This window comes from Moschus berezovskii, chromosome 1 (genome assembly GCF_049115385.1).
Source record: "Moschus berezovskii isolate FMDL1 chromosome 1, NW_MosBer_1.0, whole genome shotgun sequence".
NCBI lineage: Eukaryota > Metazoa > Chordata > Mammalia > Artiodactyla > Moschidae > Moschus > Moschus berezovskii.
In genome coordinates, this window is record NC_142460.1 from 67,395,834 (window position 1) to 67,467,922 (window position 72,089).

Sequence of the window (72,089 nt, forward strand, 5' to 3'; positions counted from 1 at the left end):
GGACTCTGTGGGATTCTGCATCTGTTAAGGATGTCTCTGGGGCTTTTCAATTTCTTTAGGGAGAAACCATTTGGTTCATTGCCTGGTAGAAGTTTTGCTGGTCAATTTTGACCATAAGTTGTCGGGTCAACTCTTTTTATATATGAACTCTTAATTTATCTCTCACTTTTCGGGCTCAATTCTTACATTTGCCTTCCTAAGAACTTGATATTTCTGAGTGGTGAACCTCTTGGGGTTCTGCAGGGAAAGTGTTTTTCCCTTACCTGTGTGCTCTTCTAAGAGCACTCCATACCATACTTCCTCTGTCCCTCTTCCTTAGCTTTGCTCCTCTGCCTGCTCCTCATGTTCTGGAAGCTTCTTGGAGTCTCTTCTCTATTGACATTTCTCCTCAGCTCCATTCTCTTGATTTTTATATTGATGCATTTTAAAAATTGCTATACCTTAATTTACTGGGGGTTTGGGGAAAGAAATAAGATAGTTTTGTTCAGTCTTGAATCAGATGTGTCCCATTGTAATTCTAAACACAAATTTTTGGTTTTTAAAGCTTTGTTCTGGGACATTAACAATCTACCTTGTCTAGTTGAAAACCTGATCATCACAACGTTCTTTGAAATATTCACTCAGCCAATTTCAAAGAAAAGCTTCCATTTCCTCATCTGTAAAATGCTTTATGATTGTCACAAGGGTTAAACAGAATAAGATTATAAAACACTGCACGGTGCCTGGCACATAGTGGAAGCACTCAATAAACTTTATTATTACTTAAACAAAATAAAGCATCTATTCAGAAATTCACAGCAAAAATTTGTAAATGAAAGCTGCTATCTAGTCACTTTACTTAAAATGTATGTAAAAATCTACACTTTATATTTAATATTGATATAATTTGACAGTCTGTGTGGACATTCCCCAAATTTATACTAGTCTGTAGCCTGAGATATTTTGCTTCTCACATTCTCAATATACTGTTCTCATTATGTAAAAGGCAATGTATTGGGAGTGAGCTGTCTTCTACTGGAGTAAATAATTTTTCTTATACTCTTTAAGTGATTTGGATATGTTCAACATCGTTTAGTTTAAGCTTCCTGGAGTAGCTGGATCAAAAAAGTCATTTTTAAAGTTCTCTATCACTAGAATTTCCTATTTCTCTAATTCTAAATAAGAGAACATTTAGCCGGCATTCTACAGATCAGTCAATAGTTGTGCCAATGTCTGGCACACAGTGGATGTTCAAAAATTTTTTCGAATAAAAGTAATTGGAATTGAAATTTATATTCACTCATTCAGTCAGTAAACAAATGTTTACAGGGTGCTTCCATGTGCCAGGCACAACTCTAGTTTGGGGATGAAGCATTGACTAGACGGAGCATGAGGGTCTGCCCTCAGTTCAGTTCAGTTCAGTCGCTCAGTTGTGTCTGACTCTCTGCGGCCCCATGAATCACAGCACGCCAGGCCTCCCTGTCCATCACCAACTCCCGGAGTTCATTCAAACTCATGTCCATCGAGTCGGTGATGCCATCCAGCCATCTCATTCTCTGTCGTCCCCTTCTCCTCCTGCCCCCAATCCCTCCCAGCATCAGACTCTTTTCCAGTGAGTCAACTCGTCACATGAGGTGGCCAAAGTATTGCAGTTTCAGCTTTAGCATCAGTCCTTCCAATGAACACCCAGGATTGATCTCCTTTAGAATGGACTGATTGGATCTCCTTGCAGTCCAAGGGACTCTCAAGAGTCTTCTCCAGCACCACAGTTCAAAAGCTTCAATTCTTTGGCGATCAGCTTTCTTCACAGTCCAACTCTCACATCCATACAAGACCACTGGAAAAACCGTAGCCTTGACTAGATGGACCTTTGTTGGCAAAGTAATGTCTCTGCTCTTTAATATGGTATCTAGGTTGGTCATAACTTTCCTTCCAAGGAGTAAGCGTCTTTTAATTTCATGGCTGCAATCAGCATCCGCAGTGATTTTGGAGCCCAGAAAAATGCAGTATACATTTTAGTAGGAAAAGACAGATGATAAAAAAAGTAGGGAAGCATATATTCAAGATAATTGTGATAGGTGCTATAAGAAGACTAAAAAAGATAAGAAAACCTTGGTGGATGGTGGTGCTGTTTTAGATGGAATGCTCAGAAAAGGTAACTCTTACGAGGTAATATATGAGCTGAGCCTGCAGGAAGACCAGGAGTCTGTTAAAATTAGAGCTAAGAGAGAATGTTCTAGGTAGAGGAACTAGTGCAAAGCTTTGAGACAGAAATATTTAGAGTGCTGAGAAACTGAATGGAGCTGTCTGAAGTCTAGTTATTGGAGAGGTTGGAATGGTAGACAGGAGACAGAGTATGAGAGTCTTCTAAACCAAAGTAAGGATATTTGGATTTAACTGTAGGTTTAATGTGACTCATTTGGAGCTTTTTAAAGTGTGCAATGATATGAACTAATTTATAATGAAAGAAATTGTAACTGCTGTCTGTCAAGAATGGACTTGACCACTCTATTTACATTACAACTTACTCCTTCTTGCATGCCCTATTGCCTTTGTTTGCTTTATGTTTTTCCTTAGGACTCATCAGAGTCTAACATACTTTATGTATTTACTCTTTATTTATTGTGTGCTGTTCCCATTAGAATGCAAGTTCTATAAGGATTGGGATTTTTGTCATTTTTGTAGCTGATGGAAAAGTTTCTAGTACATAGTATATTTTAATATTGTTGGATTAATCAGTGCAGTTTTTGGAGGAGGGGTGAAATAGGGCTTAAGTAGAGTAGTAAGGTTAGAAAGAAATTACAATAAGAGTTTATGTGGGATATATGTATATAGTATTCCAGACAAAAGTGGTAAAAATGGAGATGGAGAAATATGGAAAGATTAAAACTTTATTTTGGAGATATAATTAATGATAGTTGCTACTGGGTTGAATGTGGGAAAAGTTGGACAAATGGGCACTCAAGATTGACTTCCTAGAGTTTTGTCTAGCAACTACATAAGATTATGGTATCATTTTCTAAAATGGGAAAGTTAAAGGGAAAAGCATGTTTTAGGGAAGAAGTTAGTGGGAACTAAGATGTTCAGTCAATAGCCAAGTGAAAAGGTCACGTACACAATTGGCTGTACATATCTGGTACTCACATGAAAGATCTTTCAAAGAGATAAATTTGGTAGTCATTAACATAAAGATTGGGCTTCTCTGGTAGCTCAGCTGGTCAAGAATCTGCCTGCAATGCAGGAGACCCTGGTTCGATTCCTAGGTTGGGAAGATCCCTTGGAGAAGGGACAGGCTACCCACTTCAGTATTCTTGGTCTTCCCTGGTGGCTTAGATGGTAAAGAATCCACCTGCAATGCAGGAGATCTGGATTCATTCCCTGGGTTGGGCAGATCCCCTGGAGGAGGGCATAGCAACCCACTCCTGTATTCTTGCCTGGGAGAATCCCCACGGGACAGAGGAGCCTGGTGGGCCACAGTCCATAGCATTGCAAAGAGTCAGACACGACTGAATGCAGCACAGCACAGCATAAAGATGGCTCATGAACTACAAATGTTGATGAGAATACATAGAACAAGGGTATAGACTGAGGTAGAGATTTCAGGACCAATAAGTGAGTTACTAATATTTAGTGGTAAAATTATCAAAGGTGATGGAGAAGGATGCTGGGATATAGTGAGACTGTACAGAACTATGGAAGGAGAACACGGAAGGTGAGTCAAGAAAGACATTAACAGCTTTGCTGAATGCACCTGAAGGGCAATAAGATGAAGACATAGAAGTATCCATTGGTTCTTGCAAGTGAATTATAGTGCTTGAAATGAAGGCCAGGTTAGAAAAGGTTGAAAACGAATCAGAAATGAGGAAAGAAACATCTGTCATTGTGAATAGGAACAATAAGTAAAGGGGATATATTAATCCAGGAAAGAGAAGGGACAACCATGAGAGTAAATTCTTCAGCTGCTAGTGGATTATAGGGATGGTGCCATGTTGACTTAAAAAATAATTGTTTTGAAGAGATGATGTTTTTATGTGTTCCATTGACTAAAGCTATTTAGTTGTATTAGTTTTCAAAGCATCTTCAACTTTAATGGTTCCAATGTCACAAGATAACTTGTCTCCACTGACAAAATGGACTGATGTACTTATCTGAATTTCAGGTATGGTGATTTACTGTCACAGTGGAAGCTTGTCTAGAATCTTAGATCTTGGCACTTGCCAGTGACTCTTCAAGCCTCTATTTATCTGATCTATGTGAATAGTACTCACTACTTAAGGGTTGTAGTAAGTAGTGGGTATGAAGTAATATAATGTCTTATGAATTGATGTATTATTTGTATATGTACCAAAAGATAAATGGGCATTTGATGAAATATGTATGTGTGTTAGTCACTCAGATGTGTGTGACTCTTTGAGACCCCATGAACGGTAGACTGCCAGGCTCCTCTGTCCATGGAGTTTTCTAGGCAAGAATACTGGAATGGGTAGCCATTCCCTTCTCCAGGGGAATCTTCCTGACTCAGGGATTGAACCTGGGTCTCCTGCACTGCAGACAGATTCTTTACCATCTGAGCCACTGGGTAAGCCAGAATTGGTCAATTCTCAACTAATCAAAAACAGTGCTGAATAATAAAGGAAGGAAGAAATTGCATTTTACCTAACTTAGTACGCAGCAGTGAACTTAGCTCAGAGGTAATGATCAATGTATGTTAATCAAATTAATTTTTTTTTAAGAAAGAAGAAGAAACACAAAGCAACTTCCTACAAATTGTAGAATAAGAATTAGGTATGGCTGCATTAAATCTGGCTTTGTTTCTCTGCCCTTGGTACAGTGGAATGTGGAATAGTTTCTTTATAAAGCATCCATTTGGCACTTGAATTAAAACAGCTGCTTGGGAACACCCATATATAGATCTTTCATATCTGTCTTCAGTTCAGTGCAGTTCACTTGCTCAGTCATGTCTGACTCTTTGCGACCCCATGAATCACAGCACGCCAGGCCTCCCTGTCCATCACCAACTCCCGGAGTTCATTCAAACTCATGTCCATTGAGTCAGTGATGTCATCCAGCCATCTCATTCTCTGTCATCCCCTTCTCCTCCTGCCCCCAATCCCTCCCAGCATCAGAGCCTTTTCCAGTGAGTCAACTCATTGCATGACGTGGCCAAAGTATTGGAGTTTCAGCTTTGGCATCAGTCCTTCCAATGAACACCCAGGATTGATCTCCTTTAGAATGGACTGGTTGGATCTCCTTGCAGTACAAGGGACTCTCAAGAGTCTTCTCCAACACCACAGTTCAAAACCATCAATTCTTCGGCGCTCAGCTTTCTTCACAGTCCAACTCTCACATCCATACATGACCACTGGAAAAACCATAGCCTTGACTTAAGTCATACTAAAACAAGTCTGTGTTTTAGCTTCTAATTTCCTTAACTGTTTCATTATTATTTATCCTTGACTAGACAGAATAATTTATTGTAATTTTACCTATAATCCCTGTTTTGATATCAGCATTTCATTTTGGTCCTGAAAGTTTGTTTAAAAAGGATTTTGAGTTTGATTCCTATATGTTTTAATCCTTTATCACATGTTCTAAATGGTCAACTGTGTTTATGAGGATTTCTTAAAGTCCAAGCAATAAAATTATCATGAAGTTCTAGAAAACTGGACCTAAAAAAGTGGTTCCCATTGCCTCCAACTGTTGCACTTAGGCCTGAAAAAGATTGAGACTTTGTGTACTCATCTGTGTACTCATTTTGTCACTAATTCTCCTTTCTTGTACCTGCTGTGCTCTCTGCATGATTTCTCCTGTTTAAAATCTTGGGAGTGTTAAAAATTTCAAACTGGAAGATTCAGTATATATGCCTTCCTTAGTCTGCAAGGACAGGTTTGTAGTTTCACTGTGTCCTTAACAGGGAGATACATGGACCTCTATTAACAAATTAAGCTAGATTAGATTAGTTTAGATTTAAGAGAAAATATTTTTTCATTTGAATTTAAACAATTGAAATTAATGAGGTGAAAAATATTTAAGTTCAGCATTTATCTTTCTGCATCTATTAAAATCAGGATTTAAAAAAACATGCCATGTTCTCTAAGAACCAGAAAAAGAACATTTACTGCCTTTTAGGGAATATTGACGTATCTGTAAAAAAAAATTATTACAGAATTTAGTGTAATTAAATTATGTATTAAAAGATGAAAATATAAATCCTGGATCTATATCAAACCCTGGTGTCAGATCACTGGGGGGCATTAGGTTGGAATTGGTTTTCAAAGAATATTGCATCCATGGGATGGGGAGTGGTTATCTTTGAATGGGTCACATTTATGAGGCTCGATAGAAATTGGCAATATATACTGTTTAATTTCACTCCTGAGGAGAAACCCTAAGTAAAAAATCTGAATCACCCACTCAACCTCCAAAAACCACCACAACTAACAAATTGTGGAAACAATTTGTTAATAAAACAGCTAAAAAATTTGAGGAAAAATCCCCAAATTCCTCAAATTTCAGGAACATTTAAAGTAGCATTAATTTAAAAATTAAAAAAAAAAACCTGGAAATAATGTCAGTAGTCAAAAAAAGGGAAGGGTTAGATGAAATATTATATCATCACTTAGAGAATATATAATGTGATATTTGTAGTAAACTAAAGGAAAAACTTGTGCTGTGGTATTAGATATAAAACACAACACGATTTTTTATATATAAAAGACCTCAGCTGACATACACAGACAAAATAGATCAGAAAGAAACTGACCAACATTTATCAGTGATTATATCTGGTGATTTTAATTTTGTTTTCCTTTTAGTTTTATATGCTTGGTTTTTGAAAGGTGAGCATATTTTTACCATCAGAAAAAGTGAAATAAACTTTTGTGTAAACATCTCAGGTTAGCAGTGATGATTTATACTTTCACAGTGGTTGCTTGTGATAGCCTCTTGATGTAGAGTCTTCCTGTCTGAAAGTATTTCTTGTGTTCTTTAGACCCTTTGATCCAATTCACTTTGAAAGCAGAATGATCTTGTAAGCCAGGGTTTGCAACTTTCTTAGATGAATGATTTTTGGATGTGATTTAAAAAAAAGTCAGTTGTGAATTTTGTAAAATGTTATTTTCCCTTTGTATCTAGAAATATATTTGTGCTAAAGGTTTAACCACAAGCCAAGTATGAAGTAATTTCGTTTCGTGGTTACTAAACTATTGATAAATGTCTGATGTTATTAAGGTTGAATTTGATTTTCAGTTTCATTCTGAATATGACCTAATTTTTTTAGAAAATTAAACTTCATCTTTAGCTGAGACTGAGATCATGTACTATATGGCAAAATTGTAGTATAGCTCAACTATTGTCAAAAAGGACTTGGTACAGAATTACTGAATATATTACTGAATGGCCTCCTGGAAAGTCCTACTTTGTGTACTTACCTAATAATTTTTATTATATAATAATCACTATTTCATTCCCCAGACTTTGGGGCATTTATTCATTCATGTATCAATAAGCATGTAATCACTATTATGTGAGAAGCTATTGCAGACACTAATCTAATATCTTAATATATTTACAATGTATTTAGGTATACTATTATTCTAAACCATTAGGTTAAAAAAAAAGCAAAATACAAATGAAATATATAATTTGATTATATATATATATATGCAAATATATTTAGCTATTGGAAGGCATAGATATTTTTCCCCAGCTCCTACAATAATCCCTGGTAAAAATAAATGTTCAAATAAACGTTTATTAGATGAGTAAGTGAGTGGACTGATACGGAGCTCTAAAAGGCATAAGGATGACCAGAAGGAGATATTTTGTGAAAAGGCCTGAAGTTGGGGTATAGGCATGGTGAATTTGAAAGATAGTCACAACTCAATATTTGGCATTGTCCTTCTTTGGAACTGGAATGAAAATTGACCTTTTTGAGTCCTGTGGCCACTGCTGAGTTTTCCAGATTTGTTGACATATTGAATACAACACTTTCCATGTTCTTATGCAATATTGTTCTTTACAGCATCAGACTTTACTTTCACCACTAGGACACATCCAAAACTGAGTGTTGTTTCCACTTTGGCTCAGTCATTTCATTCTTTCTGGAGATATTAGGAATTGCTCTCCACTCTTCCCCAGTAGCATATTGGATACATTCTCACTTGGAGTGATCATCTTCTATTGTCATATCTTTTTGCCTTTTCATACTGTTCATGGGATTCTCACAGCAAGAATACTAGAGTGGGTTGTCATTTCCTCTTCCAGTGGACCATGTTTTGTCAGAACTCTCCCTGATGGCCTGTCTGTCTTGGATAGCATGGCCCATCTATGAGGCATAGCTCATAGCTTCATTGAGTTATGCAAGCCCCTTTGCCATGGCAGGGCTGTGATCCATGACTGCCAGGAGAAATATCAACAACCTCGATATGCAGATGATACCACTCTAAAGGCACAATGTGAAGAGGAACTAAAAAGCCTCTTGAGGGTGAAAGAGGAGAGTGAAAAAGCTGGCTTGAAACTCAGCATTAAAAGAAAAACTATGATTATGGCATCCAGTCCTATCACCTCATGGCAAATAGAAGGGGAAAACATGGAAATAGTGATAGATTTGGGGGCTTCCCAGGTGGTGCAGCATTAAAAAATCCTCCTGCCAACACAGGAGATGTAAGAGATGTGGATTTGATTCCTGGGTCAGGGAGATCCCCTGGAAAATGAAATGACAACCCACTCCAGTATTCTTACCAGGAAAATCCCATGGACAGAGGAACTTGAGGGGCTACATTTCATGGGGTTGCAAAGAGTTGGACAGGACTTAGCAACTGAACAACAACAACAGTCACCACTGACTTGTGTCTAATTCCCAAGGAAAATGGACATCAGGTCCACCTCTGTCTCTGCAGTCATGGTTTCTTTTCTCTTTTGCTCCCACTCAGGGCACGGCTCCTTCAGATTGCCTGTACTCCATACGTTACAGAAGTTTCTCTCTGTTAGTGGGGAGAATTCATTCCATAAGCTTATACACAAACTTGATACAAAAATATGCTACTGCTCTTGGTCCCTTCAGAAGCTTAGTGTGAAAACTAGTCTTTCCATTTATGTTTGCTCTCCATTTTCTCTGGAAATTAGACACAGCTGATTCTTTTTTTTTTTAATTAGGGCTTAAATTCCTAGACTGGAAGACATAGAAACCTTTGATTAATCAAAACCAATGGCATCCAGCTATCCCACTGTCTGATATTTACACAGGAGAAATGAAATCACTTGTCCACAGAAAAAAATTGTAAAAGAATAGTCACAGCAGCTTTATTCATAATAGCCAAATGTGAAACAATCCATATGTCCTGCAAGAGAAGAATGGATAAATAATTTGAGGCATATTCATACACTAGAATATTATACAGCAGCAAAAAGAGATGAACTACTGATACACGCAACAGTAATATGTTTCTAAAAAATGTATGCCAAGCAAAAAGTCACACTTAAGTGTTTGAAAGTGAAAGTGTTAGTCGCTCAGTCGTGCCTGACTCTGTGACCCCATGGACTGTAGCCCGCCAGGCTCCTCTGTCCATGGAATTCTCCAGGCAAAAATACTGGCATTGGTTGCCATTTCTTTCTCCAGGGGATCTTCCTGACCCAGGGATTAAACCCAGGTCTCCTGCATTGCAGGCAGATTCTTTACCATTTGAGCCACCAGGTAGATATATAATACTTGAGATAAAATTATTCCGTTTATATGAAAGTCAAGAACAGAGAAAGCTAATGTTTGCCTTCCCGGGTGGCTCAGTGGTAAAGAATCCATCTGCCAACGCAGGAGACATGGGTTTGATCCCTGGTTTGGGAAGATACCCTGGAGAAGGAAATGGCAACCCATCCAGTATACTTGACTTGGAAATCCCGTGGACAAAGGATCCCATGGACAGGTGGACTATAGTCCATGGGGTCACAAAAGAGTCAGACATAACTTAGTGATTAAACAAGAATATTTTGACAGAAATTGCAAAGTGATTGCTTGAGGGTGGAAAGAGAGGAGAAAAGTTGAAAAGGACAGAAGGATATTTCAGGGGTGATGAAAGTGTTTTACATCTTATTTGGGGTGACATAGGGGCATACATGGTAAAGAAGCTGCCTTCTATGCACGAGACCCAAGTTCGATCCCTCAGTGGGGAAGATCCCCTGGAGAAAGGAATGGCTACCCATTCCAGTATGCTTGCCTGGAAAATCCCATGAACAGAGGAGCCTGGCAGGCTACAGTCAATGGGGTCACAAAGAGTAGGACACGACTGAGAGACTAAACACACACACAGACAGGTGCATACAATTTTCAAAACTTACCAAAATAAACACTTAAGGTCTATGTATTTTATTTTATGTAAATTATACTTTAATTTTAAAAAATAAGGAAAAAGGTAAATTGAGAATTAAAAATAAGACAGTCAACCCAACTAATAAGTATTTACTAACTATTTCTATCTTAGCCACTGTTGAAAGACCCAGCACTGTGAACATGAATAAGAGAGAGTACCTACCTCCTGTGATGAAATTACAGTCTAAGAAGGAGAACAGGTATGGAAAAACAGACATTAGCAAATACCTCATTCGCAAAAACCTTTTCAGAGGTGTGTTTTCAGAATATACCTAGGCATGAACTAGATTGTATTTAAGAGTTACATAATAATCATTTCAAGTAAAGACTATTGTATGAAAAATATTCGGTTGGCCAAACCATGTAGTTATGCTGTGGTAGGCAGCCTCCAACATGGCTTCCAGTTGTATTCCTATCCTTGTGAGACCCCTTCCACAATGCATTTGTTTTGGTTTTGTTCTCTGTGACCAGTAGCGCATGGCAGAAATGAGGCTAAGCCATTTCCAAGATTAGGGGTGTAAAAGACTGAGGATTCTGTACATAGAGGGTTTTTCTCTCTCTCTCCTGCTCTCTATTTCTCATCAATTGATTTGGGACAGGTCATCTGAAATGTGAAAATAATCAAGCAGCCACAGAGAGGCCCGTGTAGGGAGAAATGGAGACCTGTGGCCAACAGTCACTAAGGGAGTGGAGTCTTCCTACCACGACATGACTTAGCTTGAAAACATATCCTTCCCTAATTATGTCTTCAGATGAAACTGCAAACCTGGCTGCCTTCTTGTCCTCCTGGGAGACCATGAGTTGAACCACTGAGCTAAGCTACTTCTGAATTCCTGACCCACAGACATTATAAAATAATAAATATCTATTGTTTTAAGCTGCTAAATTTTGTTATACAGAAATAAATAACCAATATATACAAGTATTCTAAAATGCAAAAGACAGTTTCTGAGTTTATGGGTTAGTGAATCATTCCTGATTGTAAACAGATTACCTGAATTTTTCAGTTTCACTGAGATACTAATTAGTTAATGACTGAGAACGAAGACTTCTGAAAACTTTGTACAGTTTAAGTCTTAATTTATATCCATAGAATAGTTCACTTACTCAAAAAATCTAGCCCTTTGATTGAGAACTCATGGTACGTATCAATCTAGCTTCCAAACTAAAACATGCAAATTCATAATTTAATAAAAATTGTTTCTCAAGTATGAAATGTCAGTTTTATATGTTGAATTTATTAAGGAAAAAAGCAAATAAAGATTCGAATGAATTCAAATTAATATTCATAAGTATTCCACTTTGAACTTCAAAATATATAATACTGTTCTAAGTTATTATAGCTTAGAGAGTACACTTAATTTAAAAAATTGCAGGGATGATTTAGGCAAGAGAAAATGAAATTTTAGAGTAACTGAGATTATTGTTCTGCCATGTTGAGGTGACCAGACTTTACTCCTTGAATATTTAGATGTAAAAATTATACCACCCATGACAGATATTATTAACTTAGTCTAAACTCATTTCCTACATTAAGAAAACAGATCTTGGTTACTGTCACTGGAAGGGTGTGATGTATCTTGAAGCATGAGGAGACGCCTTTCCCTCTAGCCAAGCAGAAGCTAAAGAGAGTACAGACCCTTGCCCAACCATACCAAGGCTTCTCCTAGGGTTATGGTAGCTATAGGAAAGGTTGTAAATACTTGACTGGCAATGAAATCATTCATTAATTCTGGGAGGCCATAAAGAGGCTATGGAAAGCTCTAAGTTAATGTGAAATTTAGTCTTATTCTTCATTTGGTTTCAGACCAGTGATACTTCAACATTGGCTTGCTTCCAAGTCACATGGAGGACTTATTAAAACACAGATTGTTTATTCTTATTCCCAGGGATTCAGACTTGGTAATTCCAGCATGTGGCATAGAAGTTGGTTCCCTGATGATTCTTTTGCTACTTTCTCCATGCATTGCATTCTGAGAACTACTCATAGGTTATATTATTTCTGTTTTTCTTTGGAAGAGCTGTGTGTGAAGTGGAAGTTGGAGAGAAAGGACACCTAGTAATTTGGGTGTTTACTGGACATGCCAATATTTATTTAGATAGGGCCTTGAAAGTGTGTTTTAGCCAGAAAAATATGTGTATAGTCTTATATGACACCTCTACAGCCCTTATATGTCCCCTGTGATCTTTCATATTCTTTTTGCTCTTTGGGCAACTGAATGCAAAGGATTAACTGGAGGCTTTGTGGAAAACTTTCATGCTTTCTTTTGAGAAAGACTATTGGATCAAAACTGCTCATAGTGTGTCATGTGACTACCAAAGTCATGAATCTGGCTTGGACAACACATCTGCATCACCATGTAGAAGTGGTCATATGAGATCATCAAGTTCAAGCATGTCCTGAAAGCATATGTAAGCAGCGGGAGCAGGTGGATCAAGTATTCAACTCCTACTCTTGCTGTGTTGCTGCCTGTCCCTCACCCCACACCTGGGGCGTCATGGGGCATTTCCTATGACGCGTTGACAGAGAAAAAAATTTGACCTTGTCTATAGCTCTGTCTGCATAATATGCTGATGTAACTAAGAGTCAACTGTTTTAGCACTAATGTCTCCTGAGCACTGTGGGCAATACTTAGAACACTTTCAGTTCAGTTCAGTCGCTCAGTCGTGTCTGACTCTTTGCGACCCCATGAATCACTACCTGCCTAAAAAGACGGATTGTTGTTGTTTAGTCACTAAATCGTGTTTGATTCTTTGTGACCTCATGGACTACAGCCCACTGGGCTCCTCTGTCCTTCATTATCTCTCAGAGTTTGCTCAAATTCATGTCCATTGAGTCAGTGATGCTATCTAACCATATCATCCTCTGCCACCTCCTTCTACTAATAATCAAAAGTGTATATCCAGCATGATCACAGGGCAATTAGTTAATAATGTGGTTTGATGGTCAGGAACCTAGAAATTATAAGATTAGAGGATTAGTGACAAAAAAATCTGGGGAAAAATATGTGAATAGGACTCTTGGAACGAGATGTTTTTATTAATGGGGACTGTTAATGATTAAATTTCATGTATCAAACTCATTGGGCCATTCTGTGTGTGTCTTTGAGAGTGTTTCTGGAAGAGACAAACATTTAAATTAGTAAAATGACATTAACTTTAGGGAAACAAAACAAAACAAAATAAAAATTCCTCCAAAAAGAAAATATAAATAAATTGGTAAAATGAGATAAGTGGATTGTTTCCCCCAATTTGCATAAGCCTCATTCAATCCATTGGAAGCCTGAGTAGAATAGAAAGTAGAATAAGGGAGAAATTGTTCTCTCTGCCTCAGTGCTTTCCAGCTGGGACATTGTCTCCTGCACTTGGACTGTGACTTATGACACTGGCTTTCCTGGCTTCTCAGGCTCTAGGACTTTGAGTTGAACTTTACCACCAGCTTTCCTCGGTCACCAGTTTGCAGACATCAGATAGTGGGACTTAGCTTCCACAATCTTGTGAGCTAGTTCCTTCTCTCTTCTACCTATCCTGTTGATTCTGTTTCCATTGGTTCTGCTTCTCCAGAGAACCCAGAATAACACAAGGACTTAGAGAATATTTATGTCACATGGAAGAGTTCACCAAAGGGAAACACTGAAGGTGAGGATTTTGGTTATCAGGTAGCAAGATGACCTGCCCATGGATGTCAGTCTTTTTCTCTAGCTTAGCCTGTGCTTGCTCTGTAGGTTAATGAACAAAAAGACTATGGCTGCAAAGTTATTATTCATGGGCTCAAAATTATGGGCTTAATTGTACCAAAACTGAATTGGGAATCATCACTGCTGAATATCCAGCTTGCCAATAATAAGGTCCATTTTTGAGGTTCCAATAATGCACCATTGCTTGTGGAGACCAGCCAGCCATCAGGTGGCATATTAATCACAATGGGTCTCTTCCATCATGGAGGGAGCAGCAATTTATCTTCATGAAAAAAAAGACACTATCTTTCTTGCCCTCAGTACTTCTTCCATTGCTGTCATCCAGGACTGACTGACTGCCTCGAGGTATATTTCAATAGTCTTACTCTTGACTAGCAAAGATATTGTACAATAAAAAATAGAATCAATGGGCTTAAACTCATGCAGGGGGTGGGACACTGGTTTTTATCATGTATTCCTTCACCTCCAAATACAGTTGACCTAGAGAGTCCCTGGACTGCAAGGAGATCCAACCAATCCATTCTAAAGGAGATCAATCCTGGGTGTTCATTGGAAGGACTGATACTAAAGCTGAAACTGCAATACTTTGGCCACCTCATGAGACGAGTTGACTCACTGGAAAAGACTCTGATGCTGGGAGGGATTGGGGGTAGGAGGAGACTGGGATGACAGAGAATGAGATGGCTGGATGGCATCACTGACTCGATGGACATGAGTTTGAGTGAACTCCGGGAGTTGGTGATGGACAGGGAGGCCTGGTGTGCTGTGGTTCATGGGGTCGCAAAGAATCGGACACGACTGAGCAACTGAACTGAACTGAATAGAACAGTGGAATGGCCTATTAGATACATAGTTGCAAAGATGCCTGGTGTATGGTGTTAGGAAGTGTTCTAGTTTCATTCTTTTACAAGTGGCTGACCAGTTTTCCTAGCACCACTTGTTAAAGAGACTGTCTTTTCTCCATTTTATATTCTTGCCTCTTTTGTCAAAGATAAGGTGTCCATAGGTGAGTGGATTTATCTCTGGGCTTTCTATTTTGTTCCATTGATCTATATTTCTGTCTTTATGCCAGTACCATACTGTCTTGATGATTGTGGCTTTGTAGTAGAGCTTGAAGTCCGGCAGGTTAATTCCCCCAGTTCCATTTTTCTTCCTCAAGATTGCTTTGGCTATTCGAGGTTTTTTGTATTTCCATACAAATTGTGAGATTATTTGTTCTAGTTCTGTGAAAAATATCGTTGGTAGCTTGATAGGGATTGCATTGAATGTATAAATTACTTTGGGTAGTATACTCATTTTTACAATGTTTATTCTTCCAATACACGAACACGGTATATTTCTCCATCTATTAGTGTCCTCTGATTACTTTCACTAGTGTTTTATAGTTTTCTATGTACAAGTCTTTTGTTTCCTTAGGTAGATATATTCCTAAGTATTTAATTCTTTTCGTTGCAACAGTGAATGGAATAGTTTCCTTAATTTCTCTTTCTATTTTCTCATTATTAGTGCATAGGAATGCAAGTGATTTCTGTGTGTTGATTTTATATCCTGCAACTTTACTGTTTTCATTGATTAGCTCTAGTAGTTTTCTGGTAGAGTCTTTAGGGTTTTCTGTGTAGAGGATCATGTCATCAGCGAACAGTGAAAGTTTTACTTCTTCTTTTCCAATTTGAATTCCTTTTATGTCTTTTTAGCTCTCATTGCTGTAGCCAAAACTTCCAGAACTATGTTGAATAGAGCTAAATGTAAGACCAGAAACTATAAAACTCCTAGAGGAGAACGTAGGCAAAACACTCTCTGACATAAATCAAAGCAGGATCCTCTAAGACCAGAATATTGGAAATAAAAGCAAAAATAAACAAATGGGACCTAATTAAAATCAAAAGCTTCTGCACAGCAAAGGAAACTATAAGCACGGTGAAAAGACAGCCTTCAGAATGGGAGAAAATAATAGCAAATGAAGCAACTGATAATGGATTAATCTCCAAACTATACAAGCAGCTCCTGAAGCTCAATTCCGGAAAAAAAAAATGACCCAATCAAAAAATGGGCCAAAGAACTAAACAGACATTTCTCCAAAGAAGACATAAAGATGGCTAACAAACACATGAAAAAAATGCTCAACATCCCTCATAATCAGAGAAATGCAAATCAAAACCACAATGAGATACCATTTCACACCAGTCAGAATGGCTGCTATCCAAAAGTCTACATGCAATGAATGCTGGAGAGGGTGTGGAGAGAAGGGAACCCTCTTACACTATGGAGAACAGTGTGGAGATTCTGAAAAAAAACTGGAAATAGAACTGCCATATGATCCAGCAATCGCACTCTTGGGCATACACACCGAGGAAACCAGAATTGAAAGAGACACATGTACTCCAATGTTCATTGCAGCACTGTTTATAATAGCCAGGACATGGAAGCAACCTAGATGTCCATCTGCAGATGAATGGATAAGAAAGCTTTGGTACATATACACAATGGAGTATTACTCAGCCATTAAAAAGAATGCATTTGAACCAGTTCTAATGAGGTGGATGAAACTAGAGCCTATTATACAGAGTGAAGTAAGCCAGAAAGAAAAATACCAATACAATATACTAACACATATATATGGAATTTAGAAAGATACAAATGATAACCCTGTATACGAGACAGCAAAAGAGACACAGATGTGTAGAACAGTCTTTGGGACTCTGTCGGAGAGGGTGAGGGTGGGATGGTTTGGGAGAATGGCATTGAAACATGTATATTATCATATGTGAAACAAATCGCCAGTTTAGGGTCGATGCATGTTACAGGATGCTAGGGGCTGTTATGCGGGGATGACCCAGAGGGAGGATAAGGGGAGGAGGGAGGTGGGAGGGGGGTTCGGGAGGGGGAACTCATGTACACCCGGGGTGGATTCATGTCAATGTATGGCAAAACCAACCAATATAATATTGTAAAATAATTAGCCTCCAATAAAAATTAAAAAAAAAAGATGCCTGGGAAAAAAATCCTTATGTATTTGAAGAACTGTCATACAATGCAATGTATACTTTGAACCAATGACCATGAAGTGAAGTGAAAGTTGCTCAGTTGTGTCTGACTCTTTGTGACCCCATGTACTATACTGTCCATGGAATTCTCCAGGCCAGAATACTGGAGTGGGTAATCTTTCCCTTCTCCCAGAGATCTTCCCAACCCAGGGATCGAACCCAGGTCTCCCACATTGCAGGTGGATTCTTTACCAGCTGAGCCACAAGGGAAGCCCAAGAATACTGGAGTGGGTAACCTATCTCTTCTCCAGAGGATCTTTCCAAACCAAGAATTGAACCAGGGTCTCCTGCATTGCAGGCAGATTCTTTACAAACTGAGATATCAGGGAAATACACCAATGACCATATGTAACATTATGTCGTCCATTGCCAGAACACTGGAATCCAGAAACCAAGGGATTTAAGTAGAAGGGGTTTATTTACTTTTACTCTATGTGATCCTCTCACAAAATTTATACACTCCTTCTCCTGTATCTTTTGGCTCTGCTGGTATAAAAATCTTATTTCCCAAGAAAGGAATGATCACAGTAGGAAACTAAGAAAGGGTTCAATCTAATTGTAAGCTGGGATTGTGATTTGGTGCCTTTAGCTACCTCAGATCACTAAACCAGCAAACAAATAAAGGAGTTGCTCTCCTGATTAGAGTGTCTGATCCTGGTTGTAAAGTGGAAACCGGTTGCTACCACACAATTTTAGTAAGTAAGGGTAGAGCCCATGAGAGTCTGGGTTCTTTTGGGTATCTTTTGGTACTTCCATGACCAGTGGTAAAAAACTAATGAATGGATGGCTATAGTAACTTAACTCAAGGCCAAAAAAATGCAAGAGAGAGATAATCTTTGAGCACATAGAATTGGATACCTAGGTTTATATATAAAATAAAGGGAATGGGTTAGATGCTCACTAAGTTCATTTTCACCTTTAAGACTCTGCATCTCTGTAATCCCCAAGCATAGCTTTTCGCTTCTGACTCCATTTCATTGTCATTACATCAGGGTAACCAGGATGTATTTCTTCTTTTGAAATTCTGTCTTGTTTCTTTTACTTCTCTTGACTCTAACAATGGGAATATCAGATGTAAAAATACAAGCTAAATTATATAGGAAATGTATTACAATGGATGAGGATCTTGAGTATTAAGATTTGAAGTAGATTATATATCAAGTTATTACTATACTATTTTACCATTTGAATTGACTTTATTTAGTAACTAATATCTTAATAGGCTTGTTACTTTAATATTCTTACCAGGTTGATTAAATCACTCATTTAACAGTCATATTTAGGCTACTCAGTCTTTGCTTGCTGGCTCTCAGACTAACTCAATATTTAGTAAAAGTCAAATCTGTTCTCTTGCTACCTAAATTCTAACTTAGTAGTTTCTAAGAGACTTCCTCAATATCTACCAAATAAAATTTCTTTGGAAGACTAATAATGATCTACCTGCACACAAAAAGTATGTATTTCCCTTTTCCATGTCTTTTCTGGTTGACTTCCTCTCTTGATGAGGGTGAAAGAGGAGAGTTAAAAATCTGGCTTAAATTCAATATTCAACAAATGAAGATCATGGCATCTGGTCCCATCACTTCATGGCAAATAGAAGGGGACAAAGTGGAAACAGTGACAGATTTTCTTTTTTGGTGGCTCCAAAATCACTGTGGATAGTGATTGCAGAATGAAATTAAGACACTTGCTCCTTGGAAGGAAAGCTATGATAAACCTAGATAGTGTATTATTAATAAGAAGAGGAAAAGCAGAGACATCACTTTGCTGACAAAGATCCATATAGTCAAAGCTATTGTTTTTCCAGTAGTCATGTATGGATATGAGAGTTGTATCATAAAGAAGGTTGAGTGCCAAAGAATTGATGCTTTTGAACCGCGGTGCTGGAAAAACTCTTGAGAGTCCCTTGGACTGCAAGGAGATCAAAAGTAAATTCTAAAGAAAATCAACTCTAAATACTCATTGGAAGGACTGATGCTAAAACTGAAGCTCCAAAACTTTGGCCACCTGATGCAAAAAGCCTACTCACCAGAAAAGATCCTGATGCTGGGAAAGATTGAGGGCAAGAAGAGAAAGAGGAAACAGAGTGAGATGGTTGGATGGCATCACTGACACATGGACATGAGTTTGAGCAAATTTTGGGAGATAGTGAAGGACAGGGAAGCCTGGTGTGCTGCAGTCTGTGGGGTTGCAAAGAGTTGGACACAACTTAATGACTGAACAACACAACTATAATCCGCCCCAACCGTACTGTCCTTTCCTATTGAGCTCCTTTTTCTCTCAGAGCTTTTGTATTTTCCTCCATCTTGATCCTAGTGTTTTTGAAGCTGAGCTTCTCCCTCATTATTTTATGTCTGGTGACATAATCCAGGAGTCCCAATATAATCCAATCTAATAATGAAATAATTGTGCTCCTAAAATTAAATTTATATTATGACTATTTTGTGGGCTTCTCAGATGGCACTAGTGGTAAAGAATCTGCCTGGCAATGCAGGTGACATAAGAGACAGGGGTTCAATCCCTGGGTTGGGAAGATTCCCTGGAGGAGGGCATGGCAACCCACTCCAGTACTCCTGCCTAGAGAATCATGGACAGAGGAGCCTGGGCGGTTACAATCCATAGGGTCACAAAGAGTTGGACAGGACTGACGTGATTTAGCACGCATGCATGACTATTTGGTCTGGACCAAAAGTGAATTATATGGTAAAGAATTCAGAGAATGTTACAGCCGAAAGAGATAAGGGGAGTCCAATTTAGTCTGAACTGCTCATTTCATAGATGAAAGTAATGAGATCTGCAGAACTACTTAGTGCAATATTAGGAACTGGTATCTCAACAACTCGATTTTGGTTCAGCACAAATTCCCTTACAACATGCTGCTGCTCTGATACTACTTTTAGGATATAAATATAATGTTGGTAATTTTACGATCTCAAATTTTACCCAATAATTCTTCATATAGAAATAGTATATTACAACTGTTAAACAACTTAACTTGATAAGGAATATTTACACATATAAGGCAATTATATTTCATTTCAAAATCCACTCCCCCCACCTTTTTTAAAGAAGAGTTTGTACTACCTTTTCCTTTTCCCTGAACAACTGTCAAGATTGTTCCTAGAGACAAAATAGAAGATTATTTTTTAATTTTAGGAAGGTGACATCATTTTTACCTTTAATTTCTTTCTTACAGGTTTTATTTTCCTCCCTGAAAAAAATATTCATCCATTTTTGTAAGATCTCCTAGAAAGTTACTGTGACTCAATGATGTTTTCTGAATATGGCCCATTATTTTGTTACTCTCCATTCAGGCAAATTTCAAATTTACAGATTAAATTACATGAGGGACAGTTATTATAACTATATTTTAGATTATATTTCTTTGGTTTTGATATCTTAGGCAGTAACCCTACTGATGAATGGAGTTTGTCCTGCAGTCTATGTATAAAGGTAGCTATGTATAAAGGTTGGTTAAACCTAATGCTGAAGGCTTTCAGTAGTAAGTAAGGTTTCCAAAATCTTTTGATTACTCTGGGGATATGAAAAAAAGCCATATCTGGACATGAAATGTGGAAAATTGAAACAATTTGTATATATTAATAATTCAAATAAATGTTAAACATTTACCTCAATTACTTTGAATCTGCAAGAAAATGTGTTTTTATGTCTGAATTACTATGAAAACTGCCGCAGTGTTTTATTCCAATTTATATGTCCAGATATAGCTTTTGGGTAATAATAATTGTGGCAGCTTCCATTATGTTTCAGGCACTATTCAGTGATTTTCATGTATTATTTCTAACCCTCATACTGACCCCACAAACGGGCATTGTTATTCCCACTTTACCCATAAGGAAACTAAGCTTATGAAGGTTACAGGATTGATGAAGAGTTTGATGTAGTAATTTTCTTTGAAGAAAACTGGCAAAGTGATGGAAGAAAGCAATACATGCTGTTAAGTCTCAGGACATGAATAAATGGTAGCAACTTCATTTGTCAGTTTAAAAAGACAAGAAGTAAAGTCAAAAGTCTTTGTCCCTCAGGGCTAAAGTCTTCTCTTGCATGGTCAAAGGAGTATAATGGTGATTCTAGTCTCTGCTCTTCTTTCTTTGTGACTTTAGATCACCTTTTCCATGCTTATTTTCTTTTATTTTTTAAAGTTTAATTTTCCAAATCTTCAAGTCACTAAATTGAAACCAAAAAGCCTTTAAAAAAAGATATTGTGCTCCATGTAAAACAGCATATGTCAAAATACCAAGTTGCCTCCTTCTAGGGCAATAATTTGCACAACTAAGCTATATTCAAATATGTTAACTTGCTACAATTTTGAGAGGCAGCCTGTGTGCGCAAATCCCTCGAATACTGATGGGATTGTGGTTATACCCTGAAAAGAGAAAAGTCTGAATACAAATTTTAGAGGGCCAGAAAGTGTTTAATGTCTCATTGTTTGCGTTGAGATTCTAAATCACATTCAAGTCGATGACTCTGATCTTCATATCACTGCACAATGGAACACGAGAGAAAAGCCAGGAAAGCTGTTTTCTGAGAGAAACACTGATTTTGTTCTCATGTTACCAGCAAGAGACCATTTGGGATATTTAAGCCTGAGGTTGAGTGCTTCGCATTTGTTCGAGCTCCTCAATGTTTGAAATGGGTTTTCCCTTTAGGGAGCCCATCCATTTGGACAAGTGCTACATCAGATCAAAAGACATGGGAAGAGGTATTTCGCGCACAGATTGAATTCTTTTCTGGCAAAATAACATAGCCTTTTAGCACAACATTGTCTATTCTCTACTGAATGTCCTTTTTTAAAAAATAGTTGGAGTCTGTTTTCCAATAAGTGTTAGGCCTTTTTCATGTGGCAAATTGGCTTGCAGCCACCTGGAGAACATTTGAAATGAAAGCTACTCTTATGGGATTTAGTTTCTCAGTTCCAGTTGGTATTTTCCAGTTTACTACATGTTGATCAAATTGCTCATTTTATTGAAATTATTATTCATCTGATTTTTGCATTATTTACTATTTGAGAAACCCAAATATTAAACTTTTATAATTTTTGACTATAACAATATTCTATGGAAGATGTCATGGGACTACCAAAAGAAATCACATCTGTAGTTTTTATCTCTTATAATTGGAAGATAATCAGTGTTATTAGCACCTTAAATCTGTTATCAACTTAAAATGATTCAAGGGAGGTATGCATGCTAAGTCACTTCAGTTGCGTTCAACTCTTTGTAACTACATGGACTATAGCCCACTAGGCTCTGCTGTCCATGGGATTTTCCAGGTAAGAATACTGGAATGGGTTGTCATGCCCTCCTCCAGGGGATCTTCCCTACCCAGGAATTGAACCCATATCTCTTACATCTCCTGCATTGGCAAGTAGGTTCTTTACCACTAGTGCCACCTGGGAAGCCCTGAAGGGTATGATAAACACAAACTGCCATTTTAACCTATCATATAGGTTAATTTGGGCTTCACTCATAGCTCAGTTGGTAAAGAATCCACCTGCAAGGCAGGAGACCCTGGTTCGATTCCTGGTTCAGGAAGATCTGCTGGAGAAGGGATAGGCTATCCACTCCAGTATTCTTGGGCTTCCCTTATGGCTCAGCTGGTAAAGAATCCACCTGCAAGTCATGAGATCTGGGTTTGATACCTAGGTTGGGAAGATCCCCTGGAGAAGGGAAAGGCTACCCACTCCAGTATTCTGGCCTGGAGAATTCCATAGAGTGTTAATCTAACAATGGAAAGCAATGGTCACATTTTATTTCTGCACGTGATACTGACCCTTTTTAGATGCTGCTGCTGCTGCTAAGTCATTTCAGTCGTGTCCAACTCTGTGTGACCCCATAGACGGCAGCCCACCAGGCTTCCCCGTCCCTGGGATTCTCCAGGCAAGAACACTGGAGTGGGTTGCCATTTCCTTCTCCAAGGTATGAAAGTGAAAATTGAAAGTGAAGTCGCTCAGTTGTGTCTGACTCTTAGTGACCCCATGGACTGCAGCCTATCAGGCTCCTCCGTCCATGGGATTTTCTAGGCAACTTTTTAGATGAACATTGTTTAAAAAAGCCTTGGACACAAATCTTGGGACATGCTCTACAATAGACCAGTACCTGGTGGTTGGAGATAGCACCAGGAAGAATGCCACTGTGGGGAAGATTAAGAACTGGAGAAAATGAGGGGAAAGTGTTTTATCTGCTCTCTTCCACTATGGATTTAGGGCTCCTGGCATGACTGATCTAGTTTTCCCCTGTTGTCATTAGCAATTGTGGCCAATCATTTCCAAAATGAAAAGAGAATTGGACAAAGTGCAGTTGGAACTATTGCTGCTGCATCCCTGGGGATGTTCCTGGAAACTTTATAAGTTCCTGTTCCAAACTACTGTCTTCTGATACAACATAATGGGAAATTGGAGCAATTATTCAGATAATATGTGCAAACAGTACATTTTCATCTTCAGTTTGTTGAAGAAAAATCTTCATCTCTCAATTACAGATTTCTTGAGTTTTAGCACTTCTTGTTAGAACTGTTGCCCTTTCGAAAATTTTACTTAATTTATGTTTGAATCCCTCTACATGTTGCCTTCTACAGTGTCTGAAATCTATTATTTGCTGGATAACCATTCACTGTTTTTAAAGCTATTTATTTTCTTTATACATATTAGGCAGTAAAACATAGCAGCTGGAGAACATGACTTAGTGTCAGATTGCCTAAGTTCAAATATTACCTCCTCTGCTTATTGGCTCTGTGTCTTTGGACAAGTCACTCAACACTCTGGGGCCTCATTCTTTCATCTAAGAAATGGGGATGATAATATTGCTAATCTCAAGGGTTGATCAGAGAAGGAAATGGCAACCCACTCCAGTATTCTTGCCTAGAGAATCCTGTGGACAGAGGAGCCTGGTGGGCTGCCATCCACGGGGTCGCAGAGTTGGACACGACTGAAGCGACTTAGCAGCAGCAGCGGCAAGGGTTGATATTCAACTGATACACACATGTGTACCATTTGTTAAAACACTGAAATGCTTTCACACTAATTGGAATTAGCTGCAACCTCAAGCACCTGAAGGCCTCCCTTCCTTCCCATTGTCTCAGTGCAACTTTGCTCTTCCCAGTGGTTCTACAGGGGCTTGTTTATTTCTCTGGGGTCTGCCAGTATCCTGCCCCAGCACTATGCCCAGCATCTGTCCCCACAGGACATGATGTTGTACCTGTTAAATGTTTTTAATATCACCTTCTTTATAGAGTTGTTACGAGTTTTAAGTGAGTTGATATATGCTGATATATTTAGAATAATCCTTGGTACCCATTAAACACTGTCCAGGTTCCTATTGTAAATAGATGGTAAGTTTTACAGGGCAAGGGCAATATTGCCTATGTATTTTGTACATCTCTCTGAAGCAGTATCATAGATGGGTAACCTATTCATTTGCTTTTAAAAAATTAAGTTTAATTTAGCTTAATTTTATTGTAGAAAGAACACACACATATATATATATATATGAGACCTAACCTTTTAATGAAATTTTAAGTGTACAATATTGTTAATTACAGGCACAATGTTGGATAGCAGATCTCTAGAACTTATTCATCCTATATACCTATTGAATGGCACTCCGTATTTCTCCCTCCCCTTTTGTTGAAGAGACTATCCTTTCCCTATTGTATGTTTTTGATACCCTTATTGAAAATAAGTTTATTGTATATCTGTGAATTTATTTCTCAGCTCTCTATTCTATTCCATATAGCATGCCTTTCTTTTTTTTTTGACAGTACCATGCTCTTTTAATTACACTAGCTTTGTTATATATTTTGAAATCAGGAAGTATGAAAACTCCAACTTTGTTCTTTCTCAAGATTGTTTTAGCTATTCAGTAACCTTTGTAGTTTCATATGAATTTTAGAATTGTTTTACATTTCTGTAAAAAATACGATTGGGAATTTAATACAAATTTCATCTCTAGATTGTTTGGGGAAATATGGACATTTTAACAATATTAAGAATTCCAGGTCCATGAACAGATTTCAGTTCAGTTCAGTTCAGTTCAGTCGCTCAGTCGTGTCCGACTCTCCGCGACCCCATGAATCACAGCACGCCAGGCCTCCCTGTCCATCACCAACTCCCGGAGTACACTCAAACTCATGTCCACAGAGTCGGTTTTGGGCCTTATTTAATTTCTTTCATCAGTGCTTTGTAGTTTTCAGTGTACAATCTTTAATCTCCTTAGTTAAGTTTATTCCTAAGTATTTTCTTCTTCTGATGCTATTGTAAATAAGATTGTTTTGTTAATTTCCTTTACACATAGCTCTTTGTTAGTGTATAGAATTGTGTGCATAGGGTTCTGCTGCTGTTGGGTGGAATGTTATATATATGCCTGTCGTTTATTTATACTTTTATTCGTTTAGTCAACAAAAATATGTCAAGTATCTTCTAAGTTGCAGGCAGTATTCTAGATATGTGGAAGATGTCAATAAACAAAACACATCTTGGAATGTGGGCCTTAGAAAGCATCACTATGAACAAAGCTAGTGGAGGTGATGGAATTACAATTGAGCTATTTCAAATCTTGAAAGATGATGCTGTGAAAGTGCTGCACTCAGTATGCCAGCAAATTTGAAAAACTCTGCAGTGGCCACAGGACTGGAAAAGGTCAGTCTTCATTCTAATCCCAAAGAAAGGCAATGCCAAAGAATGCTCAAACTACCGCACAGTTGCACTCATCTCACACGCTAGTAAAGTCATGCTCAAAATTCTCCAAGCCAGGCTTCAGCAATATGTGAACCGTGAACTCCCAGATGTTCAAGAAGGTTTTAGAAAAGGCAGAGGCACCAGAGATCAAATTGCCAACATCCGCTGGATCATGGAGAAAGCAAGAGACTTCCAGAAAAACATCTATTTCTGCTTCATTGGCTATGCCAAAGCCTTTGACTGTGTGGATCACAATAAACTGTGGAACATTCTGAAAGAGATGGGAATCCCAGACCACCTGACCTGCCTCTTGTGAAACCTGTATGCAGGTCAGGAAGCAACAGTTAGAACTGGACATGGAACAACAGACTGGTTCCAAATAGGAAAAGGAGTATGTCAAGGCTGTATCTTGTCACCTTGCTTATTTAACTTATATGCAGAGTACATCATGAGGAACGCTGGGCTGGAAGAAGCACAAGCTGGAATCAAGATTGCTGGGAGAAATATCAATAACCTGAGATATGCAGATGACACTACCCTTATGGCAGAAAGTGCAGAGGAACTCAAAAGCCTCTTGATAAAAGTGAAAGAGGAGAATGAAAAGGTTGGCTTGAAGCTCAACATTCAGAAAACAAAGATCATGGCATCTGGTCCCATCACTTCAATGGAAATAGATGGGGAAACAGTGGAAACAGTGTCAGACTTTATTTTGGGGGGCTCCAAAATCACTGCGGATCTGATTGCAGCCATGAAATTAAAAGACGCTTACTCCTTGGAAGGAAAGTTATGACCAACCTTGATAATATATTAAAAAGCAGAGACATTACTTTGCCAACCAAGGTCTGTCTAGTCAAGGCTATGGTTTTTCCCGTGGTCATGTATGGATGTGAGAGTTGGACTGTGAAGAAAGCTGATCACTGAAGAATTGATGCTTTTGAACTGTGGTGCTGGAGAAGACTCTTGAGAGTCCCTTGGACTGCAAGGAGATCCAACCAGTCCATTCTAGAGGAGATCAATCCTGGGTGTTCATTGGAAGGACTGATGCTAAAGCTGAAACTGCAATACTTTGGCCACCTCATGCGACTAGTTGACTCACTGGAAAAGACTCTGATGCTGGGAAAGGTTGGGGGCGGGAGGAGAAGGGGACGACAGGCAATGAGATGGCTGGATGGCATCACCGACTCTGTGGACATGAGTTTGAGTGAACTCCGGGAGTTGGTGATGGATAGGGAGGCCTGGCGTGCTGTGATTCATGGGGTCACAGAGAGTCGGACACAACTGAGTGACTGAACTGAACTGAACTGAACTAAATAAACAAAACAGGCAAAGATTCCCTCCTTCATTGAACTCACTTTCTAGTTGCAGGAGACCTAAAATAAGCAACAGAACCCCAAGTGAATAGTGTACAGTGTGTCTCAAAGGGCTTCCCAGATGGAGCTAGTGATAAAAAAAAAATCTACCTGCCAATGAAGATGATGCAAGAGACATGTGTTTGATCCCGGGTTGGGAAGATCCCCTGGAGTAAAAAATGGCACCCCACTCCAGTATTCTTGCCTGGGCCAAAGAGCCTGGTGGAATACAGTCCATGAGGCTGCAAAGAGTCATACACGACTGAGCTACTGAGTACATACACACAATATGTCTCAAAGTTATAAATGTATTGGCTCTTGACTCTCCAAAAGATGACCAGAAAGCCTATTGATTAAGTAATGTTAGGTTTATTTGACCTGCTATAGTTAGAGAGAATACCACCTTGATGGAGTTTTGGTAGTGTCTCAAAAGGCAGCAGATTTGTAAAAGGTAGTTATAATGTTTGGGTTCTGGGACCAAGTGGCTTAAGACATGTCTTTCAAGGTAGGGAATCCAAATGGAATTGAACAGAGTTTGTAATATTATAGGATTGATGGAGAGATTCTTGAAAAGTAAACTTTTGTTTGATAAGTGTGAGCAATCTTTTGCCTGAAAGGAGAAATAATTGTTAAGATGAGTAAACTGTCTGACTTTACCAGTTTGCATTTCCTGAAGCAAAGAGTGAAGCTGATTATTGGACTACAGCCTTACCTTCTGGACAGGACAAAGTGATATCTATCTTATCACAGAACAAAGGTGTCCTGGGTTGTGTTTATATTAGGTCTCAGGTCTCAGTCCTAGTGGGTAAACTCCTTGGATGCTGCTGCTGCTGCTGCTAAGTCACTTCAGTCGTGTCCGACTCTGTGTGACCCCATAGACGGAAGCCCACCAGGCTCCCCCTTCCCTGGGATTCTCCAGGCAAGAACACTGGAGTGGGTTGCCATTTCCTTCTCCAATGTGTGAAAGTGGAAAGTGAAAAGTGAAAGTGAAGTCGCTCAGTCGTGTCCCCGACCCTTAGCGACCCCACGGACTGCAGCCTACCAGGCTCCTCCATCCATGGGATTTTCTAGGCAAGGGTACTGGAGTGGCTTGCCATTGCCTTCTCCGAGTCCTTGGATGCAGATGATCTCAATTCACAAATGCTATGGAAGAAAGAAAATAGAGAAGATTAGGATAAAGTGATTGAGATGCCAAGGAGGGGAAAGTTATAATATTAAATTAACTGGTCACCATTGACCTCTGGTGAAGGAAAGATTTAAATAAAGACTTGTAGATAATGAGGGCCAAGTTGGATATCTGTTTTTCTATTTTACTGTATTTCTCTAGATTTTGGCTGGGTTGAAGTTTAACCTAAATTGGGTTCTGTTTATAGAGATCAAAGTCATATTTTGTCCATAGTTTTTTCATTGCCTCATAAATAATATTATGCTTTGAGTTTGTATTTTCTGTAAATTCCCTCAATATGTAGCTTTATCCCAATTGAAGAAAGATGGTTTAAATGTATGCAAAAAAAAGCTCAAGGAAGGGTGAGATATTAAATTTAAGCACTCATCACAGGGTCACTTTTGAAATTCTTCTTTTCTCTTTTCATCTACCTTTAGTTAACTGAAGCATGCTCTAAATTTGTAAAGGAGACTTTTTTCCCCCTTCTAAACTGCCTTCATTTCTCTCCATTAACAATGTCCCACTGGACACATTCATTCAAACAACTGACTGATGGTTTTTTTGCCTTTGTTTAACAAAACACTATATTCTTCAATTTTGCTCTGTTTTCATAACATTCTAAGAAATTAGTTTCAACTTTTGCAGTTTAAGAACTATTATTTCATGCTGTGGATATTTTTTCTTCTTTTTCAATCTTATAATCTTGGTGACCACTTAGCAGGAAGACTTGCATTGTTCCTGATGAATATCATGGGAAAATCTACTTTGAAATGGATCTATTTAATTTTATCAATAGCTAATGTAAGCCAAGCGGATACTTTTTGTTCTTTGCATAAGCCTCTATATTCAAAAAGAACATAATTGAAAATGAATTATTCTCATTTATAATTCAGCAAGAGAATTTTCTGAGTTTTTCTTTCCTTTCCACAATGAAGAATAATTGTCATAGCAATACTAAGATCCACCACACTACAGTCCAGTGTTAGATTTACCTTTGAGCCGTAAGTGGACTTTTCTTTATTGAATAGATTACTGAAATACAGATGCATTCTTTCCACACACCATATGGTATCAGGACACACTGTAGAACACTGGGATTCCAAATGAAAGAGATAGCACATATGTTAAATCACATCATATGTGGGCTGAAGAATAGAATTTGAGTTTATTCTTCCTGTAGGTATAACTACATAAATTCATCCAAAGTCAACAATAAATGTCTTGTCTTCCAATAGAATACGAGCTAAAATTAGAGGAAGTGTTGTTGTTCAGTCACTCAGTCATGTCCAAATCTTTGTAACCCCATGGACTGCCACACACCAGGCTTCCCTGTCCTTCACCATCTCCCAGAGTTTGCTCAAACTCATGTCCATTGTGTCAGTGATGCCATCCAAGATCTCATCCTCTGTCGTCCCCTTTTCCTCCTGACCTCAGTCTTTCCCAACATCAGAGTCTTTTCTGATGAGTCGACTCTTTGCATCAGGTGGTCAAAGTATTGGAGCTTCAGCTTCAGCATCATTCCTTCCAATGAATATTCAGGGTTGATTTCCTTTAGGATTTACTGTTTGATCTCCTTGCAGGCCAAGGGACTGTCAGGAGTCTTCTTCAACACCACAGTTTGAAAGTATCCAATAGAATATGAGTTAAAATTAGAGCAGGTTGTGATCTGCTAATTTGCAGTACTGAACACACAGTGGATATTCATTAAATATTTGTTGAGTGTTTGGTTAATTGCCCTCTTTTCTTATGGTTGGGGAAGCAGATGAATGATACATTATCCTAATTTTGTTTCTGGCTCTGCCACATGAGTCTATGCTACCTAATTTTCTATTATCATGTACATTCCAACCTAATGTATTCTTGTGTGCCTGGGCTTGAGACCAGAAATGAAGAAAATTTCATCTGACTTTAAAATATGCATTTTCAGATTATTTTCAATGATCTCTAACCACTAGTTCTATATTTTAATGATATTATTAAGTATTTAGATTTATACTTTTCATTGCCTCATAACTTTTACCTATTTTTTTTTCTTTTTGTAACTATCTTGCATTTCTGTTGTTTCTCCTATATACAAACTACCATTGATTGGAATCTTTCTAAGCATCACAATCCTACAATTACTTGCATTTTCCAGAAAAGGAAGCTGGGGATTAAAGATGGAAAGTAAATGGTCTAGTTTCATAAAGCTATTGTTTTTTCATATGTTGTTTACATCAGAAGGCTTGACCCTAGTGGACACTGCTAGTATGATTGTCCTTGTTCACATGCTAACCAACCATATGGTGTCCAAGCTTCTCAGATCAATGGAGTGTTTCACCTGCATTGGGACTTATATATAATCAGTGGATCACTCTTTACTTCACTCTGCTTTGGTGGCCTAAATTAATTTATCCTTTCCAATCAAGAGGTGTATCTTGCATTAAAGAAACAGAATCGATAAGCTTGAGTAACAAAGTCTCCTAATGTTCTCAGGATTTATAGAACTCACAAATAGCAGAGAACTCAGAGTCCTTAGCATCTCCTAAGTGGTTAGCTATTAGAACTGAGTCTTTACACAACTAGGCTTGATTGCTTTGCATTTAGCCAGAAATCATAATGATCTGAGTCTCACACATGCTTGTCATGGTGTAACCTATCAAAGGCTTTCTCTAGAGATTACAGGAACCTAGGCATCAACCCAGTCAGCACCCATTGGTAAAATGATTGAGTGGAACCTGTGACTCACTGCTAGCTATTTCTGTCCAAGCCTTCTGCAGCAAAGAGGCTTGAGTGAAAGAATTCCTCAGGGTAATCTAAAGAAATAAAGGCCAATATTGATTTTGTTGCTTGTGTATGCTAACAAAAAGGAAACTATTATAAAATTTCATATAGCTCTAACCCCTTGTTGGTTTAAAATAGAATCTATCATCTTACAGATTTCTTGGCCAATTATTCCAACAAGTACAAAAGTTGCCAGGCATCTTGGAAAAAATAAGATTCATACTTTTACAAGTCATATTTTCCATATTTACTTACATTTATTTTTTCACTGGTTTATAAATTTAATCTAATTTGCCCTTGTGCCCATGAGGCAATTCTAATGTACATTGCTTTGAAAAACCATAAACTTCTTTTGACATTAAAATTGCTTATCTAAATGTGATTGCTGCACATTCAAGTTCTGCATGGCTACAAGTTCTAGCCCAGTAATTAATCAAGTTAGACTTCCTATTAGGATCTTTACAGTGAACAGTGTTGACTAAAAAGTGAACAAAATACATGTTCATGTCAGAAATGAATTTTATCCTTGTTCATGATTAAGTGACAGTGAATAGTAAATATATGAGCAGAAATAGCATTACTTACTTGCATTTAAGAGATCCAAGTATTGCCAAAGGTGTCTACCTTTATTAAGATTCTTGAGTTCCAGGTCATCTGAGCCAGCCCAGGAGAAGATGATAAAGTATTATAGGTGAGATGTACCTTGATTTAGGAATCCTCCTTCTCTTAGTCTTCATAGGGCTTCTGCTGTCATTATTCCTTTAATCTCTATTTTTTCATATCTTGTCTTTACACATTAGTATGAATTAAGTTCTTACGTGACTTTTCAGGGGTATTTTCACTTTGATTTTTCTCTCTGAAGTTGCTGTTGAAGACTTTGCCTCCAGTTGCAGGAAATATAGAGGTCCTGATCTGGTGTCTGCTCTGTAGTATCTGTTATGTAGACCGGGTCCAGTCTAGAAGTCATTTCAAACTTTTTCCAGTTTTTTTAAAAGGAGTACGTAGTATTAGCATCAGTTTCCTCATATCCTCTTCTCATTCCATATTACATTATGACTAAATGAATGTTTGTTTACTTTAAAGGAATGGGCTTTCCAAATGGCTCAGTGGTAAAGAATCCACCTGCAATGCAGGAGATGCAGATTGGATCCCTGAGTCAGGAAGATACCCTGGAGAAGGAAATGGCCACCCACTCCAGTATTTTTGCCTGGGAAATCCCATGGACAGAGGGACCTGGCTGGCTACAATCCATGGGATCACAAAAGGATTGGACACAACTTAGCAACTAAACAACAACAATTAAAGAAACAGAGCACCTTCTGGTATATTATCACTTCACTCATTGTTTTTCTCATCTCCTTTAACATTTCACCTTAAAATAAATGTCCTTTCTTTTCTAAACTTTGCTTGCTCTTTTGTTATATTTGTCCAAATCTGTTTTTTTTCTTTCTTTTAACACTTTGGTAGTAGACTGTATATTCTAAAGAAAGAATGGCCTCTATAAGCTGATGAAATAATCTCTTGGTGGTCAGTCATCGTTCAGTTGCTCAGTCGTGTCTGAAACTTTGCGACTCCATGGACTGCAACACACCAGTCTTCTCTGTCCCTTACCATCTCTCAGAGCTTGCTCAAACTCATGTCCACGGAGTTGGTGATGTCATCCAACCATTTCATGCCCTGTCATCCCCTTCTCCTCCTGCCTTTGATCTTTCCCAGCATCAGGGTCTTTTCCAGTGAGTTGGCTCTTTGCAACAGGTAGCCCAAGTATTGGAGCTTCAGCTTCAGCATCAGTCTTCCCGATGAATATTCAGGACTGATTTCCTTTAGGATTGGTTTGATCTCCTTGCTGTCCAAGGGACTCTCAAGAATCCTCTTCAACACCACAGTTCAAAAGCATCAATTCTTCAATGCTCAGCCTTCTTTATTGTCCAGTTCTCACATCCATACATGACTACTCGAAAAATCGTAGTTTTTATGATACAAACCTTTTTTAGCAAAGTAATGTCTCTGCTTTTGAATATGCTATCTAAATTTGTCATAGCTTTTCTTCCAAGGAGCAAGCATCTTTTAATTTCATGGCTGCAGTCACTATATGCAGTGATTTTGGAGTCCAAGAATATAAAGTCTGTCACTGTTTCCATTGCTTCCCCGTCTATTTGCCATGAAGTGATGCGACCAGATGCCATGGTCTTGGTTTTTTGAATGTTGAATTTTAAGCCTGCTTTTCCACTCTCGTCTTTCACTTTCATTGAGAGGCTCTTTAGTTCCTCTTTGTTTTCTGCTATAAGGGGGGGTGTTGTCCGCATATCTGAGGTTATTGATATTTCTTCCAACAATCTTTATCCCAGCTTGTGCTCATCCAGCCCAGCATTTTGAATGATGTACTCTGCATAGACATTAAATAAGCAGGGTGATAATATACAGCCTTGACATACTCCTTTACCTATTTGGAACCAGTCCTTTGCTTCATGTCCGATTCTAACTGTTGCTTCTTGAACTGCTTACAGATTTCAGAAGAGGCAGGTAAGGTGGTGTGGGATTCCCATCTCTTTAAGAATTTTCCAGTTTGTTGTGATCCATACAGTCAAAGGCTTTAGTGTAGTCAATGAAGCAGAAGAAGATATTTTCTGGAATTCTCTTGCTGATTATGATCAGTAACCCAATGATAGTGATAAAGATCATAATATTTGTATTTTAAGGGAGAACATACTATATCAAAGATAAATATCAGTGTATATTAAAGTAAGATGCCATTGGACAAAGAGACATATTTAAGTTAGGGAAAAAAGCATTGAATTTTGAGTGCTTTACCATATTCTCTAGTGGTTATTAACATGGCCTTGTTAGTTTTGAGGGCTCAATGATTTGGAAAGAAATTGTTTCTCTTTCTCAGTGCTTTAATTAGATGTGGCAATAAGATAAGTATTCCATTGAAATACAATTAAGTTCTCTTCCTTCTGTTTCTCTGGTGATACCCACTCTGATTTTATTGCTGTCAATCTCCACCCCCAGACATGGTTTTGTTGCTCTGATTGTCAATATTGACAAAAAACCATCCATACACAAACTTGGTTCTATAAATAGGATTAATGAATTGTCAAAATTATAGAAGATAAAATGCTACATACAGTGGCAGTTTTCAGCTCACCCAGACTTTTCCTTTCTGCTCCTCTTTCCTTGCACACACATTATATGAAGGAGATATAGAGAACATGGTAACACTTCAAGTTCACTGTGAGATGGGGAGGCAATAGGCTGAGTGTGCCAAAAATCAGGATTTGAGGGTTAGCTACGATGCTCCTTGAAGGGAAGGGACAACATTTGCATGTCACAGCTCTTTTCCAGAAGGATACAGGAGTTTGTATCTTCCTGCTCAGGAACCCTAAGTCCTGAATATATGCTGGCAGAGGAAATTAAAATGTCAACATATTGACTGCTTATTTATTTGTACAAGGATTATTATTTTTCATCATTTTGAAAAATGCATTCATAAATATTACCTAGGATACATTTATTAGATTGACAAAATCTTTAGGAAGTTCTGATTAGTCAAATGATTATAATTACATTACATATACATATAATTATAATATAATTTATATATTTAAATTAAATATTATACATGCATACTTAATATAAAATATTTATAATATTATATAAAAGTCTCAGTATCAGAGAAAGATTAAAAATAAGAAAAATATCATTGAAATCAGGTACCTGAAAATATAAAAGTATGTCTCAAGACGATATAGAAGCAAAATCATATTCGGGAATTAGAAGTTTTATCTCTTATTTACAATGACTATGTTTGTAGTGCAACCATAATGAATTCTAAGTGATGGTTGGCTTTTATAAAACTAAGCAATTATGGGATTCATGTGTTGATAACTCCTAGACGTATCTCTGGGTTACTCTCTATTCTTAACTACTTCTATTCTGCTACATTATGCCTATTACCTGGAGAAGGAAATGGTAAACCCACTCCAGTGTTCTTGCCTGGAGAATCCCAGGGACGGGGGCGCCTGGTGGGCTGCCATCTATGAGGTCACACAGAGTCAGACACGACTGAAGTGACTTAGCAGCAGCAGCAGCAGCAGCTGCAGCTGCATGACTATTACCAGAAATCTTCTAAAGGTATATTTTTAAAAATGCAATTTAATTATTTTTTGTCTGAGTTAGGTGACTGTTGAGTAAGTATATAATGAATTCATATATAATTTATTATAGAATGAATTAAAGTTACAGAGCTTATAATTTATAGTTTTGTTGTTGTTATTCAGTCACTCAGTCGTCTCCAACTCTCTGCGACCCCATGGATTACAGCATTCCAGGCTTTCCTGTTGTTCACTATCTCCTGGAGTTGCTCAAACTCATGTCCATTGAGTCAGTGATGCCATCCAACCATCTCATCCTCTGCCACCCCTTCTCCTTTGCCTTCATGTTTTCCCAGCATCACGGTCTTTACCAATGAGTCAGCTCTTTGCATCAGGTGGTCAAAGTATTGGACTTCAGCTTCAGCATAAGTCCTTCCAATGAATATTCAGGGATGATTTCCTTTAAGATTGACTGGTTTGATCTCCTTGATGTCCAAGGGAATGTCAAGAGTCTTTTCCAACACCACAGTTATATATATTCATAAATTATAAGATTCAGTTCAGTCTCTCAGTTGTGTCCGACTCCTTGTGACCCCATGAATCACAGCACGCCAGGCCTCCCTGTCCATCACAACTCCCAGAGTTCACTCAAACTCATGTCCATCAAGTTGGTAATGCCATCCATCCATCTCATTCTCTGTCCTCCCCGTCTCCTCTCACCCCCAATCCCTCCCAGCATCAGAGTCTTTTCCAGTGAGTCAGCTCTTCACATGAGGTGGCCAAAGTATTGGAGCTTCAGCTTTAGCATCAGTCCTTCCAATGAACACCCAGGATTGATCTCCTCTAGAATGGACTGGTTGGATCTCCTTGCAGTCCAAGGGACTCTCAAGAGTCTTCTCCAGCACCACAGTTCAAAAGCATCAATTCTTCGGCAATCAGTTTTCTTCACAGTCCAACTCTCACATCCATACATGACCATGGGAAAAACCATAGCCTTGATTAGACGGACCTTGGTTAGCAAAGGAATGTCTCCGCTTTTTAATATGTTATCTAGATTGGTCATAACTTTCCTTCCAAGGAGTAAGCGTCTTTTAATTTCCTGGCTGCAATCAGCATCTGCAGTGATTTTGGAGCCCCCCAAAATAAAGTCTGACACTGTTTCCACTGTTTTTCCATATATTTCCCATGAAGTGATGGGACCAGATGCCATGATCTTTGTTTTCTGAATGTTGAGCTTCAAGCCAACCTTTTCACTCTCCTCTTTCACTTTCATCAAGAGGCATTTTAGTTAGTGGAGGTGATGGAATTCCAATTTAGCTATTTCAAATCCTGAAAGATGATGCTGTGAAAGTGCTACACTCAGTATGCCAGCAAGTTTGGAAAACTCAGCAGTGGCTTGCTGCTGCTGCGTCACTTCAGTCATGTCCGACTCTGTGTGACCCCATAGACAGAAGCCCACCAGGGTCCCCCGTCCCTGGGATTCTCCAGGCAAGAACACTGGAGTGGGTTGCCATTTCCTTCTCCAATGTGTGAAAGTGAAACAGGACTGGAAAAGGTCAGTCTTCATTCCAATCCCAAAGAAAGGCAATGCCAAAGAATGCTCAAACTACCACATAATTGCACTCATCTCACACGCTAGTAAAGTCATGCTCAAAATTCTCCAAGCCAGGCTTCAGCAATATGTGAAGCAGGTTTTAGAAAAGGCAGAGGCACCAGAGATCAAATTACCAACATCTTCTGGATCATGGAGAAAGCAAGAGAGTTCCAGAAAAATATCTATTTCTGCTTCATTGACTATGCCAAAGCCTTTGACTGTGTGGATCACAATAAACTGTGGAGAATTCTGAAGGAGATGGGAATACCAGACCACCTGACCTGCCTCTTGAGAAACCTGTATGCATGTCAGAAAGCAACAGTTAGAACTGTACATGGAACAGACTGGTTCCAAATAGGAAAAGGAGTACGTCAAGGTTGTATATTGTCACCCTGCTTATTTAACTTATATGCAGAGTACATCATGAGGAACACTGGGCTGGAAGAAGCACAAGCTGGAATCAAGATTGCCGGGAGAAATATCAATAACCTCAGATATGCAGATGACACCACCCTTATGGCAGAAAGTGAAGAGGAACTAAAATTATAAGATTAGTTGTATAGAATTTGTTAGTTTATTGATATATCAGTAGTTGTGAAATTAAAAAATATTTAATGATGGCTATCATTTTTTAAGCGTCTATTATGTGTTAGGTGTTTTAACTCTATGAACTTGATTCATCCCCACAACCACACTATGAGGCAGATAATTAAATTACAGATAAGGAAACTGAGATTTAGAGAGATTATGGATCTTTGTTTTCTTTTTAAACATCATTTACATCCTTATCTCAAACACTCAAAACAACAGAGCCAAGGAATAAAGCCCGGTGATAATCTGTTAACATTGAGGACATCTACACATTACCACTTTATGTTAGATAAATGTAACAGGGTCCGAACCAAAAGTGATTATTATTCAATACCAATGTTAAGTAGGTGAAATGACAGTGTATAAAGCTACATAAAGATATGAGGCAGAATAACCAACAACATTCTACACTAGATCTCATAAGTTTCGCTCTAGATCAGTGTGTCAGCTTGCATACAGCACACTTCATATGGGGCTGCTCTGTTAGAAGCAGTAGGGACTACACCCCTACTAGCCATTGGAAGGGAAAGAGTGGGGAGCACAGGGATAGATCTGTTTGTCAGATCACTGCCTCTCTCCATTTCAGGGACATCTAAAATAAATAAAGCCCACTAAATGGAGAAAGCACTATAACATCTAATGTATTCACCATCATCAAGGCCATTAAAGAGATGTAAAAAGCACAGCAGCTAACCGCATTCATAAATAGTAAACTAGCCTTTGAGAAGGTAGCACGAACTCAGTCTCATAAGTAACTAAATGTATGTTAATTTAATTCTACTGGAAAGAGAAGTAGAAAAATATAAAACATTAATCACCATCTCAGGAATGATTTATTTTGCATACATGCCTACAGAGATAAAGAGAGCTGTTTCCTTTCGGTAGTCTTCCAGCTCCTGCTTTCTACTTGATCATCAGGAGGCTGCATTCATACATCTTCCATATGTCAATAGTACATTTCCCATCCTCTGCTTTCATCTGTGCAGCCAAAATCCACTGACTTTCTGGGACAAACAATGGTGAGCTTGCTATTTGTAATAAAGCTATTATATATCAGACAGTCTATTCTAAACACTGTGGCAGAAGCCTAAGTTTTTCTTTCTCCCTTATTGTCTATGCATGAGCCCCTTTCTTTTGTTTTTTTCTTCAGATTTATTGAGATATAATTGACATATTACACTGTGTAAGTTTAAAGTGTACAAGCTGATGATTTGATATATAATACATACATTTTGTGAGTTGATTACTACAACAAGGTTAGTTAACACACTCATCTTCTCATAGTTACCTTGTTTTGTGGTGAGAACCTTTAAGATCTACTCTTTTAGCAACTTTCAAATATGCAGTACAATGTTTTTAGCAATAGTCACCATGCTGTACATTACATCCCCAGAACTTATTTATCTTATAACTGAACTTTGTACCCCTTGAACACTTTCTTCCACTTCCCCCATTCTCCCGATCTTGGCAACCAACAATATACTCTGTTTCTGTGAGTTTGATTTTTTTATATTCCATGTGTAAATGAAATCATTTAGTATTAATCTTTCTTGGTCTGACTTACTTTACTGAGTTGGCCAAAATGTCCATTCAGGATTTTCATAAGATATTATGGAAAAAACCCAAACAAACTTTTTGGCCAGCCCACAGCATGCTCATCATCCATGGATAATTCATCCATGCTGTCTCAAATGGCAAGATTTCCTTCTTTTTTATGGCTGGATAATATTCCAGTGTGTGTGTGTGTGTGTGTGTGTGTGTGTGTGTGTGACATGTCTCTATATCATAATTTATTTTCTGTATCCATTCATCCACTGGAGGACATTTAGGTCACTTCCATGCCTTGGCTTTCATAAATATTGCTACGAACATTGGGCTACAAATATATACTGAAGTTACTATTTTTGTTTTCTTGGGGTAAACACCCAGAAGTGAAATTGCAGGATCATATGACAGTTCTATTTTTGATTTTTTGAGGAAACTCCACACTGTTTTCCATAGTGGCTGCACCAATTTCCACTCCCTCAAATAGTGTGCAAGTGTTCCCTTTTCTCCATATTTTGCTAGTACTTGTTTCTTGTTTGTTTGTTTGTAATGGTCATCCTAACAGATGTGAGATGATAGCTTGTGGTTTTGATTTGTATTTCCCTGATGATTAGTGATGTTGAGCATTTTTTCATGGACCTGTTGGCCTTGTGAATGGACCCTTCTCTAAGCAAATGTGCCTTTCATTAGAAATATGGCTTTATGAATTTCCTGACTGACAAAGTTTGGTACATATGTTGCATCCCAGTTGAGGGAATCACTTTCCCTTTAAGAATGATTGAAAAATTCACCTAATATATTGATAAACTATAACTTCCATAGTCAGTTTGACTTTTAGTCTATTTGGATTTTTCTATATCAGGATTTTTAGAAGTAAAAGAAAATGTTTAAACTTAAAACCTAATTCAAGCTACCCAAGAAATAACAATTCTATCTACACTATTGCTCCTTGGTAACCACAGGAGATTGGTTCCAAGGGCTCCCTCCATTACCAAATTCTGTAGATGCTCAAGTTCCTTCTGTGAAATGGTGCCATATTTGCATATAATTGATGCATACCTTCCAAATATTTAAAATCATCTCTAGATTACTTACAATACCTAAATCAATGTAAAGGCTGTGTAAATAGTTGTGGGTGTGCAGCAAATTCGAGTTTTGCTTTTTTGAAAATTTTCTGAATTTTTCCCAAATATTTTTAATTCAAAATTAGTTGAATCCACAGATGCATGGATATAAAGAGCTGACTGTACACAGATCACCACGCATAGGCAACCCACCAGCAAGATCCAATATACCAAATCTTTAGTCCGAAAGGGCTGTGAATAGGTCTATCAGTACCATCTTTCTGGATTCCATATATATGCATTAATATATGACATTTGTTTTTCTGACTTACCTCACTCTGTATAATAGGCTCTAGGTTCATCCACCTCATTAGAACTGAGTCAAATGTATTCTTTTTTATGGCAGAGTAATATGCCACTGTGTATAGGTACCACATGTGCGATGTAAGAGTTGAACCATAAAGAAAGCTGAGCACCAAAGAATTGATGCTTTTGAACTGTGGTGTTGTAGAAGACTCTTGAGAGTCCCTTGGACTGCAAGAAGATCAAACCAGTCAATCCTAAAGGAAATCAGTCCTGAATATTCATTGGAATGACTGATGCTGAACCTGAAGCTCCAATACTTGGGCCACCTGATATGCAGAACTGACTCATTGGAAAAGACCCTGATGATGGGAAAGATTGAAAGTAGGAGGATAAGGGGAGGACAGAGGATGAGATGGTTGTATGGCATCACCAACTCAATGGACATGAGTTTGAGCAGGCTCCAGGCATTGTGATGGACAGGGAAGCCCAGTGTACTGCAGTCCATAGGGTCAGAAAAAGTTGAACATAACTGAGCTACTGAACTGAACTGATAGGCACCACAACTTCTTTATGCATTTATCTGTTGATGGACATCTAGGTTATTTTCATGTCCTAGCTCTTGTGAATAGTGCTGCAATGAACATTGGTGTACACATGTTTTCTTCAATTATGATTTTTTCAGGGCATATGCCCAGTAGTGGGATTGCTGGGTCCTATGGCTTTTGAACTGTGGTGCTGGAGAAGACTCTTGAGAGTCCCTTGGACTGCAAGGAGATCCAACCAGTCCATTCTAGAGGAGATCAGTCCTGGGTGTTCATTGGAAGGACTTATGCTAAAGCTGAAACTCCAATACTTTGGCCACCTCATGTGACAAGTTGACTCACTGGAAAAGAATCTGATGCTGGGAGCGATTGGGGGTAGGAGGAGACGGGGACGACAGAGAATGAGGTGGCTGGATGGCATCACCGACTCGATGGATATGAGTTTGAGTGAACTCCGGGAGTTGGTGATGGACAGGGAGGCCTGGCGTGCTGTGGTTCATGGGGTCACTAAGAGTCGGACACGACTGAGCGACTGAAATGAACTGAACTGAACTGATGGTAATTTTATTCCTAGTTTTTTAAGGAATCTCCATACTGTTCCCCATAGTGGCTGTATCAACTTGCATTTCCACCAACAGGACAAGAGGGTTCCCTTTGATGAACCTATTTGCAGGGCAGCAATGGAGACACGGATATAGAGAAAAGACTTGTGCACACAGTGGGGTAAGTAGAGGGTGGGATGAATTGAGAGAATACCACTGAAACATATACATTACCATATGTAAAACAGATAGCCAGTGGGAATTTGTTGTATTTTGAAGGAAGCTGAAATCAGTTGCTCTGTGACAACTTAGAGAGGCAAGATGGGGTAAGAGGTGGGAGGGAGGTTCAAGAGGGAGAGGCCATATGTATACCTATGGCTGATTCATGTTGATGTTTGGCAGAAACCACCACCACAACACTGTAAAGCAATCATCTTCCAATTAAAAATAAAAGGGAAAGAAAGGGCTGTGGACAGGAGGGTAGAACTAGTGGTATGTTACTGGTGTGACTTTTTCTTGCTGCAAAACTTAATTACAGAAAAAGATTTTACAGAGGGTTTGTGTAAAGTAGTTGCCTACTTTTAAACTTGTTTGGCCACAGTTTTCAAAATGATAAACAACAAAATGCAAGTTTTTGTTTTGCTGAAAACTCATGTTTCTGGGTGAAACTCATGTTTTTGATAGGAATTTGTAAACAACATGTATTCTGTAATGTACATTTTAAGCTTGTACAAATGAGAATCTTGCCTCTTAAATTTGTCAGGAGATTACAAACATTTATAACTATTTCATTATTACTCAACATGTTTCTGTAAGTCTCATTAATTATGTCTTTCAGGAAATTTCCTGTTGAAAATCTTTAATGATGGTTATTCTTACTTAGGTGAGTTCCACGTTTCTGAAGAGGTCAGAAAGGATTTAAACTAAATCTGCTAGTTAAATTGAAGATCAGGATGGATCGTATCATTTATATTAATGAGCCTCATGTTTTCTATAATTTGTAAACTTGTACTAAAAAATTACCAAATTTTTTTGTCTGAACAAAAATTTGAGTAACAACAATGCTTACTGAAATAAGTGGTTAGTTCTCAAATATATGAACTTTTCTGAAGGAGAGCACTCATTAGAAACCATGTTTTAATGTGTTTGTTAAATTTTATTTACTTAAAAATAACTCAAGTTTAGCAGGAGATCAAAAGCTAGACATTGAACTGAGTGTGTCTAATTTTACCTTTCAAATTTCCTCCAGCCTAGAAATAGCCATCTCATGTTCAAGGATGGTGTCTATCTCCTGGATTAATTTATTTTACCCTGGAGACAAATATTAGAAAGCAACATCTTTTGTGCTTATAGTTACTAAACCACAACTCAAATTAAAAGTAGTATTATTAGTGTACCAAAAATGATGCAGGATGGGGAATTGCTTCAAGACAGTAAAGCTCATCTTCTGTAAAAAAAAAAAAGGACACAAAGTGTTTTTACTTCTCAGGAAAGGAAGTAAGGTTTATTCTCTACTGAAAATAAATGAGAAAAATATTACTGCTTCCGAACTCTAGGTAGGAATCGAAACCCTTTAATAATAAGTATTTAAAATGTTTACCCTTTTAAAAATTCTAAAGTTTTTTTTTTTTAAAGAGCAGTAGAACTAGAATATCCTAAATCACACAAATTGAGGGATAACACTAGATTCAAAGTAACAGACACAAATTGGTATTTCTGAGGATAAACAAATGCCTATTTTTTGCAGAAAGTATAGAAATGTTCAGATTTTTCACTCAAATGTGTTGGGTTTCCCAAAGAAGTTGTTTCATATGAGTTCTGGGAACAGTGTTCTTGGTCAGTCTGGGGGTACTCGCTGTGGGTGCCCTACTCAGCACTGGCTTGGCCTGTTGTGGCAGAGCTCCTGAGGGATATAGAACAAAAAGCAACATCAAGACCAGTCAAGTCTGGGAAAGGCCCCTTTACTGTCAGTAGTGCCCATGCATGTCTTGGAGGAATCTGCTGACCCTGACATTGCTCATACCATGAACTTTCTCATGGAGATCTAGCTATGGGAAAGAAAGTTCATGTTTTATTCCCTCTGTAGCATATCCCATCCTAAGACTGGAGCAAGAACCCAGAGACTGGGCTGATGAGTAATTGAGTGAGAAATTTGCAGTGCCCAGTGACTCACCATCCTTATTCTAGCCCAGTAGTTTTGTACCAGATTTGTGGGACCAACATTCTTACTTCTAATGATCAGTTCTGTTTTTCCCCTGCAAGTGCTTCTCAGCTTCCTAGGCAAATAAACCTTGGCTGTTCTGAGCCACCAGTTATCCAGAACAGGTTTATTCAATTGTCTGGTGGATAAAACTTACCTAATCCTACACATGGAGAAGGCAATGGCAAGCCACTCCAGTACTCTTGCCTAGAAAATCCCATGGATGGAGGAGCCTGGTAGGCTGCAGTCCATGGGGTCACTAGGAGTCAGACATGATTGAGCGACTTCACTTTCCCTTTTCACTTTCACACATTGGAGAAGGAAATGGCAATCCACTCCAGTGTTCTTGCCTGGAGAATCCCAGGGACGGGGGAGCCTGATGGGCTGCCGTCTATGGGGTCACACAGAGTTGGACACGACTGAAGTGACTTAGCAGCAGCAGCAGCAGCAATCCTACACATGTTAAGATCCCTGATATGGAGTTTCAGTAAATGCATGCATGTTAAGTTGCTGCAGTCGTGTTTGAATCTTTGTGACCCTATGACTCCTCTGTCCATGGGATACTTCAGGCAAGAATACTGGAGTGGCTGGCGATGCCCTCCTCCAGCATATCTTCTCTTATGTCTTCTGCATTGGCAGGCAGGTTCTTAACCACTAGCACCACCTGAGCTAGCTCTTTACTTCAGTTCAGTTCAGTCCCTCAGTCATGTCTGACTCTTCACGACCCGATGGACCACAGCACGCCAGGCTTCCTTGTCCATCACCAACTCCCGGAATCTATTCAAACTCATCTCCATTGAGTCAGTGATGCCATCCAACCATCTCATCCTCTGTAGTCCCCTTCTCCTCCAGCCTTCAATCTTTCCCAGCATCAGGGTCTTTTCAAATGAGTCAGTTCTTTGCATCAGTTCAGTACAGTTCAGTTGCTCAGTTGTTTCCGACTCTTTGCGACCCCATGAACCTCAGCACGCCAGGTCTCCCTGCCCATCACCAACTCCCAGAGTCTACCCAAACCCATGTCCATCGAGTCGATGATGCCATCCAACCATCTCATCCTCTGTTGTCCCCTTCTCCTGCCCTCAATCTTTCCCAGCATCATGGTCTTTTCAAATGAGTCAGCTCTTCACATCAGGTGGCCAAAGTATTGAAGTTTTACTTTCCCAACATCAATCCTTCCAATTAACAACCATGACTTATCTCCTTAGGATGGACTGGTTGGGTTTCCTTCAGTCCAAGGGACTCTCAAGAGTCTTCTCCAACACCACAATTCAAAAGCATCAATTCTTTGGTGCTCAGCTTTCTGTATGGTCCAACTCTCACATCCATACATGACTACTGGAAAAACCATAGCCTTGACTAGATGGATGTTTGTTGGCAAAGTAATGTCTCTGCTTTTTAATATGTTGTCTAGGTTGGTCATAACTTTCCTTTCAAGGAGCCAGCATCTTTTAATTTCATGGCTGCAGTCACCATCTGCAGTGATTTTGGAGCCCCTCAAAATAAAGTCTGTCACTGTTTCCATTGTTTCCCCATGTCTTTGCCATGAAATGATGGGACTAGATGCCATGATCTTAGCTTTTTGAATGCTGAGTTTTAAGCCAACTTTTTCACTCTCTTCTTTCACTTTCATCAAGAGGCTCTTTAGTTTTTCTTCACTTTCTGCCATAAGGGTGGTGTCATCTGCATGTTTGAGTCTCATGATGTACTCTCCATATTAGTTAAATAAGCAGGGTGACAATATACAGCCTTGACACACTCCTTTCCTTATTTAGAACCAATCTGTTGTTCCATGTCCAGTTCTAATTGTTTCTTCCTGACCTGCATACAGGTTTCTGAAGAGGCAGGCACTTAAGAATATGTCAGAGCAAGTCAATGGTTTTTCCCATGGTCATGTATGGATGTGAGAGTTGGACTGTGAAGAAAGCTGATCGCCGAAGAATCGATGCTTGAACTGTGGTGTTGGAGAAGACTCTTGAGAGTCCCTTATACTGCAAGGAGATCCAACCAGTCCATTCTAAAGGAGATCAATCCTGGATGTTCATTGGAGGGACTGATGCTAAAGCTGAAACTGCAATACTTTGGCCACCTCATGCGACGAGTTGACTCACTGGAAAAGACTCTGATGCTGGGAAAGGTTGTGGGCGGGAGGAGAAGGGGACGACGGAGAATGAGATGGCTGGATGGCATCACCGACTCTGTGGACATGAGTTTGAGTGTACTCCAGGAGTTGGTGATGGACAGGGAGGCCTGGCGTGCTATGATTCATGGGGTCGCGGAGAGTCGGACACGACTGAGAGGCTGAACTGAACTTAACTATTATAGTAACAAATTGCTAACATTTACTAAAGTCCTCTTATATGTCACACATTGTTCTACATTTGGTTTTATATTGGCTAATTCTTTTAATCTTCAAAATACCTCTTTAAGATAGATGCAATTATTTCTCCCATTTTTATTGTGAGAACATGGACACAGAGAAGTTAAGTAACACCCTGAGGTCACTCCCATGGAATTCAGATGACAAGAAGGGGAAAGAAAGTGGAGTGAAGTTTTGTGTTCATTATATATATTTTTTTGTATTCCTAATTTCAAAATTGATTAAATGGAATTAAAGAATATTTCTCTGGAATTCAATAGTAAGTCCCACTGAAGCAAGGGCCATGCCTCTTTTCTCACTGTATAGAATCTCTGGTGACTGGTACAGAAAAGACAGTCAATATATATTCAGGGAATAAATGAATGATCCAGAAGAAACTTTCAGTTTCTTTTTCTTATGTGTCTCTCATCCTTTTTCTTGCCTTTCCAATTTCTGTGTTTATTTTAGTTTACACTAAACATGAACTTAAAGTTGCTCAGTTGTGTCCGACTCTTTGTGACTGCATGGACTGTAGCCCGCCAGGCTTCTCTGTCCATGGGGATCCTCCAGGCAAGAATACTGGAGTGGATTGCCATTTCCTTCTCAGGAGATCTTACTGACCCAGGGATCAAACTTGGGTCTCCCACATTGCAGGCACTCTTTATCCTCTACACCATCAGGGAAGATACACTAAAGAATTACTAAATAGTGTCTAGATTAGTGGATTGATGACACTCCTTGTCAATAACTTAATAGCTTTTGTTGGCTGTAATTGCTAACAGAAGAACTGGGGCTGGTTTGGAAGATGAATGAATAAAGAGGCTGTTTTCCTTATGGGATATCATCAACAAAACTTCTCTGAGATGTGTAATGTGAAGCAAACTGAAATGCAGAGTCCTTACCTGAATGGATGAGCACAGCTTTTGTTGCTTCCATTAGATCTTCACTACTGTATACTATTTTATTATTTCCAGCAGTAAGAATAATTTCAAAAAATAATCTCTGGTTTTATGTGTAAGCTGACAACACTGATAAAGCTATTTAAATTACAGGTAATGTGTTTTATAAATTGACTTAAAAAACTACTAAGTGAATAATACATATGTAATTCCTTGTATTTTCACATCTTTTGGCTATCTTCAACTTCTTGATTGTAAGGCATCGTGCTAACCATCTTCATTAGAGGAATAATGAAATAGCTTCATTTTTATGCAATGCTTTCTTTTAAGCTCTTTGATAGCATCCTGGAATTTAAAAACATCCATTCATAAATTGTTCTAATGATAGGACCTTGATCAATTCACTTGAACTTAATGTGCCTTCTTCTCCATTTGCAAATGAAAGGCTAGTCTTGACCTAGTTTTTAGAGGAGCCACTCAAAATGATTAATTGAGCCTTCCTTATAGAGTACTTTAAAAATATATAGTTGTTCTGCATATAGGAAAAACATCACAATTTTTAAAAAGATGTTTAAAAATGGGTGGGAAATCCAAGATGCAAATAGGGACTTGCTAATGCGGAATAAGACAGAAGAACATATTTTTCTCAGTCAGTTTTATTAGATTTTAAGTAAAGCTTATTTAATTATGAAAATCTATTTAATCAGAGATGGAAACATTTCATTTTAGTGAGTGTCTAATTGTAGGGAAGCTTCGCAGCACAATCATGACCTCTTTCTGCTGTGCTCAGCTCAAGACTACCTTTAATGAAATGTGGCGATGGAGCAGTTCCCTTGATTAAAGCACTTTGATAAATAAATAAGTAGCTAGACAAATTTGCCAGCTAGGGGGGAAAAGGAACAAATGGAGCTGTAAATCCTAAAAGAATAGTTTTATCATTTCAAAAAACTTTTTATGGTTTATTTAAATTGTGCTTCTCTAGTTACAATAGTTTGTAACATTCCATTGTGTTTAATAGCATTTGCTTTGATTGTATCATTATCATAATTAACAAGTTGCTCTAATATCTACCTTACAGTATCTTTTCAATAATGTGAAAGATAATTGAAGCTGTTTGCTTTTCCATCCCTATAAAGAGGCCATAGCAGTCAGAATCTGGAGAAGATTCCTTTCTAAAAAATTTATATTTTATAGTCCCTGATCTACTTATAACATTTCAAATTTATGTATGTACAGTTAAATTTTGCACAGTCACCCATTCTGATTGCCCTCTAACAAGTTTTAATATTTGCATTCAGTGTGGGCAGCAGAGAGAGAGAAATTTTTCCACTTTTGTTCTTGGTTAGATCCACAGCATTGAAGAAACAATTTTTGAAAGATTTCAGTCTTCTTGTATACCAGAATTCAGGGGAAACCTCTGATCTTACCCTGCTCTCTACTTCACCGGCTCTGATTTCAGATAGTACAGATGGGGAGGATTCTTACCTTCTCTCTCCTTTGCATGGGCCCCTGAATCTTATGTAGCTTTCCTAGTTTGATATGAGAGTGAATGAAACTGTCATTATAGCAGAAGTCAAGCAGGGGCTCACAACCCCTGTGAATGTTTTGCTTCTGCTAAACTTTGTCTTTGCTCATATATCTTTTAAAGTCTAGGAATGTGTGTGTGTTTGTGTGTGTGTGTGTGAGTGAACGAGTAAGAGATATAGCTGTCTAATCTAATAATACAATAATCACAACCAGATAAGACATCCTTCATCAATTCTCTGGCAGTAACTGCAGTTCCTGTGGAAAGAAAAAGTGTTATGGTACAGTAGAAAAAATATAGGCTTTGTAGTGAGCAATATCTGAGTTTAAATACCAGCTCTGGATTCACAGATAATTAGCTCTACTTTGCCTTCAGATTCTTTAAATTATCTGAATCTGTTTTCTCATCTGTAAAATGAAAACAATAATATGAACCATATAGAGTTATTATTAGTATTTACTAAGTAAAAGATAATACGAAAATTGTATTGGATCTTATATGTTTTTAATAAATGTGAATTTTTTTCTGTTCCTAAGTACTTTAGTGAAGTGACTTAACAAAACACAGAAATGTAATAAACATTTGAATCATAACTATCAAAATACAAATAAAGTAAATCAATTAGGATAACCAATGCATAATGTTGTTTATTGTGATTAATTATAATATTTAATTCTCAGATTCTTGATGGATGGGGTAGCAAGATAAGCATAGTAGGTTATATTATTGTCAATATTTGAGGAAAGAAAATAGAACTCATATTTAAAGTTTAAAGATATCAAGGGAATATTTCATGCAAAGATGAGCTCAATAAAGGACAGAAATGGTATGGACCTAACAGAAGCAGAAAATATTAAGAAGAGGTGGCAAGAATACACAGAAGAACTATACAAAAAAGATCTTCACGACGAAGATAATCATGATGGTGTGATCACTCACCTGGAGCCAGACATCTTGGAATGTGAAGTCAAGTGGGCCTTAGAGAGTATCACTATGAACAAAGCTAGTGGAGGTGATGGAATTCCAATTGAGCTATTTCAAATCCTGAAAGATGATGCTGTGAAAGTGCTGCACTCAATATGTCAGCAAGTGTGGAAAAGTCAGCACTGGACACAGGACTAGGAAAGGTCAGTCTTCATTCCAATCCCAAAGAAAGGGAATGCCAAAGAATGCTCAAACTACCGCACAATTGCACACATCTCCCACGCTAGTAAAGTCATGCTCAAAATTCTCCAAGCCAGGCTTCAGCAATATATGAACTGTGAAATTCCAGATGTTCAAGCAGGTTTTAGAAAAGGCAGAGGCACCAGAGATCAAATAGCCAACATCCGCTGGATCATGGAGAAAGCAAGAGAGTTCCAGGAAAACATCTATTTCTGCTTCATTGGCTATGCCAAAGCCTTTGACTATGTGGATCACAATAAACTGTGGAACATTCTGAAAGACATGGGAATACCAGACCACCTGACCTGCCTCTTGAGAAACCTGTATGCATGTCAGGAAGCAACAGTTAGAACTGGACATGGAACAACAGACTGGTTCCAAATAGGAAAAGGAGTGCGTCAAGGCTGTATATTGTCACCCTGCTTACTTAACTTATATGCAGAGTACATCATGAGGAACTCTGGGCTGGAAGAAGCATAAGCTGGAATCAAGATTGCCGGGAGAAATATCAATAACCTCAGATATGCAGATGACTCCACCCTTATGGCAGAAAGTGAAGAGGAACTCAAAGGCCTCTTGATGAAAGTGAAAGAGGAGAGTGAAAAGGTTGGCTTGAAGCTCAACATTCAGAAAACGAAGATCATGGCATCTGGTCCCATCACTTCAATGGAAATAGATGGGGAAACAGTGGAAACAGTGTCAGACTTTATTTTTTGGGGTTCCAAAATCACTGCGGATGCTGACTGCAGCCAGGAAATTAAAGACGCTTACTCCTTGGAAGGAAAGTTATGACCAACCTAGATAGCATATTAAAAAGCAGAGACATTACTTTGCCAACCAAGGTCCGTCTAATCAAGGCTATGGTTTTTCCAGTGGTCATGTATGGATGTGAGAGTTGGACTGTGAAGAAAGCTGATCATGGAAGAATTGATGCTTTTGAACTGTGGTGCTGGAGAAGACTCTTGAGAGTCCCTTGGACTGCAAGGAGATCCAACCAGTCCATTCTAGAGGAGATCAATCCTGGGTGTTCATTGGAAGGACTGATGCTAAAGCTGAAACTACAATACTTTGGCCACCTCATGCAATGAGTTGACTCACTGGAAAAGACTCTGATGCTAGGAGGGATTAGGGGTGGGAGGAGATGGGGATGACAGAGAATGAGATGGTTGTATGGCATCACCAGCTCGATGGACATGAGTTTGAGTGTACTCTGGGAGTTGGTGATGGACAGGGAGGCGTGGCGTGCTGTGAATCATGGGGTCGCAAAGAGTCGGACACGACTGAGCGACTGAACTGATAGTTTTTCTATAGTTGTGTTTTTAATACTAAATACCAAGTATCTTTATCTGTATCTCTGATTTCATTAAATTTTTAATTAAAAGTTAATTGCAAATTCAATAGAGAAAAGGGAGCGTCATCAAGTAATGGAGGGATATTTCTCTGCTATAGGTGTGGTCATCTTTCTGTTCTCAAATGAAGGGAATCTTGCTGGAACACTCTTGCAAGATTTCGAATGGAGATTATTCTACTGTAGAAATAATGGAAAACAAAAAGCTGACTAAATGGAGGACTAACAAGATAATGGGGTTCTCTTGTGGCTCAGTTGTAAAGAATCTGCCTGCTAGTGCAGGAGATGTGGGTTTGATCCCTGGGTCGGGAAGATTCCCAAGGAGAAAGAAAAGTCTACCCACTTAATTATTTTTGTCTGGGAAATTCCATTGACAGTGGAGCCTGTTGGGCTATCATTCATGGGGTCACAAAAAAGTTGCACCCAAGTTAGAGACTGAATAACTATAGTGAGATAATGCCTGCTACATGGTTTTTTTGTTTGTTTGTTTGTTTTTTCCAGATCTGCAAATTCAGGGGCATGAGTTGGTGTTTTCTTGCTTCAGTTTCTTCATTAGTCACTTCACCCATGTAGACATTTTCCAACAGTTCCCAAAATTGCCCAGTTGTTTCCTTATTGATCCAATGATAATTCTCCATCAATACTTCCTCTCTCTTAACCAATACACACATATTTCTCTCCCCAAAGTTAATTGTTCTCATTGGTTAAGAAGTCCTCCTCCCTTGAAAAGTGTGAGGACTTGATTTTTTAAAGCTTTCATAACTTTATACTCTTAATAGAAAGGAAAGGTATAATGTTTCCAAATTCCTGACAGATATTAATCTTTGGGATTTGCCAATGAGAAATTGAAAGTCTTTGAAATTCTACAAATAGTAAATGATTCTTAAAATATATTTGTGAATATCTAAGAAAATTACTACAAACAGAAAGAAGATATTAAATTTAGTACCATTTACAATATGAGATAGTGCATATTGAAACACTGGTAAACACCAGTGAAGAATACTAGGTTATCTTGAAATAGTGTAATAGTCTTAATCCTAGCAAAGCTAATGTCACTCACTATATAGGATCGTGTGCCAAATTTGCTAATGTAAGGAACTGTTTTGCTTCCAAAACTTATTATTTCTTAGAACATTATTCATAGGATTTGTTTAAATTATACTATGCATGTAAATTGATTAATATTTATTTTATTTGCAAGAATGATTCACTGTTAGTAGCATTCAGGGCTATGAACACACACTTAGAACATGGTCATAGGCACAAACAATATTATCTATTAGACCAGAAAATCGCTCTCCTCCTGCTCCTGTTCCCAGAAATGTCGACCTCAACTTCCAAGTTCCCCATTATTTTCTTTTTATTTTTTTTTGCTTTCTTCAGGTTCTGTTTATTTGTAGAAGGAGAATATTATTTTACTGTATCTCCAAGTAAGCCATACAGTATTTTATTTATTTATTTATTTTTGTAATTAATTTATTTTTTATTGGAGGCAAATTATTTTACAATATTATATTGGTTGGTTTTGCCATACGTTGACATGAATTCGCCCCGGGTTTACATAAGTTCCCCCTCCTGAACCCCCCTCCCACCTCCCTCCTCCCTTTATCCTCCCTCTGGGTCATCCCCGCATGCCAGCCCCAAGCATCCTATAACATGCATTGACCCTGAACTAGTGATTCATTTCACATATGACAACATAAGTGTTTCAATGCCATTCTCCCAAATCATCCCACCCTCACCCTCTCCCACAGAGTCCCAAAGACTGATCTATACATCTGTGTCTCTTTTGCTGTCTCGTATACAGGGTTATCATTTGCATCTTTCTAAATTCCATATATATGCGTTAGTATGCTGTGTTGGTGTTTTTCTTTCTGGCTTACTTCACTCTGTATAATAGGCTCCAGTTTCATCCACCTCATTAGAACTGGTTCAAATGCATTCTTTTTAATGGCTGAATAATACTCCATTGTGTATATGTACCAAAGCTTTTTTATCCATTCGTCTGCAGATGGACATCTAGGTTGCTTCCATGCCCTGGCTATTATAAACAGTGCTGCAATGAACATTGGAGTACATGTGTCTCTTTCAATTCTGGTTTCCTCGGTGTGTATGCCCAGGAGTGCGATTGCTGGATCAAATGGCAGTTCTATTTCCAGTTTTTTGAGGAATCTCCACACTGTTCTCCATAGTAGCTGTACTAGTTTGCATTACCACCAACAGTGTAAGAGGGTTCCTTTCTCTCCACATCCTCTCCAGCATTTATTGCATGTAGACTTTTGGATAGCAGCCATTCTGACAGGTGTGAAATGGTATCTCATTGTGGTTTTGATTTGCATCTCTCTGATTATGAGGGATGTTGAGCATTTTTTCATGTGTTTGTTAGCCATCTGTATTCCCCATTATTTTCTGGTACCACTGTTAGGATTAGTTTTCTTTGAATTAATGTTGTCTCTATGTTGATTACTATGTTTTGTTTCTTACAACAGAATTATAATAACTTTTCCCATTTTCTCCATTTCTCAACTGAGCTTTATTCTAATCCGAGAGAAACAAATAAATTACTTCAGAAAAGCTGGGAAAGAATTCCTTATGGAAACAATAAGAGATAGCCCCTTTTTAGCATAGTTGTTTTCAACCTTGGTGGCACTTTAAATTCACTTGGATACTATTTTAGAAATACATGTGACTGAGTAGTGGATTCCAAGGAGTTGGTTTAATAAAGTATATTTTTAAAATTACTGTTGATTCTGTTGTGTAGCCAAAGTTGAGAACTCTCCCCAACGAGCTGTCCAATGAGTTACTCCTCATTCTACTATTCTACGGATATACCTGTATTTTTCATTCTTTCATTGTAGATAAAGTAATTTTTATAGTCTCTAAAATAGTGTGTAAAATTCTTGAAGAAAAATATATTTACTGCTAGAAACTTATTTTTGATCATCAATTTCAAAACCTAGGAGGTCGCTTGTGTCATGCTAGGTACTTTAGAAATAAATTGGATAAAATGATATCTAAAAATACTGTGTAGGTCTCACAACCTCAAAACTAGGCTTCAGAAGTAAATGGGTATGTGGGAGAAAAGTTGAAACTATAATACTTAAAAAGTTAATGTATAAATGTTTATCTTTTCTTATTATATTTTGATGGTTATAAGTATTTAACTGATCTCATATTTTTAGTTGTTAAGAAATACATAAGTTCAGTTCAGCTGCTCAGTTGTGTCCGACTCTTTGCAAAACCATGGACTGTGGCATGCCAGGGTTCCCTGTCCATCACCAACTCCCAGAGTTTGTTCAAACTCCCATTGAATTGGTGACGCCATCCAATCATCTCATCCTCTGTCATCCCCTTCTCCTCCTTCCTTCAATCTTTCCCAGTATCAGGGTCTTTTCCAATGAGTCAGTTCTTCACATCAGGTGGCCAGAGTATTGAAGTTTCAGCTTCAGCATCAGCCTTTCCAATGAATATTCAGGACTGATTTCCTTTAGGATGGACTCGTTTGATCTCCTTGCAGAAATACACATGTCTATTTAACAATAAAGTTATGCAGAGCTACTTATAATGAAAACAATACTTATTCTAATCTCCCTTTCCAGAAATATGTATTTTTTATTCTTCCAGCTGTTTGTCCCAGTTGTCACCTTAACATTTCTAAACAGTATGATTATTCTGTCATTTCTTGACAAATTATTTTTTGATGTCTTCTGTTTATTTTCTGCCATGATAGCGAGGATATGGCCATTTACTCTCCCCCAATATTTTCTCCATCTTTCTGTTAAATTACATTATTATTTTTCAATCTTCTACTGGCTACTTTTCTAATTTTAATTTACATCTCTTTTTCTCCCACATTACCTGTGAGCTGTGTCTCTTGACTCCTGACTTTATAAGATGAGGATATTAACACCCATGCCATTCTCTTCAGCTCTCCCATAACTTCCAATTTCTGTCATTTTAACTTCTGCATCATCAGAGTTGATATAAACATATTCCATTTTATATTTTCTGTTTGACTATAGATTACAAAATTTGATAGCTAATATACATTTTCACATTATTCTGACTATATAAGAATAGTAAATGGAAGAGCCTATCAGGCGTTTGTATATCAAAATGTTCTGCTTCCATATCTTTACTGTTTCCTTTTGTATCTTGTCATTATTTTTAAAAAAAAACTAAGTCCCCGAATCTTGCTCTTGTCTTACCATTTGGAATTCCCATTTGAAAACTGTTTATATTTGATCCTTTCTTTACCCCCTTTCTCAGACACCACTACCTTCAGTCACTAGCTGCTCTAACAATCTCACATAAATATTGACTCAAAGCTGTAATTTTGAGATTTCCAACTAGGTTAAGAATTACTTTTTTTCATATTTTGAAGGTGTTAGTATATCAGTTTCTAGCATGTAGTATTGATGATAAGCCTTCTGCTGGTAATTTTCTTTTATTTGTAGGTAAATTTTAATCCCTCTCTTGAAGCTTTTTAAATTTTTCTCTTTATCCAAAGACAACTCCATGATTTCACAGTAACTTGTCTAGCAGATTTCTCAGAGATCTTATTATGCTTCAATGCCTAAGTATATTTGAAAACAAAACCATGTAAAGCACATCATGGTTCAGTGCAGAATTGGGTGTTTTCATAGGTTCATTTTAGGGCATTTGGACAGACATATGACTGTTACAACTGTTTGAAAATATCAGAAATTAAGAGATTTTTTTTTTCCTGGGACTCAGGAAATCATTTAGAGAAGATATCTATTTTTTTTTTAATCATCCAAGCAATAGACATCTGGTTGCAGATGACGACAGAAAAATGGGTGCTATGACTTTTGTTTAACGTTCCTATTTTTACCCCCAAGGCTTACCTTTGTCTTAGGATTTGAAGATTCCAATGTCTTAGGGTTTGAAGATACCAATGTTTGAAGATACCCTTAACGGTCTATCTTTTCAAACCTACCTCCCTGGGCAGTGGTTTCTTTCCCCCACACTATCATTTTTGTCGCACTTCCTTCTCTTTGTGATTCTTTCCTTGTGGACACGGGCTGCACCTAACTGACTCTATGGCCCAGGCAGGTAATTAAATAAATGAAGAAGACTGGTCCTCAAAAATGAACTTGATGTGCCCTGAAATGGAGATACTGTCACTACACAGTTTCAATTATTATGTTTTATTTCTTAATTAATGTAGTAAATTTTCCAGAGGCAAAATGATATAACCAACATTTGGTTGGCCTGTCATCTTGACTCAAGTGTCTACCTATATACTAAACTCTAAAATAAATGTATTATTTCTTGTTGAGAGGGCTTTAGCTTCTATTACTTTCCATCACAGTCCTCCAAACTACCTTAAATGAATATAAGTTCTAGGAGAAACCATGTCCTTGCCACATACAACTAACTTCAAACCACTTCGAAAAGCAAACATCATATTTCCTATTAAAAAATTTCAGTGTATAAGGCTCTGAATAATCTAAAAGGCAGTAATATTTACTTCGATTTTATAGTTCCATGACAGTATGCTTCATGTTTCTTTCTCATTTGGTCCCTAGCTATAAATTTACGGTTGAATATTGAGACATAACTCAGGGAAAGTGATTCCACATGGGTCTAGGTTAATGTAGTACATTTATATAGCTTTCTGGTTCCAAAGATAGGACTGAGTTTAATATATAACCTGAGAACCAGATTGATGATATGTTCTTTGGTGGTGGTCACTTTAAGTATCATTTTTCTTGCCAGGCCTTTAGATAATACAATGGAAAGTTAATGATTGTAATCTCAGATGAGAACTTCAATGTCATGGTTTTCTAATGTTGATTGAAGAAAGAATTATTGAGAATTATTTGCATTATGTGATGATGATAGGGTTGATAGCATATTGGATATTGAAAAAATGTAAATGAATCTGGACTTGAGAAGAACCTATAAAGGAATGCTTATAAACCAGGCCAAAATGGATATATAATTTGTCACACCCTCTTTGTTATATTGGAAAGTTTATCAGTTTTCAGAGTTAATGCTTGAAGGGTCACAGAATATGCCAGCCTAAAATATCCTGTAGGAATTCAAGGCATGCCACCATCAAGTATTCCACTTTCTTTTATTGATTATATTTAGTTGTAGGTACCTGGAAAATAGCAAATTCAGGGAAAGGCTTTCTCTGAATTTCCCCTTATTTGCTTAAAGATAAATGTTCTAAAAGGAACTCAGTGATCATCAATCCCACCCAGAGGTAGGGGAGTGTTTATCATTCAAGGAGGATTCAGTTCAGTTCAGTCGCTCAGTCTAGACCGACTCTTTGTGACCCCATGAATCACAGCACGCCAGGCCTCCCTGTCCATCACCAACTCCCAGAGTTTTCTCAAACTCATGTCCATAAAGTTGGTGATACCATCCAGCCATCTCATCCTCTTTTGTCCCCTTTTCCTCCTGCCCCCAATCCTTTCAAGCATCAGGGTCTTTTCCAGTAAGTCAAATTTTTGCATGAGGTGGCCAAAGTATTGCAGTTTCAGCTTTAGCATCAGTCCTTCCAATGAACACCCAGGATTGATCTCCTTTAGAATGGACTGGTTGGATCTCCTTGCAGTCCAAGGGACTCTCAAGAGTCTTCTCCAGCACCACAGTTCAAAAGCATCAATTATTCGGTACTCAACTTTCTTCACAGTCCAACTCTCACATCCATACATGACCACGAGAAAAATCATAGCCTTGACTAGACGGACCTTGGTTGGCAAAGTAGTGTCTCTGCTTTTTAATATATGTCTAGATCGGTCATAACTTTTCTTCCAAGGAGTAAGTGTCTTTTAATTTCATGGTGGCAGTCACCCTCTGCAGTGATTTTGGAGCCCCAAAATTAAAGTCTGCCACTGTTTCCACTGTTTCCCCATCTATTTCCCATGAAGTGATGGGACCAGATACCATGATCTTAGTTTTCTGAATGTTGAGCTTTAAGCCAACTTTTTCACTCTCCTCTTTCACTTTCATGAGGAGGCTTTTTAGTTCCTCTTCACTTTCTGCCATAAGGGTGGTGTCATCTGCTTATCTGAGGTTATTGATATTTCTCCCAGCGATCTTGATTCCAGCTTGTGCTACTTCCAGCCCAGCGTTTCTCATGATGTACTCTGCATATAAGTTAAATAAGCACAGTGACAATATGCAGCCTTGACGTACTCCTTTTCCTATTTGAAACCAGTCCGTTGTTCCATGTCCAGTTCTAATTGTTGCTTCCTGACATGCATACAAGTTTCTCAAGAGGCAGGTCAGGTGGTCTGGGATTCCCATCTCTTTCAGAATTTTCCACAGTTTATTGTGATCCACACAGTCAAAGGCTTTGGCATAGTCAATGAAGCAGAAATAGATGTTTTTCTGGAACTCTCTTGCTTTTTCCATGATCCAGCGGATGTTGGCAATTTGTTCTCTGGTTCCTCTGCCTTTTCTAAAACCTGCTTGAACATCTGGAAGTTCACGGTTCACATATTGCTGAAGCCTGGCTTGAAGGATTTTGAGCATGACTTAACTAGTGTGTGAGATGAGTGCAATTGTGCTGTAGTTTGAACATTCTTTGGCATTCCCTTTCTTTGGGATTGGAATGAAGACTGACCTTTTCCAGTCCTGTGGCCACTGCTGACTTTTCCAAACTTGCTGGCATATTGAGTGCAGCACTTTCACAGTATCATCTTTCAGAATTTGAAATAGCTCAACTGGAATTCCATTACTCCACTAGCTTTCTAAGGCCCACTTGACTTCACATTCCAAGATGTCTGGCTCTAGGTGAGTGATCAGACCATCGTGATTATCTGGGTCGTGAAATCTTTTTTTTGTACAGTTCTTCTATGTATTCTTGCCACCTCTTCTTAATATCTTCTGCTTCTGTTAGATCCATTCCATTTCTAGTATGAAAGGAGGATTAACCTATCACAAAATAGGACACTAGAAGTTGACACCACACTCAGACAAGCTTTGTCACAAACCATCATACCTGTAATCTGTTTTTCTAAGGGCTCATTCGTCTTTTCCTAAAATCACTGACTGTCCCTTCAGAGTCCTGCATCTCCTTCCCCTTCCTGTATTAAGATGGTATTTAAACCTGCATTCTAAACCACCTCTAAAAGTTATTTATTTTTGCCCTTGCAGATCTTCTATGTATTCATGAGCTACATGTATCAACAAACTCCTTTTTCTCTTGTTAATCTGTATTTTGTTAGAGGGGCCCCAATGAGAACCTAGAAGGGTAGTAAAATTAGTTAGAAAAATTATTCTTCCTTCCCTGCAATGCAAACGCATGACTTGTTGAAAATGAATTAGGTCTCAAAAGTCTTTATGAGAGTTTCCCAAGCTACTGCAAATAAACATACAATCTATTGTAAAATACTACGCTTTTCCCACAAAGATAATTTTAAGCCCTAGCTATAAACATACAATGTAAAAACAGTGTGCTTTCTATTCTAAATGGCTTCAAAGCAGATTCCTAACTTATTCCTAACCCCAACCTGATTTCTACCTTTAAGTCCCTCCTATTTAGAAAATTCGTTAGCACTATCATATTATCAGTGGAAAATTGTAATAGCATACAACCACAATTTATATGCATCAGTTCAGTTCAGTTCAGTTCAGTCGCTCAGTCGTATCCGACTCTTTGCGACCCCATGAATCACGGCACGCCAGGCCTCCCTGTCCATCTCCAACTCCCGGAGTTCACTCAAACTCATGTCCATCGAGAAGGTGATGCCATCCAGCCATCTCATTCTCTGTCAACTCGTTGCATGAGGTGGCCAAAGTATTGGAGTTTCAGCTTTAGAATCAGTCTTTCCAATGAACACCCAGGATTGATCTCCTTTAGAATGGACTGGTTGGATCTCCTTGCAGTCCAAGGGACTCTCAAGAGTCTTCTCCAGCACCACAGTTCAAAAGCATCGATTCTTTGGCAATCAGCTTTCTTCACAGTCCAACTCTCACATCCATACATGACCACGGGAAAAACCATAGCCTTGATTAGACGGACCTTGGTTGGCAAAGGAATGTCTCTGCTTTTTAATATGCTATCTAGATTGGTCATAACTTTCCTTCCAAGGAGTAAGCGTCTTTTAATTTCCTGGCTGCAATCAGCATCTGCAGTGATTTTGGAGCCCCCCAAAATAGTCTGACACTGTTTCCACTGTGTCCCCATCTATTTCCCATGAAGTGATGGGACCAGATGCCATGATCTTTGTTTTCTGAATGTTGAGCTTCAAGCCAAACTTTTCACTCTCCTCTTTCACTTTCATCAAGAGGCTTTTGAGTTCCCCTTCACTTTCTGCCATAAGGGTCGTGTCATCTGCATATCTGAGGTTATTGATATTTCTCCTGGCAATCTTGATTCCAGCTTCTGTTTCTTCCAGCCCAGCGTTTCTCATGATGTACTCTGCATATAAGTTAAATAAGCAGGGTGACAATATACAACCTTCATGTACTCCTTTTCCTATTTGGATCTCTACACAAATCTTCTGAGAATAGGGCATCTGTGTTTTAAAATCCATAAAAATGTATTTTGAAAGTTTCAGTTCAGTTTTAAGTCTAGCTTATTCAGATATTTAGAGCAAATAACAGATTGCTGGAATGAGCAGTGGTGCACCCCGTAGCTGTTTTCCCTTTTCACACTCTGCTTAACTGGTCAGTTTTAGCCTTGTGTTTAAGTCAGTATTCCAACTTCTAAAAGATTATTGAACTGTTGCAAAGTGAAACAATATAGAAGTTCATTTAAGCTGCTAAAATTGAAAAGTATCTCAAATAATTAACATGTAAACCCAGTGCTGTCTGACCAACACGGACAGCTTATTAAAAAGCAGAGACATTACTTTGCCTACAACAGTCCACCTAGTCAAAGCTATGGCTTTTATAGTAGTCACGTATGGATGTGAGAGTTGGACCATAAAGAAAATTGAGCAATGAAGAATTGATGGTTTTGAACTGTGGTGTTGGAGAAGACTCTTGAGTCCCTTGGATTGCAAGGAGATCAAATCAGTCAATCCTAAAAGAAATGAGTCCTGAATATGCTGAAACTGAAACTCCAATACTTTGGCCACCTGATGTGAAGAACTGACTCATTTGAAAAGATTCTGATGCTGGGAAAGACTGAACGCAGGAGGAGAAGGAGATGACAGAGGGTGAGATGGCTGGTTGGCATCACCAACTTGAAGCACGTGAGTTTGAGCAAGCTCTGGAAGTTGGTGAAGGACAGGGAACCCTGCCATGCTGCAGTCCATGGGCTGCAAAGAGTTGGACATGACTGAGCGACTGAACTGAACTGAAAGCTCAGTGATATTCTAGACTCCCAAATAAAATTTCAGAAAGGTACCTCCTATTCTAAGTTGCAGATTAAGTAAATTTTTAGTTTCTTTGGAAAATATTCTGAAGGAGAAAGGATCCACTTAACATTTGCTTCTCTTTTGGTGTGCTGATTTCTCTTGATTTCCTTAAATCATTTCACATAAGCTAAAAAGCTGACCTTCTGCCATTTTTTGTTGTGTGTGTGCTTAAAAGAAGCTTATGGTGTCTACATTCCAAACATAAATCCTGCAATTAAATATATTAGACTTGCAGAAAGTTTTATGAAATACTTCAAAGACCTCTCTAATCTTGACTATAAAGATATATTTAGCTTACTTCAATGGACATGAGTTTGAGCAAACTCTGGGAGATAGTGAAGGACAGGGAAGCCTGGAGTGTTGCAGTCCAGTTCAGTACAGTTCAGTCACTCAGTAGTGTCCGACTCTTTGCAGCCCCATGGACTGCAGCACACCAGACCTCCCTGTCCATCACCAACTCCCGGGGTTTACTCAAACTCATGTCCATTGAGTCAGTAATGCCATCCAACCATCCCATCCTCTGTCATCCCCTTATCCTCCTGCCTTCAATCTTTCCCAGCATTAGGGTCTTTTCAAATGAGTCAGTTCTTCACATCAGGTGGCCAAAGTATTGGAGTTTCAGATTCAGCATCAGTTCTTCCAGTGAACACCCAGGACTGATCTCCTTTAGGATGGATTGGTTGGATCTCCTTGCAGTCCAAGGGACCCTCAAGAGTCTTCTCCAACACCACAGTTCAAAACCATCAATTCTTTGGTGCTGAGCTTTCTTTAGAGTCCAACTCTCACATCCATACATGACTACTGGAAAAACCATAGCCTTTGACTAGATGGACCTTTGTTGACAAATTAACGTCTCTGCTTTTTAATAACCTATCTAGGTTGGTCATAACTCTTCTTCCAAGGAGCAAGCATCTTTTAATTTCATGGCTGCAGTCACCATCTGCAGTGATTTTGGAGTCCACCAAAATAAAATCTGTCACTGTTTCCATTGTTTCCCCATCTATTTACCACGAAGTGATGGGATCAGATGCCATGATCTTCATTTTCTGAATGTTGAGTTTTAAGCCAACTCTTTCACTCTCCTCTTTCACTTTCATCAATCGGCTCTTTAGTTCCTCTTCGCTTTTTGCCATTATTGCAGTGTCATCTTCATATCTGAGGTTATTGATATTTCTGCTGGGAATGTTGATTCTAGCTTGTATTTCATCCAGCCCAGCATTTCTCATGATGTACTCTGCATATAAGTTAAATAAGCAGGGTGACAATATATAGCCTTTTCCGTACTCCTTTCCTGATTTGGAACCAGTCTGTTCCATGTCCAGTTATAACTGTTGCTTCCTGACCTGCATATAGATTTCTCAGGAGGCAGGTCAGGTGGTCTGGTATTCTCATCTCTTTAAGAATTTTCCACAGTTTGTAGTGATCCACACAGCCAGTGGATGTTGGCAACTTGATTTCTGGTTCCAAACTGCAGATGTGTGAACAAAATAAATGATCACCATTGTATTTTTTTATTTATGCATGTTTTTAAGCAGCAAAGGATCACTGTTTCAAGGAATTATACTTAAGCTTGTGGGGACCTAATTTTGTCAGTGTTCCTTTCCCTCTGTAAAAGGAGTTGGCAGACTTCGGTTTGCACACTAAATCATAGCCCATAGCTGAAAGTGGTTTCCACATTTTTAAAATGTTATCAAAAGGAAACCCCAAAACAAGGAAGCAAAAGCACCAAGAATATAGAAGAGAGACTATACATGTCCTGTAAAGAATCAAACATTTAGTATCTGACACTTGACAGAAAAACTGCTCACCTCTCTTTATAATAATTCACCTCCTCTCAGGTACTTGGCATGAATTGTGCTGTTAGTTTTGTACTGGAAGAAAAGCTTGGCAACAATAGTAGTCATCAGAAATCTTTCTCTAAGGAGCCTGTCACAGACTTCTTTCCACAACTAACTTAAACTTCAAAAACACTTGCACATTTTTTTGAGTGTCTTCATGCAAATATGTTGATTTTTCCCATTAAGATACAATAGACCATAGTTCAGGAAAATATATTTGGGGTGTTATATAACTCAGAATCATAAATCATTGAACAATTTTTGGAAAAAAATTTCTGGAAATCTGGAAATACATCTGGTACATTTGTAACATCTTATCTCAGGTTGAAATAATATGAATTGGAGGGGAAGGTTATTTGTATAAATTTATATTTTATATTATGGTTGTATATTGACACTAAAGATTTCTAAGACCAAAACTGAACTAGAAAATGTGAATGCATAACAGCAAAAATTTCAGCATTTCTACTTAGGTGACTGAATTTATAAATTCCAACACCATGTCAAAGACAACTACTGGCCCAGACTTGTACTCAGCATTGGTGCTGTTCTGTGAGCTCAATGTGCCTGTAAAATCATAGAATCTGGCCAAAACATCATTTGCTCAGAGGTGCTTTTACATTAGATATTTCCAGTATATCTCTAATTTTATATTCAGTAACTGCTCATATCCAAACTTTTATCAATGTAGTCTGAAGAATAAGAGTATTTTAGACAGAGAAAACAATGTAATTTCTAGATTTTTGAATTCTGCTTACCATTGGCAGTAGTGGGTAGGGAGCTGTCTGGGAAAAAGTAGACATGGCAGGAATCTTCCTTACTTGACAAATAAGGAGATAGATTCATATCCACACATTGTTCTGTGGATTTATTTATTTTTTTGGTTAAATTGCTTACTGTGTTTGAAAGCTAGAGCCTTGAGTTGGTAAAAATTTTAATTAGAAATATCTTTGGCATTTAATCTGCCATCATTTTGCCATTTACCAATGAAATGTGTCAATTCAGTTCAGTTCAGTTCAGTCGCTCAGTCATGTCCGACTCTCTGCGACCCCATGAATCACAGCACGCCAGGCCTCCCTGTCCATCACCAACTCCCGGAGTTCACTCAAACTCATGTCCACAGAGTCGATGATGCCATCCAGCCATCTCATTCTCTGTCGTCCCCTTCTCCTCCTGCCCCCAACCTTTCCCAGCATCAGTCTTTTCCAGTGAGTCAACTCGTCGCATGAGGTGGCCAAAGTATTGGAGTTTCAGCTTTAGCATCAGTCCTTCCAATGAACACCCAGGATTGATCTCCTTTGGAATGGACTGGTTGGATCTCCTTGCAGTCCAAGGGACTCTCAAGAGTCTTCTCCAACACCACAGTTCAAAAGCATCAATTCTTCGGCGATCAGCTTTCTTCACAGTCCGTCTCACATCCATACATGACCACGGGAAAAACCATAGCCTTGACTAGACGGACCTTTGTTGGCAAAGTAATGTCTCTGAAATGTGTCAGTAGAAAATCACAAATGTCAAAGAAATGATTTTAGAATTAACATACTTTTAAGTACTGGCTCACTCTGTCCATTACCAGGGGCCTCAGTGATTTTTAGAGTGAACATAATGCAGATCTTCAGTTCAGTTCAGTTCAGTCTCTCAGTCGTGTCCGACTCTTTGCAACCCCATGAATCATAGCATGCCAGGCCTCCCTGTCTATCACCAACTCCCGGAGTTCACTCAAAACTTAGAAGGCTGCATTTAAGCCCTTGATAAGTTGGAAATTGCTGTGGAGCTTTAATTTTTGAAATATGTTTTTAGTGAAAGATAAAATAGATATGATGACATGAAGAAGCAAAACAAGTAACAACCTTTCAAAGAGATTCAACATAATTGTTACAAAGCGAAAAACCTTTTAGAACCTCCCATACATTTCAGCAAAAATTGTGTTGTTTTCCATTACAGTTTTTATAGAGCTTCTGTAATATTGGTTCATAAAATGTCTGCAGAAATTATCTACGGAAGTTGGAGGAAGAAAAGACCCACTAAGGCATCTATTTCATTTACAAGCCATCAATAACTAATGTAAGACACAGCAATAATGCAACATTAAGGTTATACATTTAAACACTGAAGTCAGGAAATGCAAAAATCGAGGATCTCATAATAACATCAAACACCCACAGTGCACAGATAAAATATTTTTGATTGCTAATTATACTGTTAAGTGTTACACCTTGAAATGAAGCACATGAAGTATGAACAGACTAATGTTCCCTTGAGATACTTAAGTTGTATTTCCTGGCTTTTACATTTAAACTGGAAACTTTAAAAGTTTCATTGACATAGATTTTTGTTTTTCATTTCCTTCCTTTATTTTTGAATAAAATAAAAAAAAGTCCATTGATCACTGATGTCCTTAACAGTGCTAAGAGTTACTCTCAGCCTCTGTTGAGCTTTCAGAAGTGATTTTAAAATTAGATTGGTAAAATTAACCAGAATCTTGGTTACAGTCCTCAGGATGTGGTCTTCCCTGTTTCTGAGCATGAGTCTGATGTTGTGGTTTGACTCTTGTTTAAACATGGAGCTGCCTTCCCTAAATAGAGCAACTCTGTCCCATGTTTGTAGATTTCTAAATTTTAAAAAGTACAATTTGAAAAGAAATATGGGTTATTTATCTGGAGGAGGGCATGGCAACCCATTCCAGTATTGTTGCCTGGAGACTCTCCATCAACAGAGGAGCATGGTGAGCTACAGTCCATGGGGTCTCAAAAGAGTTGGACATGACTAGTGACTAAGGACATGGCTTATTTATATGTCATCATCTGATAAATTTTGATCTGAGGAATGCTTTTTAGGAGGGCAGAGTCTCCCTTTCAAAACACCGCTCTTAATAAGGGTAATTAAAAGGGAGAAAACAGGAATAGACCTATCCATGCAGAGCGCAGCAGTAAAACAACAACAACAAAACCTGGAATGTGAGATTAGAAATGGAATATGAACTTAAAACAGAGAATTGACATCAATGAGGCAAAAACATCAATGAGGTAAAGGGAAAAAGGACTTAGGAAGTAGATGACAACCTTCATCAACACTGCTTATAGTGTAAAGTCCTGATGCCCAACATCATGAACAAAGTCTTCCCCAATTTACCTCCAACTTACCTCTTGTGTTAGGCAGAGTTGCAAACCCCCAAAGATGTCCTATGTTCTAGTCCCTGGAACTCATGACTGTGTTACTGTACATAGCATAACCAGGTATGGTTAAGGATCTTGAGATGGGGTGATTATTTCCGGAATATCTGAGTGGGTCCAAAGTAATCATGTGGGTCCTTACAAGGGCAGAGGGAGGCAGGAAACTCAGAGGAGACACACAATAGAAGCAGAGATTGGAGTTTTGCAATTGCTGGCTTTGAAGATGGAAAGTGGTCACAGGCCTAGGAAAGCAGGTGTCCTTTAGAGTCTGGAAAATCAAGGAATGGATTCTGAACCTCCAGAGGGAAGATGGCCCTACTGATACCTTGATTTTAGTCCCATAAGAATCATTTGGTCTTCTGACGTCAAAAATTGTGAGACAATGAATTTGTGTTGTTTTAAAGCAACCAACTCTGTGGTAGTTTGTTACAGTGACAATAAGGACACTAGTATAACTTTATACACTCACAATGATAATATCATATTACTTTATCCCAATGATGCCATCTATCATAGAACATAAAACTAATTTGATAAGAGACTTGGAAGTGGGTACAAAACACAAGCATTTGTTTTATGAGTAAATTGCTTATCTTAATCAATGCAATACAATTATCTTTTTAAATATGACAATCAAATTTGAGCCACATTTTCCTTAAGTCAGAATCTAAAGATTCTTCTGATTTTCTTTAGGCTATTGGAAATTGTGTAGTTTTGTCTTGACATATTACTTTTCATAACTCATGTCCACAATTTCTTTAGAGATAGACATTGTCATTTTAAGATGTTCTGTTTGCGTTTGCTTCTTGTTCATTCATAGATCCTTTCTTTTTTTTAATTGAATTACATGTTGTTGGAAGTTTAATAGCTTCTTTTGAAAACCTAGTAGAAGCATTTGTCAGGCAGATGTTGGTGCCCCAGAGATAGTCCTCATAACACATGAATCAGCCATGTTGTGCTTCACTGCCTTTAAAAGTCTTATGATTTATTCTCAAACACTGGCAATGTCTTCTGTCTCTAATTGCATTACCTGGATGTGACAGACAATCTTCTGCATACTCAAGCTACTTCACAGTGTAATCTTTTTTGAAGATGTTTAAGTGACAATTAGAGATCCATATTTCAGGGAAAATTCAACTGCATGTAAACACTATGAGTGCAAGAACTCAAATGAGGTAATGAGCAAACACCTTTCAAGCAGACTGGTTTCCTATCCTCAGGAAAAAACAATTGAGTTGCATATTACTCCTCTGCTTTTCAGCTGAAAGGATTATTTTATATTGATTATTTTGTACATCTTGAGTTTTAGAGACATTAAACAAAAAAACTTGTCCTTTTGGGGTCCAGAAAATATGGTAGTAATATGAATAGCTAACACAGTATAATCCAGATGAGGAAATTGAGGTGGAGAGGAGATAAATAACTTCCTGAAGATCACCAGGCTAACAGATAGTAGAGTTAGCACTCACATAGAGTGTGCTATCTCTCTCTAAAGCCTAGGCTTTTAACTCACCCCATCTCCTATTCTTACAACTTATACTAAATTTCTTGGTGATTCATCAACGCGTGGTCTTCTTCATAGCCTCTGTGCGGTTAGGTGCATGGTATCCACTTCTACACCTGGCAACTTCTCTAAGCGGAGTGGCTAAAGAAATGTGTCCTAAGCTTAAATGACTAGTGTTCTGCTCCCCACCGCTTACTAACTAGGCTCTGTGGCCTCATTTCCAAAATGCAGATTACTTAGTTTATATCTTACTTTATATCTCATAGATTTGCAGCAAGGGCTAATGGAGGTAATACAGATCAAATATTTAACAACAATGCCAGGGGAATAAGAAATTATACTTAATGAAAAGGATGAGGAAGAAAATAAGAATGACACATATTTTCTTCCTAACAATTTCTACCATTTTTCATGGCATACATTTTTTTCCCCTTCAATTCAGTGACAGTCAGCAAATGCATTTTTGCCTATGGCTCTGTGCTAGTTTTACTCTCATCAAAGGAATTAATAGTGCTACAGGAAGTATAAAGATCCTTTGTAATGGGGAGAGCCCCTACATGTTGTCAAAGAAAAACAGAACCAGCCACTAGTTAAAGGTGGTAAAGACAGTTTATTCTGTAATTTTGCAATAAGGGAGAAGAGAGTTCAGTGTGGCACTGAGTTCGGTTCCTCATACAATAAGTACAAGTGAGGATTTATAGCCAGAGAGAAGAGTGAGCAGGGTCAATGGATGAAAGATTACTAAGAGCAGACATCAAGGGTTGGGGGATTCTTGCTAAACCTACTTAATAAGATTCTTGTTGAAGGCAAGATGACCAGATATCAAAGTGAGGGATAAGAACTTGATCAGAGCTGAAGAGTGATCACATATTAATGATGTAGGAATGACTTAGCAGAGTTCTAGCTAAAATTCAATTTAGCAGGGATGGACATGAAAAGCCAAAGTCAACAGCATCTCAAGAAAAAGGCTAAGAGAAGTCTAACTAAATTTTAGTCAAAGAGAGACTCTTTGTCATGAGCAAATTTGGAAAAGAGTAGGAGAGCTCTGATGAGGTATTTTAAGCATTAAAAGCCTTAAAAATTGAAGAGCAGGGATATTTGGTCTTTGTTATGTAGGTTCCTCTATTCTGTCCCCAAAGGTATGTTTCTAGGTCCGAAAGTGAAAGTGAAGTCGCTCAGTCGTATCCGACTGTTTGCGACCCCATGGATTGTAGCCTACCAGGCTCCTCCGTCCATGGGGTTTTCCAGGCAAGAGTACTGGAGTGGGGTGCCATTTCCTTCTCCAGAAGATCTTCCTGACCCAGGGATTGAACCCGGGTCTCCCGCATTGTACGCGGACGCTTTACCATCTGAGCCACCAGGGAAGCCCTTCTAGGTCTGGACTAACACAATAGCATGGAGCCCATGTGAGTTACTACTCCTTATTGCTGAGTGAATCTAGAAGATGACATTATCTACTACTTATTCTGGATACCACCTCACTCACATTTCCCTGATCTTGAATAGGCACTGTATCTCAGTGAAATTATAGCAATATTTTCACTGAAAAATCTTAAATGTTTTTGTATTTTGTTTCCATAGGTTAGGCTATCTCTTTCACTAAGCAGCAAGGCTTTTAAATTCTCACATTCATTGATTACACTTCCTCTAAAGGTATTTGTTAAACCTTTGAAAGTGAAAATGTTAGTTGCTCAGTCGTGTCTGACTCTTTGCGACAGTGTGTGTGGATTGTAGCCTCCCAGGTCCTCTGTCCATGGAATTCTCCAGGCAAGAATAATGGAGTGGATACCATTCCCTTCTCCAGGGGATCTTCCTGACCCAGAGATCAAACCCAAGTCTCCTGCACTGCAGGCAGATTCGTTACCATCTGAGCCATCAGGGAAGCCACGTTAAAACCTTTACTTGTTCCAAAGGTATGGCAAACCAAATGATGATGTCTCTTTAGCATTTTTTTGCACAGTGGAGTTAATGATGATGGATCACTTTCACCTTAGAAATAAAGGCATGTTTGAATGCGCTCACACATGCTTTATAGACACATACACGTGTAGGTCCAGCAAGAGCAAAGAGGAATAGTTTGGAGTCATTTAAATAGATGCTTTGACTTTACAAGAAAATTGGAAATTAGAGACAAATATCGAAGAAGGGAAAAAATTTAGGAACTTGAGAGAAACCACTATTTTCACTATTCTCTGACCTTTGGTACATTATTTATCTAGTAGATTGCAATGAGCTTTAATATTTGGAAAAGGTCAGATTCATGTACCATATTTGAATAATGTAGGCAGCAGTGGTCTAGAGAATTATCATACTTAGATGAGGAAGTGTGATTTTCCAACCTGGTTTCACTTCTGCCCCTGATTTGTTTGACCTGAGGTGAGTCATTCTCTTCTTTGTCTGTTCATGGTGATAATAAGCTCTCTTTTTTCCCTTTCTAATATAGATGTTGTGAAGAATGCAATAATCTTCTAACTGACCTTTCTCCTTTTACACTGTCTTCTGAAACTACCTATATATGAACTTCTGAAAACACTGCTTTACACTCAATCTTCCTATTCAAAAATCCCCATGTCTTCCCATGGTATGCTATCCAAAGTTCTCCCATTTTTAATACCAAGCAATTGCTGACTATCTTCAATGTGCTAGACATTGTGCTGTGCACTATTAATAACTTTTAATCTTTAGACTACTGTGAACATAGCTACTAACGCTCACACCCTTTTAAATATAAAGAGACTCTTCAATAGCACAAGTCTGAAGACAAGCCCATTGGATTCTTGGCTTTTGCTTTTTATACATGCTTATTCATGCTGTTGCTACCTAGCTCTTACCTTTACAACTAGACACACACATACACACACATGCACACATATGATCTTTTCTTTAGAACTTTATATTCCCAAACTGCTTTCAAAAAAGATATAAGATGGGACAATAAAATTCAGTTACACAACACCATTACATTATAAATAAACAAGAACTATGTAAAGGAAGAAAAAACAGGCATTTTATCTCCAGAATGTTTCCCCAAACCATTTACTTACCTGTGTTTGCTCTGGCACCACTCCAAGCCTCTTGCATTTTCTGCAGCAGTGGCACCTACATTTGTATTCCCCCTGCACTTTGACCTATACTATTCAAGAGCCATACATAGGGTAGAGCGACTCTTTACAACATAAACCACGTATCTGGTTAAAATATTCTACTGGTTCTCATCACATTTAGGGAATGAAGTCATGACTTCTCTCACATGTCACACTCAGATCTCAGTCTTCGTCTCTTTCCCTTCCTCACCCACTTCACTTCAGTCATTAATGACCTTCTTAGCAGTATATCCAGAGTGTTTTGCTTTTGTTGTTGACCAGCCCTGGCATGTTCTAAACCTAGACTTTCATGTTAGTAGCCCCTTATCATTGTTCAGATTTTAGCTTCTAGTTTTCTAGTTCTAGGTCAGTGTGTATAGACATACACCATCCTTTTTTTAATGACTGCATGGTATTTATCTTATGAATGCAACTTAATTCAGTTAACCTGTCTTCTACCAGTAGGCATTCAGATTCTGCCCAGTGTCTTCCAACTACAAAAATGAAAAATACATCTGCAGTATGAATGACTAATACATACAGCATAATTAAAGAATATTATTTATAAAAATAATTGCATGAATTAGAATTACAAGATCAAAGGGTATGGCATGAATATTTTTTTATGAATTTTGCCAAGCCAGAAAGTTTAATTTTATTTAATTTTATTTTTATAGCTTTATTTAGGTAAAATTGACAAACAAAAACTATATATTTAAGGAGTACTACATTGATGGTTTGATATATGAATGCTATATATCAAAATATATGATATGAAATAATGATCTCGATCAAGTTAATGAACACATCCATCACCTCACATATTGATTTTTTTTGTTTGAATGTGGAAGACCTATTCTTTCAGAAAATTTCAAGCATATAATATAGTATTATTAACCATAGCCATCACGGTGTATATTGTTGATGTTCAGTCATATCCGACTCTTTGTGACCCCACGGACTGTTCAGTTCAGTTCAGTTCAGTTCAGCATGCTGTATATTAGATCCCAGAACTTACTTATAAGTGAAAGCTTGTACATTTGACTAATGTCACCCAATTTTTCTCATCAGCCCTTGGTGACTACTGTTCTACTCAGAGAGTTTAATTTTAAAGCATAATTCAGTGAAGGACATTTTAAAAGGCAGCACATTAAAAAGCAGAGACATTACTTTGCCAACAAAGTTCTGTCTAGTCAAAGGTTTGGTTTTCCCAGTAGTCATGTATGGATATGAGAGTTGGACTATAAAGAAAGCTGATCGCCGAAGAATTGATGCTTTTGAACTGTGGTGCTGGAGAAGACTCTTGAGAGTCCCTT